This window comes from Balaenoptera ricei, chromosome X (genome assembly GCF_028023285.1).
Source record: "Balaenoptera ricei isolate mBalRic1 chromosome X, mBalRic1.hap2, whole genome shotgun sequence".
NCBI lineage: Eukaryota > Metazoa > Chordata > Mammalia > Artiodactyla > Balaenopteridae > Balaenoptera > Balaenoptera ricei.
This window is the reverse complement of record NC_082660.1, coordinates 127683102-127755190: the sequence shown is the minus strand read 5'-3', so window position 1 is coordinate 127755190 and position 72089 is coordinate 127683102. Positions and strand designations below refer to the sequence as shown.

Genomic DNA, 72089 nt, shown 5'->3' with positions numbered 1-72089 from the left:
CATGAGGAGCTGGGAACAAACCCAAAATGCTCTGTTCCCAAACTATGCTGTCCTGAGCCAAGTCCTTATGTCTCTGTCCCTCAGCTTTTCATCTATGAAACACCATATCTAATTCATAATACACCTGTGAGCATAAATGAGTCAATGCCTAAAAAACACTTGGTTATAATGCATTTTAGTCATTTTTATTTCTTTGTCTCTATCTTTATTGGGTATGAGCATTTCTACTATCCCTATGGTATAGACTGATTTTTAATCACAATCACTGACCCTTGGAGGTATGCTGATAGAAGATGAGCAGGTCACAAAACCATATGTAGGATGAGAGCTTATCTTTTGTACATAAATATGTAAATCCAGGCATGCATGTGTAAATGTATAAGTACCAGCATAAGAAAATTTCTGAAACAATGTAATACAGATGAAAACCTTAGCAGGGCTTTTCTTTTGGTGGTATGTTTGAGGATATTTTATTTCCTTTTTATGTTAATTAATTTTTAGTATAAAAATGCTTTGTGTTATTTATTTTTTACTGTAATAAACACCCCACAATACACATTCTTTCACTTATATAAAATAATAAAATGCAGAGAAATTTAAGCATTCTCAGCCCTACAGGAAACCTACAAGAAAGCCACTCAACTTTAGAAAAGGAACATCCAGGGGCACAGGAAGGGAGACAAGATGTTGGGGGAGCCCCTACTGGTAGGACAGGTCACAGGTCCCCATATTCCAAACCACACTAATTATTATCAGTATTTAAATCTCTGCTTAGTTAACTAGGAAAAAAGCATGGTATCTTACTGTGTTTCATTTTGCTTTACCCTGATTGAAAGTAGGGTTGAAGGTCTTATCATCTGAAAGGCAGTAATGTACACTGCTTAGATGAAGGGCTCAAGAGCCACAAGCCTGTGTTCAAATCTAAGCCTCAGCACTTGCTAGTCCTGCCCTTGCTGTGCCTCAGTGTCCCCTTCTGTTTAAAGTCTCCTCATAGGTTATAGTGAGGATGAAACAAGTAGGTATAAGTTTAGCCTTTACAACAGTGTTGGGCACTGAGGAAGTCGGCAATAAATATTAATCATTCTTATCATACCTAAATTGAACATTAGTGTTTCTACTGCCATTTTTATTGTGTGGGCTTATAATGACCTTCATAATATAATGTTTGTCAAAAACAGCAGCTTACAAAGCTGTAACTAGGATATCATCTCATAACTATTCTTTAAATATGCAGTTATATTTGCATAATAAAATTTCTGAAAATAAATATTCAAATGATAACAGTGCTTATCCATGAGTAATAAACTTTTAAGGGTTTCTAATGATTTTTCCCTCTCCTGCTTTATCCATTTTTTATCTGTATCAAAAGTGTCTTGATTTTGGAAGGGAAAAAATATATAAGAATAAATAAATATCCCTAGCCCTTTCCACAGGAAAGTGGCTCAGCATCAGAGTGAGGAACATCCTTAAGCCAAGGGAATTAGGTAATAGCATAGTGCCAGAAGTAGTTCATGAATCTACCACATGACAGTCCCAATTGGGCAGCTTCAGGGACATTACAGATGCCTAGGAGAGGGGCAAGTATGTCTCTCAAATAAACCTTACATTTAGCAGTCAGACAATGTCTCCACTTCCCAGGATTCTAGTTAAGGTCATGAGATGAAAGTAGTTTCACAACATGCTTCCTTCTGTTCTCTCCCAAATAAAGCCCCTTGAACTGAAACCAGGTTCATTGGTTTAACCACACAGTTAGCCAAGCCCAATTTGCAGCTTATCTGTCAGGAGGAAAAGTAGAGTGATTCATACATCAAATATTCTGGCTCTTCAGGGGCTTCCCAAGGGACTAGTTGCTGTCTCACCTGACCGGAGGCACTGACAGGGAACCAGTATACCTTGGATGCCTGGGGGCTACTGAGAACGAATGAGAGCGCTGCAGCCTATTGTCCAACCAGAGAACCTGCAGTACCACAGACAGACACCAGAGGGAGAAAGACATTACAAACTCAAAAAAAAAAAAAGCCCAGCAAATCTCTCAAATTAGGAAATTACATGAACAAGTCCAGAGAAGATGCATCATCAAAACAGGGTTGGGCTTCCCTGGTGGCGCAGTGGTTGAGAATCTGCCTGCTAATGCAGGGGACACGGGTTCGAGCCCTGGTCTGGGAAGATCCCACATGCCACGGAGCGGCTGGGCCCGTGAGCCACAACTACTGAGCCTGCGCGTCTGGAGCCTGTGCCCCGCAACGGGAGGGGCCGCGATAGTGAAAGGCCCGCGCACCGCGATGAAGAGCGGTCCCCGCACCGCGATGAAGAGTGGCCTCCACTTGCTGCAACTAGAGAAAGCCCTCGCACGAACCGAAGACCCAGCACAGCCAAAAATAAATAAATAAATAAAAATTTAAAAAGTAGCTATAAAAAATAAATAAATAAATAGAACTGCCCTCCTTGGGTTTCAGCACTGCTGATGTTCTCAGAAACAGATACATTAGATTGTGTTTTGGAAAAAAAAAAAAAAAAAAAAAAAAACAGGGTTGCAAGGCCCCGAGAATCTCTAGCCACGCTGAGTGGAGACGATCTTACCCTGTATAAAACCAGTCCATAAAGACTGAGAGAGAAGACTGCTTTTTCAAATGCACAAATCCCAGAAAATAGTAATAAGGCATACAGAGAAACAGGGAAACTTGGCCCAATCAAAGGAACAAAATAAATCTCAAGAAACCAATCATAAAGAAATGAAGATCTACAAATTATCTGACGAATTCAAAATAATCATCTAAGACAACTAAACAAAATCAGGAAAATGAGCATGCACAAAATGAGAATATCAACAGAGACAGAAATTATAAAAAAGAACCAAACAAATTCTGCAGCTGAAGAATATAATAATTGAATTGAAAATTTCGTTAGAGGGGTTCAACAGAATATTTGATCAAGCAGAAGAAAGAATCAGCAAATGTGAAGATAGGTCATTTGAAATTATGGAGTCAGAGGAACAAAAAGAAAAAAGAATGAAGAAAAGTGAAGAAAGCTTAAGGGACTTACAGTACACCAACAAGAAGATCAATATATACATTACAGGATTCCAAGAAGGAGGAGACAGAGAAAAGGGGGCAGAGAGTTTATTTGAAGAAATAATGGCCACAAATTTCACAAATGGACATCCAGCTTCAAGAAGCTCAAATGACTTTAACTAGGATGAACACAAACAGGCATTATAATCAAACTGTCAAAAGTTGAGACAATGAGAGAATCTTGATAGAAGCAAGAGAAAGTGGACGACCACGTACCAAAAACTATAAGTGGATTTCTCAGAAGACCAGAAGGGAGTAGGATGATATATTCAAAGTGCTGAAAGAAAAAAAAAATCCCAAACAAGAATACTTTATCTGAAAAAACTTTCCTTCAAAAATGAAGGAGAAATAAAGACCTTCCCAGATATACAAAAGCTGAGGGAGTTCATCATAATTAGACCTACCTTATAAGAAATGCTAAAGGGAGTCCTTCAAGTTGAAACCAAAGGATGTGACACAGCATCATGTGTATTCAGTAGAAACCATATTTCAAATTTTGAATTTTGATCTTTCCCCAGGCTAGTGATATGCGATATGATACTCTCTTGTAATGCTGGGCGGCAGCATCGAGCCACAGCTCCTGGTCAGTCACAAGATCACTAGGGTAAACAACCGATACCCTTCCAACCATCCTGTACCCATACAACCATTTTGCTTTTCACCTCCAGTTCAGTATTCAATAAATTACTTGAGATACTCAACACTTTATTATAAAATAGGCTTTGTGTTTGATGATTTTGCCCAACTGTAGGCTAATATAAGTGCTCTGAGCATGTTTAAGGTAAGTTAGATTTGGTAGATTTGGTAGGTTTGGTGTATTAAATGCATTTTCAACTTACAATGGGTTTCTCAGGACGTAACATCTCTGACCAATCAAGTAGCAATGAATGACTCTAGTCCCCAGACGGAATCCTCTAAACACATATCCCACTGAAAGAGACCAGACTCCTTTGGAGAAATGGCTGATTCCAGCTCCAAAGAAGGAATTGTACCACATGTGTCTAGACCGCACTCTCATACCAGAAAGCACGTCAAAAGGACTCATAAACCAGCTTGAAGGGTCTCCCACTGGCCAAAGATAGAACAATTTGACATCAAGTTAAATAATGACTACAATGGACAAATATACAAATGTCTATGAGTCATGATAACATTCTAAAAGAAAAGCAAAACACAAATAAAACCAACTCACTGCTCACCTTTGGAGGATCCCAGGGAAATGACTCTCATTCTTTTAAAAAGTGGAAATACTGCAAAAGAATTAAAAACATTCGTCCTTCCCTTCCTGTGCAAACTATACCTCCGCATAACCTAACTGTTGATGGGGGGAGGTTCCTTTTACAGTAGAATTCTGGCTAATAAATGCAAAAGAAATTACAGAATTAGAACATCACCTTTTCACAAACTTTAATGACAAGCAGATCTAGGCAACTATTTTGGGAGGCTGCAAAAAAAATGAGGTAAAAAGCAGATGGGGAAATTTAATAATGGATAGATCAGGTTGACAACACCTGAACCCAGTGATCAATTTAGTGTCAGAAGAGACAGCCAGACAGAATGAGCCTCCTGGTGTAAGGCTAAAAGTAGTACAACACCTCATCTGGAGCATTCTTGCCAAAAAATGTGAACTGGATCAAGCCTCTAAATCTAATCATCACTTTTACAGAAATAGGGGAGGAAGGCAGAAGAACATAAACAACACAATAAGGATACAATCAGCAGAATCAAGAATGCAAACTCCACAGGACAAAAGATGCAATTTCTTAAGCAAATAGTTGGAAGGTTAAAAAAAACAAGGAGGCCTTTTTTACATACATGACACTTCAGACTTCAGAGAAATTACAATGAAAACCACAATGAGATACTACAGCATGCTCACCTGAACAATAAAAATGAGAAAGATGGAAAATATCAAGTGTTGGTGAGGATAGGGAATATAGCCTGAAAAAACCACTTTGAAAACTACTTGGCAATTCCTACTGAGCTCAACATACACAAACCCTATGACGCTCCTGGGTGGTCAGGAGCATTGTGTACTGTTAGCCTGCTGTACAGACGAGGCATGTGAAAGGGTAGTGACTTACCTAAAGTGTCCCAACGATGGGGCCCGATCTCCTCACTCTTGCTCCAGGAACCTGTCTAGCAGACTCGACAACACACTTGGTTCTTCTCTATCAGCTCATGCTCCTGGGGCTCAGAGTCCACACCCTTCTCTGATGTTCCACTGTAAGGAGATAAGACAGCACATGGAATAGAGAGGAAAGTGAGATGACGGGAAGGAACATGAAACACCGGGGAAGAGGTGAGGATGTTCTGCCTGCCCCCTCTCAGTTCACTGGAAGCTGTGCAGTGGTGCTTTTCCTATTCCCCAGCTCCATCACACAGCCCCCTCTGCACACACAGCAGTGACACTGAGGCTCACACTTCATGGACATGTGCACTTATCCCTGCTTGTGTTACATGTCCAAGTATTCTCTCTGGAGGTCATGCTATCATGGTAATGTCAGAGGCATCACACTAAACAGAATGAAGGTTGCAAATTTGGAATGGGAACTAACATTGCTGAGGACCTACTAGAAGCCACATGCTGTAGGTTGTTATTTTTTTTTAAGTTTTTTTAATTTATTGATTGATTGATTGCTTGATTGCTATGTTGGGTCTTCGTTTCTGTGCTAGGGCTTTCTCTAGTTGCGGCAAGCGGGGGCCACTCTTCATCGCGATGCGCGGGCCTCTCACTATCGTGGCCTTTCTTGTTGTGGAGCACAGGCTCCAGAGGCGCAGGCTCAGTAGTTGTGGCTCACGGGTCTAGTTGCTCCGTGGCATGTGGGATCTTCCCAGACCAGGGCTCGAACCCGTGTCCCCTGCATTAGCAGGCAGATTCTCAACCACTGCGCCACCAGGGAAGCCCTGTAAGTTGTTATTTTTTATCTTCAAATTCTCAAAGCAATGCTCTGTGGGCATCATTACTTCCTTTCTACAGATTAGGAGATACTCAGGCTCAGAAAGCAAAGTACATGTTCAAAGAATCCTAAGGAGACATCAAATGGACACAAAATCCAAGTTGAAGGGGATAAGACAGGCCAATTCTGGGACAATTTGAGCATCAAAATACACAATAATAATAAACCCTCTGAGCAAAATAGGAATCTATGACTCATACTGATATAAATACTTGAATAAATGCATAAATAAATAAATCATAGGGAGAAGAAAAAGGTCTGCCACACAGTCGAAAGCCAATGAATAAATCTAGAAGGAATAACAAAATTGGAAAAACAACACTTGACAAATACCATAGTAACAGGTGATTCAGGCAAGATCCCTAAATGGATGCCCAGTCTGCACCAAATCCCACAGCAGTCATGGAGTCACTATGGTAACGATGCTGGCCAAGGAAAGCTGGGGAAAAGCAAACAACCACCACCCTGGTTTGGTTCCTAATATGTGCTAGGAACTGAGCAGGACTGACATAACACACAGTAATTAACCTAAAGTATTACTGACAATAAAGATCCCTGGCAGCTTTAGCAATATACACATACATGCATACATACCCATATACATACATGCTCTCTTCTCCTCTCCCCACTCAAGATCCCAGTAATTCATTGCGGTGAATAGCTGGGGGGTGGGCGAGAAAGGAATATACAACAGTTCAACAGATTCAATTCTAAACACACATATACATATATAGTTGAAAGGTACTAAGCTATTCTAGTGATGGAGATGAACTGTAGAATTGTCTCTGGGACATTTTCCTCCCTAGTTTCAGTACATTGCCAATAACCTCTAAAAGCTGATATGGAAATATAAGCATATGCATGTTATATATCAAGAATCATTTTCAGGGCTTCCCTGGTGGTGCAGTGGTTGAGAATCTGCCTGCTAATGTAGGGGACACGGGTTCGAGCCCTGGTCTGGGAGGATCCCACATGCCGCGGAGCAACTAGGCCCATGAGCCACAACTACTGAGCCTGCGCGTCTGGAGCCTGTGCTCCGCAACAAGAGAGGCCGCGATAGTGAGAGGCCCGCGCACCGCGACGAAGAGTGGCCCCCGCTTGCCGCAACTGGAGAAAGCCCTAGCACAGAAACGAAGACCCAACATAGCAATCAATCAATCAATCAATCAATCTTTAAAAAAAAAAAAAAGAATTATTTTCAACCTAGAGTAAGTAGCCTAAGCTTTCAACCAAAAAATTCCTCAATGGCTACTTTTTGACATTTGGCCACTGAACAGTTTAGTGAAAAGTAAACACATGTAAATTGCAATTTAAAAATACTGTCATTCATGATAGCACTAAAAAGTATGAAATACTTAGGAATAATCTCTCCATATATGTGAAAGGTCTATACATTGAACACTACAAAACATTGCTGACAGAAATTAAAGAAGATCTAAATAAATGGAGAAACATACCATCTTCATATGTCAGAAGACTCAATGTTGTAAAGATGTAGATTCTCTTCTAACTGATCTATAGATTCAGTGCAATCCTAATAAAAATCCTAGCAGATATTGTTTTTTTAAGAAATTGACAGGCTCGGGACTTCCCTGGCAGTCCAGCGGTTAAGACTCCACACTTCCACTACCGAGAGCGCAGGTTCGATCCCTGATGGGGGAACTAAGATCCCGCATGCCACAGGGTGTGGCAAAAACAAACAAACAAAAAAGAAATTGACAGGCTGATTCTAAAATTCATGTTGAAATGCAAAGGCCTTAGACTATGAAAAACAACTCTGAAAAAGAAGAACAAAGCTAGAGGATCAAAACTACCTGACTTCAAGAATCATTATAAACCTTCAGTAATCAGGACAGTGTGGTACTTACTGGCATCAAGGAAGACAAGTAGATCAATGGAATAGAATAAGCAGTCCATTTCTGGACTCAGACAACTGATTTTTGACAAAAGTCGTAATGGCAATTCAGTGGAGAAAAGATAGTCTTTTCAACAGATTGGGCTGGGACAAATGGATAGCCACATGCACAAATATAAACTTTGATCCATGTATTGCACCATATACAAAAGTCAACTCAAAATGGATCACAGACCTAACTATAAAATGTAAAACTTCTAGAATAAAACACAGGAGAAAATCCTTGTGACCCTGGGTCAGGGGAAGATTCCATAGATGCAAAACATGGTTCAAAAGGATATGTGCATCCCAGTGTTCATTGCAGTGCTGTTTACAATAGCCAAGACATGGAAGCAACCTAAATGTCCATCAACAGATGAATGGATAAAGATGATGTGGTATGTGTGTGTGTGTGTATATATATATATATATATATATACCTACATACATATACACACACACACAATGGAATATTATTCAGCCTTAAAAAAGAATGAAATAGTGCCATTTCCAGCAACATGGATGGACCTGGAGATTATCATACTAAGTGAAGCAAGTTAGACAGAGAAAGACAAGTATCATATGATATTGCTTATATGCAGAATCTAAAAAAAATGATACAGATGAACTTATTTACAAAACAGAAACAGACTCACAGACTTAGAGAATGAACTTATGGTTACTGGGGGTGCGGAGGGTGGGGAGAGGGATAGATTGGGAGTTTGGGGTTGACATGTACACACTGCTATATTTAAAATAGATAACCAACAAGGACCAGCTGTATAGTACAGGGAACTCTGCTCAATACCATGTAACAACCTAAATGGGAAAAGAATTTGAAAAAGAATAGATACATGTATATGTATAACTGAATCACTTTGCTGTACACCTAAAACTAACACAACATTATTAATCAATTATACTCCAGTATGAAATTAAAATTTTTTAAAATGAAATAAAAATTAAAATTTAAAAAAGGAAAAGGGGAAAAAAACCCTAAGGTCATTATAGTTTAGTTGAGCCATATTTTGACAAAGTAAGTGGTGAGAGAGGGATTTAGTATCAGTAGTGAGAAGTAGCCCATTGTGTGCAGCAAGAATTTAGAAGGCATGAATGGAATAGCTAGTTACCAGCAAAATAATCCTGAAACTGAGAGGTAGGGCAAGCTGGCTTGCAGCCACTTGTTGGGAACCTCTTCCCCACACTATATACAAAAATGAGCTCAAAATAAGTCATAGACCTAAATGTAAGAGCTAAAACTTTAAAACTATTAAAAGAAAATACAAGAGTAAATCTTTTCTGACTTTGGATTAGGCAATGGTTTCTTAGACATGACACCCAAAGTGCAAGCAGCAAAAGAAAAAGTAGTTAAATGGGACTTCATCAAACATCAAAATTTAAAACTTTTGTGCTTCAAATTATATCATCCAGAAAATGGAAAGACAACATGCAAAATGGGGGAAAATTTTTGCAAATCGTATGTCTCATAAGGAACTTGTATATAAAGGACTCTTACAACTGAACAATAAAAAACAAATGACCTAATTTTAAAAAAAAGTCAAAGGATATAAATAGACGTTTCTGTAAGGAAGATATACAAATAGAAAATAAGCATATAAAAAGACATTCAACCTTATTAGTCATCAGGGAAATGCAAATCAAAACCACAATGAAATACCATCTTACTCTGCACAGGATGGCTAAAAAATAAACAGACAATAACAAGTGCTGACAGGGATGTGGAGAAATTAGAACCCTCAAGCATTGCTGATGGGATTGTAAACGGTTCAGCTACTTTGGAAAACAGTTTGGGTATTCCTCAAAATGTGACCTAGCAATGCCATTCCTAGATATATAGCCAAGAGAAAAGAAAACATATGTCCACACAAAAACTTGTACACAAATATTCATAGCAGTGTTATCAACAATAGCCAAAAGGTGGGACAACCCAAATGCCCATTAATTGGTGAGTGGATAAACAAAATGTAGAATAGCCATACATGGAATAGTATTCAGTTACAAAAAGGAATGAAGTACCAAACATGTTACTATATGGATAAACCTTGAAAAATTACGCTAAATAAAAGAAGACAGACGCAAGATGATTCTATTTATTTGAAATGTCCAGAATAGGTAAATATGTAGAAACAGAAAGTAAGTTAATGGTTGCCAGGGCCTACAAGGAAGGGAGATCAGGAGTGACTGCTAAAGTGTAAAGGGTTTCTTTCTGGGGTGATGAAAATATTTTGAAATTAGATAGTAGTGGTGGTTTAATAACTCAAGGGATATACTGTAAACAACAGAATTATATACTTTCAAAGGTTGAATTTTATAGTATATGAATTATGTCTCAATAAATTGTTATTGTTTAAGAGGGCACATTAGCTATTGATCTCCTGCAGTGCTTTAGGATCAACTTTAAGAAAATCACTTTTTAAATATTTAAGGAATACGGTTTAGTGTGAGCAATTTATGGGTGATGGAATGTGGGTTAAAGCAGCTATGGCTGTGGCCCAGACCACCTTCCCTGTCTTCTGGAGGGCAGTAAGCTAGGCGAGAGGACAACTGGCAGGAAGGAAAAATGGGAAAGTTGGAGAGAAGGAGTCCAAAGTGAGAAGCCTACCCTGGGGTTGAAACTACCTTGCTCTCAATAGATGAAAAAGATGAGGTCATAGAGCTTCCATCTGTCTTTGTGAGACATCAGAGATCATCCTGATAATAGTGTCTTTCCAACAAAAATAGAGCATGAACAAAGTACATTTCTCAGCAAGGCCAAAGATAGGCAGATCTTGTTGTTAGGGATTGCCTGACCAGAATTTTCTCATTTCACCCTAAGTCTACTGAGTTCCACTGAGTTCACACAAGCACACACACACACGCACACATGCACACACACACACACACACACAGAGAGAGAGAGAGAGAGAGAGAGACAGAACCCAACATTTTATGATGACCAAATTAATTATTTTGCTGGAGAAAATGATGGCATGGCTCTCAGCAGGCTCCAGCAAGTCTAAGCCTAAAGCATCAAGATTCTTAGTCACCCAGACTGCAGCCCCTGTCGTTAAGCTGGCCCTCTCCCCTCTCCTGGGCTCTCATCCATATCTACCTAGTCATCACGGTCTACTGACTTACGTTTCTCATCTAATGTCCCTCACATCTGTCCCTCTGTTTTCAATCCTCTTACCACTCTGTCAGACCAGATGCTCATCAACTCATGCCGGAAAAACAACTGAACTAACTAATGGGGAGAAAATAAAAGTGTCTGTTTAAGAGCTAACTAACTACAGATTTCCTCTTAGGGGAAGAGATTTGTGTTTGTTTTAGCAAATGCTCTGATGGATCATTTTGATTGCTCAAAGATTACCCTTGGGGCATGGTTGGAATAAACCTGGAGCTAAACATCTCTGCTTGAGAAAGTAGCAGTAATGCCAGAGTTTGGGTATTTGTGATCTGAGGAAAACTAGGGAAAAGATTGAGAGATGGAGAAGGAGAATTGAGCAGCACTGAGAAAACTCAAGCCCTATTAGAATGGCTAAGGAACTTTCAATGTGAGAGATATTTAATATTTAATTTTAAGTTGTTTGCTGCTGTACTGTAAATACTTGGTCCTTCAGTAAAATCTGTGAGCTCACAGCTATTGGTAGTATATGGGAAAGTGAAGAAATCAAGGAGTGAGCAGGGAGGCAACACAGTACAGAAAAGGAACCATATATCCAAGAGGCATGGGAAGAGAATGAGAACATAGTAGAAGCAGAAACTCACGGACACTGGTGACCAGAATTAACATAAGCATCAAACCTTCCCCAGAATCTCCTAAATCGTAAAGGGCACAATTACCCCAGCAAGCCAGGAGGCTTAGGGCCTTGCAGGGCCTGAGTCTTTATCACACTACCCCGGACTGTTGGTTACTTACTGCTCTTCCAGTTTCACTCTTCATCCCTCCTCACTTTCCCCATGCTTTGTGTCCAAGGAGGAAATCGACCTATATTGACATCATTAATGGGCTTCCTTATAGAATGGCTTTCTGTTGGGTTCCACCATTGAGAAGCCCTGGTAGGAGATCTGAGGAGAGTGAGGTCAGGGTATTTATTCACTCAACTCATTCCCTGTAGGGTCACAGTGGGATGGCTAAGCACAGTACCTGATAGATGACCCTCTCAACATCCCTCTCTCTCATCAACTAACTTCTCACACTTCTCCCTCTCTTTCCTCCTCCACTCCTCCAGTTCTAGGAGGGGTAATAACCCTGCTGTTACTTGTCCCTGGGTACTTTACCATTCCTTGTGATTTCCCTACACCCTACTCACAACTTTGTTAAGACTCCCTCCCTTTTTTTTGCTGGCACCCTGACTAATACACTCATTAGGCCTTTACATCCATTATCTTAGTTAATTCTCACCACTACTCTATGAAGTAGATATTACTATTAACCTTGTTTTACAGGTGTGAAAATATGAGGCAAGGAGAGGTTAAGTAACTTCTCTGAGGACCTTCTGACTCTGGGGCTTCAGCTTCTATACATGTTATTTTTTTTTCCCACTCCAATAATATCCCTGCATCCAGGCGCTAAGCCATCTGATACACTATGGCCAGACTATTCCTCCTAAAACATTCACGTAAGGCCCTCTAAGATCTGGCTCCTATCTACCTTTTATCTCCCCTATACTTTCCCTCTGTACAAGCCTTCCAATCAAGTTAAACTGGACTCTTCAGTTTTCCCCAAACATATGATATTAGTCCTACTTTATCATTCTACTCATAAGGCACCCCAAGCCTACTCTCCTCACCCCATTCTATCTCCTTCTATGGTAGTTTCACTCTTCCCTTTCCTTTAGGCCCAGCTGAAATCCTCCCTTCTCTATAGAGTCTGGCTAATCCCAGTCTTGCCACTTTCTAGATAGGTGACCTTCAGTGAGTCATGCTAACTTCTTTGAGTCAGTGCCCTTAACTGTGAAATTCATATCAGTTGCTGGTCTACTGATCTCAAAATACTTACTAACTGATCTCAAAGTGGCTCAGCAATGAGGCCACCCAACCTAGGAGCCCTTTTCTTCAATAGCTTAATCAAGATTTTCACAAGTGATGTCTTTTTTTTTTTTTTTTAGCAAGGCAATGCTTTTTTTTTTTTAATTTATTTTTTATTTATTTATTTTTGGCTGTGTTGGGTCTTCGTTTCTGTGCGAGGGCTTTCTCTAGTTGCGGTGAGTGGGGACCACTCTTCATCGCGGTGCATGGGCCTCTCACTGTCGCAGCCTCTCTTGTTGTGGAGCACAGGCTCCAGATGCGCAGGCTCAGTAGTTGTGGCACACGGGCCCAGTTGCCCCGCGGCATCTGGGATCCTCCCAGACCAGGGCTCGAACCCGTGTCCCCTGCATTGGCAGGCAGATTCTCAACCACTGCGCCACCAGGGAAGCCCACAAGTGATGTCTTCTGGTGAATATTTGCCAATCTTTTTATGGTTGCATAGCATCTGAACCCCCTTCATGTATGGGGGAGTTGTCTATTGTGTGTATCTTGGTGGAAGAAAGTGCCCTGCCTCTCACTACAGAGCTCAAGAGGGGCCAAACATTCTTACTTCCTGCTCTCAACAGCTAGGATACAGACATATGACCTAGGCTCAGCCACATGACCTAGGTGTTTAGCTCCTTCCCAGGACTTTTTTTTTAACTTTCTATTTTATATTGGAGAATAGTTGATTAACAATGTTGTGTTAGTTTCAGTTGTACAACAAAGTGATTCAGTTATATATATACATGTATTTATTCTTTTTTAAATTCTTTCCCCAATTAGGTTGTTACATAATATTGAACAGAGTTCCCTGTGCTATACAGTAGGTCCTTGTTGGTTATCCATTTTAAATACAGCAGTGACTTTTAATATGGAGGAAGTGGATACAGAGGCACTTGGAAATTTTTCACTAGCCATAGTTTCACCACTCTTCTTAGGCTATAGCACGGTTTAGTGGTTCTCAAACTTTAGTGTACATCAGAAACTCAGTGTGATGTATGTGTGCATGTAGGGGGGCGGTGTTCTTGTTAAAGTGCAGTCTCCTGGGTCCTACATAGCTCTGCTTCATCAGTATCCTTCGGAGAGGGGGTCCAGGATTCTTCACTTTCATAAACTCCTAAGAGTTTGTTGATTCTAATACACACTAAAGTTTGAAAATCACAGCTCTATAAGGTCTGTAGGTAATACGTTTTTCTTGCCTTACACATTCTTCCCTTCTTCATCTGTGGATTTCCGAGATCCCTCGATTTGCTTCTACAGAAGAGAGGATTTATTTTCTCTTTAGACTTTGACTTTACTTTTTCCTTGAAAATAATCTTTTTATCAACCACCCCCACACACATACATTAAATACCACACACACACACACACACACACACACACACACACTGTTTGGACACCTTGAAAGACGAACAGGATTTATATATCATCAATTATTCCTTTTACCATATTTCTAATTCCTCTAAGATAACCTCTATACATCTTTTCCAACTTTCTAATCTTTTCGGGAATTAATTTAGGTTCTTGCCACAGCATGATAAGAAGTGATGACATCTTTCACTTCATTTTGCATGACTTCTATTTTTTCTTTCACTTAAGTCCTATCAATTTTATGGCATCTTTCATTTTTTTTTTTTTTGGTTAAGTATAAACTGGACAGATGGTATGAATTTATCTCAATCAGTTCTTCTAATCCTTTATCTTACTAATGTTAACTATTTGGCTTCATAACTCATTTTGATTACTTCTCTTTCCCAACACATTTGAAAATTCCTCCCTAACTCTTGGCATTTTTTATATATTGGAGGAATATATTACTTTCCCTGCCATAGATCTTTTCAAGGGCATATATATTCATAAATTGGATCTCTTATCTTTTTGAATACATACATAGCTATGTTATATCTTATGTCTTTTTTGACTTTACAGTCTTGGGTAAGTTAAGAATTAACTTACTCAAGATTTGCCTTTCTGTACACTTAAAGTTTTTCTAAGAGGGTAGATCTTACATTGTGTTTTTACCACACACACATGCCCACACAGATAATAATAAAGGAGTGAGAGGAATCTTTGGGTGGTGATCGATATGTCTATGGCTTTGATAGTGTTGATGGTTTCATGGGTGAATAGTTATCTCCAAACTCACAGAGTTGTATACACTAAGTATGTGCAGTGTTAACATGTCAATTATACACCAGTAAAGGGTTAAAAAAGAGAATATCCTTAGAAGATTGTTTTTAAAATGCTGATTCTCAGCACTCCTCTGCCTCCGGAGATCTTTGTTCAGTAGGTTTGAGATCAGGACTAGAAATTTATGTTTTAAACAAGGACCCCAAGTGACTCTCATGATCAGGCAAGTTTAGGAGACTCTGCTAAAAGAATGGTAGATGCTGAAGGGTTTGGTTTAGAGTAAGCTTTTTTTTTAATTGAAGTATAACACACAGAAAAGTGCACAAATTGATCCATGCATTTTTCACAAAGTGAACACACTGGTACAAGTAGCACCAAAATCAAGAAACAGAACATTAGCAGGACCATAGAAGCTCTCCAATGTGCCTTCTCCCAATTACTACTTCATCTAATGGGAACCATAAACCTCATTTCTAACAGCATTGATTATTTTTGTCTGTTTTCGAACTTTATGTAAATGAAATGAAACACCGTGTACTCCTTTTTACCTGGATTCTTTCACTCAACATTATTTTTGTGAGATTCATTTGTGTTGCTGTCTGAATGAAAATTGGTCTTTTTTAGTTGCCACTCTGTTATGTGAACATACCACAATTTTTTATCCATCTTACTGTTGAATTGTTTTCAATTTGGGGCTATCGTGAGCAGTGTGGCTATAAACTTTCTTGTGCATGTCTTTTTGTGCACATATACACTCATTCCTTAGTTAGGTATACACTCAGGAGTAGAATTTCTGGATCACTGGACACATATATTCTTAGCTTTAGTAGATACTGCTAAACAGTTTTCCAAAGTGATTGTTCCAATTTATACTCCCACCTGCAGTGTTTGAGAGTGCCAGTTTTTCCACATCCTTGCCAACACAGGGTGTTGTCGGTCTTTTTGATTTTAGGCATTTTGTTGGGTGTGTAATGATATTTAATTGGATTTAATTGGATTTAATTTGTATTTCCCTCATGACTAACGAAGTAGCTGCTGTAGGACTTTGAGGCCTGAAGAAACTAACTAGGATGATGGCTTGATAAGCATGCCACTAATTAAACTTTGTTTACTTGACAGTTGCTGGCAGAGCATATGCCATATATGAGGTGTTAAATGAATATTTGTTATTGAATGAACCTCTGTTTGTAACTCTTCAGTTGTCTTCAGCAAGCCTTCAGAAGTTTATTGTAGGAAACAGTTGTGGAAAACCATTCTTTTTTCTTAAAAATAAATTATTTATTTATTTATTTATTTATTTATGTCTGTGTTGGGTCTTCACTGCTGCACGCGGGCTTTCTCTAGTTGCAGCGAGGGGGGCTACTCTTCGTTGTGGTGCACAGGCTTCTCATTGCGGTGGCTTCTCTTGTTGCAGAGCATGGGCTCTAGGCGCGCAGTCTTCAGTAGCTGTGGCGCACAGGCTCCAGAGAGGAGGCTCAGTAGTTGTGGCACACGGGCTTAGTTGCTCTGTGGTGTGTGGGATCTTCCCAGACCAGGGCTCGAACCCGAGTCCCCTTCATTGGCAGGCAGATTCTTAACCACTGTGCCACAAGGGAAGCCTGGAAAACCATTCTTTAATGATGTAAGGGATCACAGTTCTTCAGCAACTGAGAATTATTGACATGGAGGAGCCCGGTAGATGTCAAGGTGAATTACCAAATAATTGAAAGACCAGATTAGGTAGTGACGGACCAGCTGAGGATTGCAGTTGAGGATTAATAAGTAGGTACAAAAAATTTTAATATTTTTGTTTACACTTCTTTAAATTGTTCTATGTAGTGTGCATATGTAATATGTGTAATTAGAGGATAGTGGGTGCTAGTGCTTTAGTCATTCATTCAACAAATATTTCTTGAACCTCTACTAGATGGCAGGCATTGTGCTAAATCATGGTATAATAGAAAGAGTATGGGCTTTGTACATTAATATACCTGTCTTTGAATCCCTGATCTTCTGCAAGTTATTTAGCCTCTCTAAGTCTCAATTTCCTCATTTGTAAAATGTAATTATAATGCTTATCTTTCAGGTTGTATGAGGATTAAATAAAGGAATGCCTTTAAAGTTCCTGGTACATAGAAGGCAGGCAATAGCTTAATTCACCACAGAACTTATCACGGTGTGATTCATATTATAATTGTATACATTCTACCTCCCCCTTTAGATTGTGAGTTCCATAAGTAACTCACAGGGAGAATCCCATTCATCCTTGTACCTTTCAAACCCTAACAGAGTGTCTGGCATGCATTGGGCATTAAATCAGTGTTTGCTGAATTAAAGATATACTCTCTTCCCTCCAGAAATTTATAAGCCAAAGGCGAGCTAAGAGAGTCACATAACTAACTGTACTAGAAGGCAGTATACAATGAATAGCATAAGAAGGGTCCAAAGTGCTTTGGGGATTCAGAAGAAAGAAACTATCACTTCTGGTTCTGTAGATCATAGAAGGCTTCATGGAAGTGGAACCATAAGGGCTGGACTTTGAAAGATAGGTAGGATTTTTAATAGACAAATATAACAAGAAAGATATTTCAGACAGTGGGGTCATTGTTAGCAAAGAGTGTGTTAGGATGAAATATAGGTTAACTTAAAAAATAAACTTTCTATTTTAAAACTTTTAGATTTACATAAAAATTACAAAGATAGTACAGAGTTCCTATATACCCAGTTTTCCCTATTATTAATATCTTACATCAGTATGGTACATTTGTCAGAAGTAATGGACAAATACTGATGCATTATTATTAAATAAAGTCCATACTTTATTCAGATTTCTATGGTTTTGCCTAATGTTCATTTTCTGTTTCAGGATACCATCCAGGATATCACAGTACATTTAGCTGTTATGTCTTCTTAGTCTCCTCTTGGCTGTGACGTTTTTCTCAGATTTTAATTGTTATTGATGACCTTGACAGTTTTGAGGAGTACTGGTCAGGTATTTTGTAGAATATCTCTCAACTTAGATTTGTCTAATGTGTTTCTCATGATTAGATTGGGGTTATGTGTTTTGGGGAAGAAGACCACAGAGGTAAAGTGCCATTTTCATCACAACATATTAAAGGTGTATAGTATCACGACTTACTCCTGTTGATGTTAACCTTGATCACCTGGCTGAGTTATTATGTGTCGGGTTTCTTCACTGTAAAGTTATACTTTTTACCCTCTTTCCATACTGTACAATTTGGAAGGAAGTCACTATGCATATCCCATACTTAAGTCAAAGGGAGATATGCTTCACTTCTTTGAGGGAAGAGTATCTAAAATATCTGGATTCCTCCACATGGGAGATTTACCCCTTCTTCCCAATTATTTATTTTCATTATTTATTTATAGTAGTATGGACTCCTGGATATTTATTTTATACTTTGAGTTATAATCCAATACTACTTTCTTTATTTTCTTGCTCAAATTACTCTAGCTCTGGCCATTGGGAACTCTTTCAATTGACTCCTGTATCCCGTTGACATATTCTAAATTTTGTGGGATTTTTTGAGCACCTTATTACTTGCTGGCACTACAAGATACTCTAGGATCATCTTGTATATTTTCTGTTCCAATTCTAGAATCAACTCTTTATCTAAGGAGTCCTGGGTCCTTTCATTGGAAAATGGTTTTAGAAATCAAGATCTGGGCACTAGGTGTGCTCATTGTTATGGAGATGTTAGGTTAAGTTGTACATAATTTCCTAGAAGCCGAATAGCTTTCTACTTTCTCTTCTTGTCAGGTGAGAGTTTCTTGATGTCATATCTTCTTTTTTCCTAATCCATGATCTTTGATGCAACTCTTCCCTTATCTAGGTAATAAGCCTCATGGCCTAGGCCTAGTGACTTCAGGGTAGCAGAAGAAGGATTGATATTAACAACCTCTACTTACCCTTATGCATACATATGTGTCTCATCCTTGTTTGCCATTTTTCCAATCATATAAGAGGGATTTTTCTGAATGCCAGCAACTATGTTATTGAACCTCCCTTCCCAACAGATAGGCACCAAAAAGCTATTTTATTATTTGCAATTTTATAACCTATACCATAATACAGATCTCTTAGAAACCAATTTTGAAAATACCATACTAATTTGTTCAACTTGCCTATTTTCCTTTTAGAAATACATTTTAACTCAGCAGTCCCCAACCTTTTTGGCACCAGGGACCAGTTTTGTGGAAGACAATTTTTTCCATGAACCGGCTGGGGGGATGGTTTCGGGATGATACAAGGGCATTACACTTATTGTGCACTTTATTTCTATTATTATTACATTGTAATATATAATGAAAAAATTATACAACTCACCATAATGCAGAATCAGTGGGAGCCCTGAACTTGTTTTCACTTGCCACTCACTGTTAGGGTTTTGATATAAGTCTGCAAGCAGTTGATTTATTATGGTCTCTGTGCAGTCAGACCTCTCTGCTAATGATAATCTGAATTTGCAGCCACTCCCCAGCACTAGTATCACCGTCTCAGCTCCACATCAGATCATCAAGCATTAGATTCTCATAAGGAGCACGGAACCTAGATCACTCCCATGTGCAGTTCACAGTAGGTTCGCGCTCCTATGAGAATCTAACGCCGCCCCTGAACTGACAGGAGGCGGAGCTCAGGCCTTAATGCAAGTGATAGGGAGTGGATGTAAATACAGATGAAGCTTCGCTCTCTCGCCCAACACTCACCGCCAGTTCTGAGGCCCAGTTCCTAACAGGCCATGGGCCAGTGCTGGTCTGTGGCCTGGGGATTGGGGACCATGTTTTAACTGACCATCAGGCATAGTGGATTTCCTATAGATTCAGAATAACTCCTCTCTGCACTGCTGGTGAGAAAGTAAATTGGTGCAGCCATTATGGAAAATACTATGGAGGTTCCTTAAAAAACTAAAAATAAAACTGCCTTATGAGCCAGCAATTTCACTCCTGGGTATATATCTGGAAAAAATAAAAGCACTAAGCAAAAAGATACATGTACCCCAATGACCATAGCAACATTATTTACAATAGCCAATACATGGAAGCACCCAAATATCCAACAACATATGAATGGATAGAGAAGTTGTGGTATGTATATATATATATATATATATATATATATATATATATATATATATATATATATATATACACAGAAGGTGATAAAGGAGAAAGGGCACCTAGTGTGCAATCATGATCTAATAGTGTGCTTTACTGAAATGATAAATTAAGGGAAAGAACTTTACTGCGTAAATAAAAAATGATAAGCATCAACTCTGAGAAAATAGTGTTGTAAGGACAAACATACCCCATTCAAACGTTTTCAACATGACTAGTGTCAGGGAAATCATTTAAAAGCACAATCGAGGACCCAAAAACAGCAAAGGAATAATTAAAGCAAAATGTCCAAGAAAAAATACATATCCAAGGTGGAAGAAACTAAAGTTACTAATCTGACTGGTTCAGATTAATCTTAGGTGGTTTCTAAACCCAAGAGTGAATTCTCCTGTTTTTGAAAACAGAAACTTTCTTTACATGTACCTTGGCATCTTGGGGGGGATGCTGGAAGCATCCAATCAGAGCAGCCGAAGCACCACTCTGGATCGGCTCAGCCAATGAAAAGCCTGCAACTCCTGAGGCATGGCCATCAACTCAAAGTGTGAAGAGTTGTCCTGGGCTTGAAGCAAAAAGACTCTTCCCGGCACGTGCAGCTTTTGACATTGAGGGGGGAAAGGGATGTGATTAATTGACAATGGGCCAAAATATTAAACTGTGACACAGTGTAAACCAATAAGGGCCTTCTTGGGAGATGCGGCCTTTAGAGATTATGGAGTATATTAGAACGTTTCATTCACTGTGGTTCCTTTGCTGGCTGATGTTTAATCACGGTGATTTAATGATATGCATTCAGAGACTGTACCGGATATGTTTTTGGCCCTTGCATCAAAAATATGGCAAGAAATTCATTACGAGTATTTCAAGTAAGATTTTTTATACCCTCATTTGTAAAATGAACTCTTCAGAAATTTGAAATAGTAAGCTATTTTCACTGGTTGTATCATTCCATTCCATTTTCTAGTAATAAATATTAGCTTTTTCCCCTTCATGATTGACGCCATTTTCTTAGCGGTAGGATTAGCTGTCCCTTAAAAGTCCAAGAGGAAACACTATTGGAAGCCTAGTCATTTGGGGAGGAAACCACACTGATGACCCACATTTCTTCAATTCTTCTAAAGTCCCTTTTTGGTTCAATTTCTGTAACTCATTTCTCCATGAATACATTTAAATACGCTTTTGATTGTATTATCTTAGGCTCTTGAAAGTAATTTGATCTTAATTTTTAAGTATTTCCAATTGATTCCTTTTCTCTCCTCTGGTGGTTTCTTAAAGAATAGGGACATTGTTGAGTGTTTTTTTTTTTCTTCCCCCAACCAACCTCTCTTATATTTATCCTCCATGCGAGGTATTTTAGGAAACCAAATCATGCTAAATAAAAGAAATTTAAATTTGTTAACGATGAATTATTTTTAATCATTTTATGAGTAACCATTTTTCATTTGTGTTCTCGGTGTGAGGACTGTGATATTGCCATTGCTTCCACCTGTATATAGCAGTATCATCCAGAGATTCTTATGTGGGATATAGTAGCCGATAAAATGCAGTAACAGATATAAAAAACACACCTACCCGTTTATTCTCCTTCAACATATCTCAAATCCTAATTCAGTTAAATACATAAAATAGGACCCCAGAGCAGTGTAAACTGAGAGAAAACTAATTTTCTAGAGTCAAGCACCATAACTTGTGAAATTTCTTTGTACCTCATTCATATTTCTCCGAATCTCTTTTTTTTATTTTTACTTTTTGCAGTCTTTCCCTTTTCGGTTTTCATCCAAAAATCTTGACTGAACTGCAGTTGTGCACGGATGAAGGGATCATCCACTGACAGCAGGTGTAAGCAGCATCTCCAGAGCAGCAGCCCATGAGGGACTGGCATCCCACGAGCCAAAGCAGTTGGCCCAGAGTGTGGTAGGGCGTCCAGAGCTGAACTAATAACAGCCTTCCTGTGATACTCAGCCCGGAGATCAAGTTGGAAAGAGGTGTGATAGCTCACTTGTTGTTTTTCCCTTCATGTAGTTTTAGATTCTACATATAGATGATATCCTATTACATTGTCTTTGTCTGACTTATGTCACTTAGTATGATAATCTCTAGGTCTATCCATATTGTTGCAAAAGGCCTTATTTCATTCTTTTTATGGCTGAGTCATATTCCATTGTATATATGTACCACATCTTCTTTATCCATTCATCTGTTGATGGACATTTAGGTTGATTCCATGTCTTGGCCACTGTAAATAGTGCTGCTATGAACATTGGTGTGCATGTATCTTTTTGAATTAGAGTTTTCTCTGGATATATGCTCAGGTGTGGGTTTGCTGGATCATATGATAGATCTATTTTTAGTTTTTTAGGAATCTCCATACTGTTCTCCACAATGTATGTACAAACTTACATTCCCACCAACAGTGCAGGAGGGTTCCGTTTTCTCCTTTTGAAAGTTCTTTTTTTTTTTGGCCACGCCACGTGGCCTGTGGGATCTTAGTTCCCCTACCAGGCATTGAACCCACATCCTCAGCAGTGAAAGCACAGAGTCCTAATCACTGGACTGCCAGGGAATTTCCAGGTTCCCTCTTCTCCACAACCTCTCCAGCATTTATTGTGTGTAGACTTTTTGATGATGGCCATTCTCACCCGTGTGAGGTGGTACCTCATTGTAGTTTTGATTTGCATTTTCTAATAATTAGCAATGTTGAGCATCTTTTCACGTGCCTATTGACCATCTGTATTTCTTCTTTGGAGAAATGTCTATTTAAGTCTTCTGCCCGTTGTTTGATTTGTGTTTTTGGTGGTGGTGTTGATTTGTATGAGCTGTTTGTATATTTTGGAAATTAAGCCCTTGTAGGTCATTTGCAAAAATTTCTCCCATTCCATAAGTTGTCTTTTCATGTTGTTTATGGTTTCCTTTGCTGTGCAAAAGCTTGTAGGTTTCATTAGGTCCCATTTGTTTATTTTTTATTTAATTTCTATTGCCTAGGGAGGCTGACCTAAGAAAACATTTGTATGATTTATGTCAGAGAATGTTTTGCCTATGATCTCTTGTAGAAATTTTATGGTGTCATGTCTTCTGTTTAAGTCTTTAAGCCATTTTGAGTTTATTTTTCTGTATGGTGTGAGCGTGTGTTGTAACTTCATTGATTTACATGCAGCTGTCCAACTTTCCCAACACCACTTGCAGAAGAGCCTGTCTTTTTCCCATTGTATACTTTTGCCTCGTTTGTTGAAGTTTAATTGACTGTAGGTGTGTGGGTTTATTTCTGGGCTCTCTATTCTCTTCCATTGATCCATATGTTTTTTTGTGCCAAAACCATGCCATTTTGATTACTGTAGCTTTGTAGTATTGTCTGAGGTCTGGGAGGGTTGTGCCACCTGCTTTGTTCTTTTTCTTCAGGATTTCTTTGGCAGTTCTGGGTCTTTTATGGTTCCATATAAATTTTAGGTTTATTTGTGCTAGTACTGTGAAATATGTCATGGGTAATTTGATTGGGATCGCATTAAATCTGTAGATTGCTTTGGGTAGTATGGCCATTTTTACAATATTGATTCTTCCACTCCAAGAGCATGGGATATCTTTTCATATTTTTAATTATTTTCAATTTCCTTTATTAATGTTTTATAGTTCTCAGTGTATAAGTCTTTCACCTCCTTGCTCAGGTTTATTCCTGAGTATTTTATTTTTGGGGGTGCAATTTTAAAAGGTATTTTTTTTTTTACATTCCCTTTCTGATATTTCATTGTTAGTGTAAAGAAATGCAGTCAATTTCTGTATGTTAATCTTGCATCCTGCTACCTTGCTGACTTCGTTTATCAGCTCTAGTAGTTTTTGTGTGGAGTCTTGAGGGTTTTCTCTATATAGTATCATGTCGTCTGCATATAATGACAATTTTACTTCTTCACTTCCAGTCTGGATACATTTTATTTCTTTTTCTTCTCTGATTGCTGTGGCTAGCACTTCCAATACTATGCTGAATAGAAGAGGTGAGAGTGGGCATCCTTGCCTTGTTCCAGATTTTAGCTGGAAGGCTTTCAGCTTTTCCCTGTTGAGTGTTATATTGGCTGTGGGTTTATCATAAACGAATGGCTTTTATTATGTTGAGATATGATCCCTTTATACCCACTTTGGTAAGAGTTTTTTTCATGAATGGATGTTGAATTTTTCAAATGCTTTTTCTGCATCTATTTAGATGATCATGTGGTATTTGTCTTTTCTTTTGTTGATGTGGTGTATCACATTGATTGATTTGTGTATGTTGAACCATCCTTGTGAACTTGGGATGAATCCCACTAGGTTGTGGTGTATGATCTTTTGTGTGTGTGTTGTTGGATTCAGTTTGTTAATATTTTGTTGATAATTTTTTCATCTATATTCATCAAAGATATTGACCTGTAATTTTCTTTTTTGGTGATGTCTTTGTCTGGTTTTGGTATCAGGGTGATTTGTTTTTTTTTTTTTTTACAGATTCTATTCCACTTCTAGTGATCAGTCTGTTCAAATTATCTGTTTCTTAGTAATTCAGTTTTGGTGGGCTGTATGTTTCTAGAAACTTGTCCATTTCTTTTAGGTTGTCAAATTTGTTGGCATATAATTGTTCACGGTATTCCCTTATGTTTTTTGTATTTCTGCGGTATCAGTTGTTATGTCTCCTTTTTCATTTCTTATTTTGTTTGTTTGGGTTCTCTCTCTTTTCTTCTTGGTGAGCCTGGCCAGAGGTTTGTCAATTTTGTTTACCTTTTCCAAGAACGAGCTCTTGGTTTTATTGTTTTTTTTCCTATTTTTTTAATACCTGTTTTATTTATTTCCTCTGTGATCTTTATTATTTCCTTCCTTCTGCTGACTTTAGGTTTTATTTATTCTTCTTTTTCTAATTTTTTAAAGTGGTTAGTTAAGTTGTCTATTTGAGATTTTTCTTGTTTTCTGAGGAAGGCCTGTGTTGCTATGAAATTCCCTCTCAGACCTGCTTTTGCTGCATCCCATAGATTTTGTATGGTTGTGTTTTCATTGTCATTTGTCTCAAGGTATTTTTTAATTCCTTTAATTCCTTCTTTGATTTCCTTGTTGACCCACAGTTTTTTAGTAGCATGTTGTTTAGGCTCCATGTAGTCGTCTTTTTCCTCATTTCTTTTCCCGTGTTTGATTTCTAGTTTCCTGTCCTTGTGGTCAGAGAAGATGCTTGAAATAATTTCTATACTCTTAAATTTTTGAGGTTTTGTTTTGTGCCCTAGCATGTGGTCAGTCCTAGAGAATGTTCCATGTGCACTTGACAAGAATGTTCATTCTGGTTTTTTTAATGTAATGTCCTGAAAATATCAATTAAGTTTAACTGTTCTATTGTATCATTTAGGATCTCTCTTGCCTTATGGATTTTCTGTATAGAAGATCTCTCCATTGCTGTGAGAAGGGTGTTAAATTCTCCTTCTCTTATTGTATTCCTGTTGATTTCTCCCTTTATGTCTGTTAGTAGTTGTTTTCTGTATTCAGGTGTTCCTATATTCGGTGCATATATGTTGACGAGTGTAAAATCCTCCTCATGTATTGATCCTTTCACCATTATATAGTGTCCCTCTTTATCTTTCTTTATGGCCTTTGTTTTAAAGTCTATTTTGTCTGACATGACTATGGAACCCCCACTTTCTTGTCATTTCCATTTGCATGAAATATCTTTCTCGATCCCCTCACTTTCAATCTATGTGTGTCCTTTACCCTGAAGTGGGTCTCTTGTAGGCAGTATATTATAGGCTCTTGTTTGTTTTGTTTTTTTTTAATCCAATCTGCCACTCTATGTCTTTTGACTGGAGCATTTAGTCCATTGACATTTAAGGTAAGTATTGATAGATAGATAGATAGATAGATAGATATATGAATTTATTCCTATTCTAAACCTTGTTTTCCAGTTGATTCTGTGCTTCTTCTCTGTTCCTTTCTTTGTCTTTTTGTAGTTTGATAATTTCCTTTTATTTTATGCTTGTGTTTTTTTCTTTTTGGTTTTAGTGAATCTATTGGATGTTTTTGATTTGTGGTTACCCTGTTTTTCGAGTCTAACCCCCTTCCTATATCTACTTGCTTTAGAGTGAGAGTCATATAGGCTCAAACACATTCTAATAAAAGAAAAAACTCTACATTTTCTTACTCTTCTCCCCAAGCTTTTATGATTTTGATGTCCTCTTTTGCATCTTCTTGTTTATCCTTTTGTTGTTCATTGTGGTTATCATCCTTTTCCCAAAAGTGTTTTGATTTTTAAAAATCTGTGTATGGGCTTATTTAAGTGGTTTATTTTCCAATTGTGATTTTCTCTTTCCTATAGATTCTTGCTTCTTTTCTGTGTAGAGAAGACCTTTTAATATTTCTTTTAGAATAGATTTAGGATTGCTATATTCTTTTAGATTTTGCTTGTCTGAGAGATCTTTCCTTCTATTCTATATGATTATCCTGATGGGTAGAGTATCCTAGGTTGCAGATTTTTCCCTTTTAGGATTTTGAATATATCTTGCCACTCCCTTCTGGCCTGCAACTTTTCTGTAGAGAAATCAACTTATAGCCTTATGGGGGTACCCTTGTAATTAAGTCTTTGTTTTTTTCTTGCTGCTTTTAGAATCCTCTCTTTATCTTTAAATTTTGCCATTTAATTATAATATGTCTTGGTGTAGGTCCTTTTGAGTTCATCTTGTTTGGAACCCTCTGTGCTTCCTGTACCTGGATTTCTGTTTCCTTCTTTAGTTTTGGGAAGTTTTCAGCCATAATATCTTGAAATACGTTTTCGATCCCCTTTTCTCTTTCGTTCCCATGTGGAATCCCTATTATGTGTAGATTGGCACGCTTTATGTGAGCCCATAGATCTCTGATATTGCTTTCATTTCTTTTTTCATTTGGCTTTCTGTCTGCTGTTCTGATTTTGTGATTTCCGTTCTTCTGTCTTCCAGATGACTTATTTGTTCCTCTGCATTATTCATTCTGCTATTCATTGCCTTTAGCTCAGCTTTCACCTCAGCAAATGAGTTTTCAAATTTTTCTTGGCTCCCCCTTATAGTTTCTAGCTCCTTTTGATAGTACTCTGCATTTCTGTCAATAGCCTTTCTTAATTCCTTTGGTATTTTCATTATCTCCTATTTGAAATCTGTATCTATTAAACTGAAGAGGTCTGTTGCATTGTTTGTTCTTTCAGGAAAATTCTCTTGGTCTTTTAACTGGGAGTGGTTCTGCTTCTTCATTTTACTTATATTTCTCTTACCCTATGAGTTTAGGGGAAACAGTTTTCTTCTGTGTTCTCGGAGGGCTATTTATATGTGGGAGCATCCCTGTGTAGCTGGTGTGGGTTTGATATTTATGTTGCGAGGGATGTTTTTAGCATGGATGCCTGCTGCCTCTTTCCTCAGCACGTGCTGGCCATTATCCCCTTGATACGGGGTGGGCAGATACGGCAGCTGGTGCCAGATCCTGGGGCTCTTGGCAGTGGTGGCTGCTCACGTGTGCCCCCGGAGCCTGCAGTGGTAGAGGAGGTGGCTCACAACTGCTCCTGGAGCTTCTGTAGGTGGTGTTCTGTCACCTGAGAGCACACGCAGGGGAAAAGGCTGCAAAGGTGGGTCCTTTCCCTCTCCTCGCACACCCCCCAGACAATGGTGCCTGGCCTCTAAGGTGAGCCCGGGTTTCCTCCAGGTACACGCTCAGCAGCGGTTGCAGCAGACTCCAGCCCCTTCAGACTGTTTCTGCACAGCCAACCCCAGTCATCTCCCCGGGTCTGATCTCCAAAGCCCAAGTTTTTGCACCCAGCTCCTGCCCACACTGGTGGATGCACATCTCAGGCAGGCAAGTGCAGGGTTGTGGCATTGACCATCTGTGCAGTTCTCTCTCTGTTCTGGCTGCCACAAACCAGTTGCTGTGCTCTGCTCCGAACCTCCAAGCTTCCCATTAGTCCCAGCCGATCTCCCCGCTGGTGAGGGGACTTCCCATGGTATAGGAACCTTTCCTCTTTCACAGGTCCCTCCCGGGGCACAGGTCCCGTCCTGATTCCTTTCTTTTCTTCTTTTGTCCTACCCATTTATGTGGAGATTTTCTTGAACTTTCAGAAGCTTGAGGTCTTCTGCCAGTGTTCAGTAGATATTCTGTGAGAGTCATTCCACAAGTAGATGTATTTTTGGTGTACTTGTGGGAGGAGTGACTTTCACATCCTACTACTCCACCATCTTGATCACTCTCTCCTGTCTTCACTTTCTTTCATCAGTGTCTTATACTTTTCCGAGTATATGTCTTTTACCTCCTTAGATAGGTTTATTCCTGGGTATTTCAGTGTTTTTTTACTGCAATCGTAAATGGGATTGTTTCCTTATTTCTTAATTCATACAATTTATTCTTTCCCAATCCAGAATTTTTTTGATTTTTAGAACACAGACCTTCAGGACCTGCAATTTTGCATCACTGGATGATGAGAGTATCTAGTGAGAGCAGCTCAGGCCCCACCCTTATGCAGCCACTGAGGTACTGGCAGCCAGTGAGCCACAGCTATTGGTCCAAAGAGTGGTGGAGTGACCAGGCCTGAACCAATCACAGCCGTCCTGTGATATTCAGCCAGAAAATTGAGGCTGAAAGTGTAGGATTCTCTGTCAGCTGGTCTTGTTACTTTACTTGTTTTTCATCTTGGTGATTTAAGGATATAAATCCAGAGCACATAGTGCCCCGTGTCTCTGGACAATTGCATCGAATAAGAAGATGATGGTCAGCAAATAAAGATTTTTCTTTTTCTTCTAGAATTTGAATGGTAATATTCAAGTGAATGTTAATATATTAATATTATCATTGTGTTTTTCTTGGCACAGTGCCTCTTGTATAATTTTTCTAAAAATATATTGCTGATTTTTGACAAAGTTGATGATTTTCTAATTGTTTCTTTTAAAAACATTGATTTCTAGCTTCATACTTTGTGAAGCAGGAACATATTGTGGGATTCAGTCCTTTGAAATGTTTTATAATTTGCTTTAAAGTTCAGTATTTTATCACCAGTGTTAAGAGTTTTATTTGAACATATATGATAGGTAAAAATAACAATTGATTTGGATGTAAAAACCTTGGAAGGATATCACCCTTAGCCAAACAATGAGACTAAAGCTGAATAAACTACAAAAATTTCATGGACTCATCAAAAGAGAGATAAGACTCTCACAGAAGAGACCCCACATGTAGAATTCTGCATTTGACAGAGAACCACTTGCTGTAGAGAAAGATGAGGGCAGGTCAGGAAACTAGAAAGAGCTTCATTGAGAATTGCATGCATGCCAGGGTCAGTTTTACTTCCAGAGCTCTCTTTGATAGCAATAGATCAGGAATTAGGACAAATAATCCTCCTTATCAAGATTTTAGCTTATTATTATTATGGAATATTTTTAAAAGCTTATACAGCATTTAGGAAAACTGAGTTAGCTGCGCAGTAAATCTAGAAAAGTTATCATATGATGAAACCAAATTTATATTTTAAAGCAGGACAAGAAAATTTCAAGACAAAATTCTCTCACTGTGTCCATCTGGGCCTCCACCTTCCCTCCCTAATGTGTAGTGTACATATGCATTTCACATTTACTAGATCTCCTTAAAGATGGGAATGTCTGCTCAACCATAAAAATTGTTTTGTTACCTTTCTTCTGACACTAGCAATGTAACTTCTTAAAAGCATGGCGTTCTTTCCCATCTCTGTAGGTGGTCATCATGACTGGCTGTGTGTTCTCTCTTGACTGATGGAGGAAACTGGAGGTCAATTCAAAGAAAAAGAATTGGAACATTATTAACTATCTTGAAATTCAACAATATACCTATAGAAAAACCAAATCTAAAAAAGTCAATGCACCAAGAAGAGAACACAACAGATGTTAAATTAAATAAATATTATCATGAGCATTAACACTCAAATGACTTGAGGTAGGAGAAGGAGTCATCTTACTTCTCTTAACCGCTGAACATCCTCCTCTTATTTTGATGCAAGGAGATGGAGACATGTCCCACTACCAAATCTGGATGCCTGTACTTAAATCACCATGGTGCAAAGCAAGTACTTGAACAGAGAAACAACAGGGAAGCTATCACACCTCCTTCCTACTCTATCTCGGGGTTGAGTATCACAGGAAGGCTGTTATTGGTTCAGGCCTGGTCACTCCACCACTCTTTGGACCAATAGCTGTGGCTCACGGGCTGCCAGTCCCTCCTCGGCTGCATCAGTGGAGGGTGGGGCCTGAGCTCCTCTCACTGGATACTCTCATCATCCAGTGATGCAAAATTGCAGGTCCTGAAGGTCTGAAGGTTCCTGCAAGGTCCTGAAGGTTCTAAAAATCAAAAAATTCTCGATTGGGAAACAATAAATTGTATGAATCTGAATGAATTCCAGTAGTAATTTCAGAAACCAGTGACTTAAAAAAGTGAATTGTTTCTTGGAAGTTTCAGGTAGCTATTTTGTAATATGTTTGAGTACTCATGTGTGCATTTAAATGACTTAATATTATGGGACATGTCGAAAAAGGTTGAAGAGGGACGTATTGGTGGGCTTATTTGCTTCCTCACTTTATCTCTGGCTATATCACACATAAAGTATCTCTAGTAAATTCCACAACATCCTCCCAGGGAATGAGAATTAAAATGCAAAATAAAATTAATACAAAAATAATTTAGACCTTAAGGAACTCTATAAAGGCTGACCTAGAACTAAAATGACTGTTCAGGTAAGTTATGAAATGCAGTATGGTTAAGGAATAGTCACAATTTTTGTTGGAACAAACTGCACTACAGACATATATTCAAGTAGATCTGATAATGTTTGATGTTTACTTCAACTTCAAAATGTTTTAGTGATGGGCAGTAGTATGGCACAGGTCGAAAAACTAGAGTCAATCTGACTCTTCAGTGCTACAGGTCTTTTCCTGACAAGTGAGTGGCTCTGAAAAGACCCTTTGGTTTGCGAGGCTCAGGTGGTTCTGAAGCAGCTCATTTGAGGATGGTGTACCTGATGACTGCCTTGGTGGCCTAGGACATGGCGTGCTTGCCAATCTCCCTGGGCAGCAGCAGGGGCACGGAGGTCTGGATCTCTCTGAAGGTGATGGTGGAGCGCTTGGTGGAGCTGGCCAGGGGTGCAGCCTCCTCGGCGATGGGCTCGAAGATGTCCAGGCCCTCGTGAAAACCTGCTTCAGCACCCTGGGGAAACAGGTGATGAAACTGTCTGGGCAGCAGCGGCGACAACGCCTTGGCGTCTTCTGCTTTGGGCTCTTTGGTTCGGCCTCTGTGGGCTCTTTGGTGCCCAGGCTTTCCTCAGAAGAAGTCTCACGGCAAGGCTCGGCCATGTCGGAGCCACCTTCCCCACAGCTCAGAGGGAAGGACAATGAGGCTGCTGAGGGCCAGTGGCCGGGTTTATAATCCCTGCGTTCTCTGATGTCACAGGCAACGTCCATATCTGACTGGACAAAATGCAAGGCAGGGAGGCCTGTCACTAAGGCACCCCGTGTCACGTGTCATTGGATGCCACCCTGCTTGGCCTCCCGTCAACCAATCCCAGTGGAAATCTGGTGACCTTTAAACTTTCCGTGACCTCCACTAGAAAAATCTTTGAACTATGCCCCATGGAGGAAAAGGTCATCCGTTCACTTCAGCTGATTTATGCCTACTATTTATGCATGAGAACTTTGAAAAGATGTCACCCAAGTCATCTACATTGAAGAAAAATCAGTTTGAGTTCCCTGAGAGAGTCTCTATAAGTCAAACCTTTGCCACCATCAAAATGACTCTGGCCACTTGGGGGCCATTTTTCTCAACACAGAATTTTCTCTTTCCATGGCTGAGCCACCGTGGCTTGAGCAGGAACTCTCTGACTTGGTCAGCAGAGTGCTCCTCAAAATCAGTCATAGGACATAACTGACCAGCCCTTACCTCCAATTCTTATCAAACTTACAGGGAATCAGAAAGAACAGTAAAACCACATTCTCCAAAGACAGGCCACAAACAGAAATCGGATACTTGTACATAAATACTAAAAATATTTAACATTTAGCAAATTTTAATTTTTTTAACATTACTTAGGTACCCCAAATACCACACATACTGGAATTGATGCAAAAATATGTGTTAGTTGAAAGAAATTATTTTTCTAATTCCCTAGAAACCTTCCGAGTGAGAAGAAACTAATCAGTAAAAGGGAAATATTTAAAAATTAGAAACACATTCCTTTCAAAAACCTACGTAACTCAAGCAAAGTATATCTTTAATGTATTTATGTAAAAATAAATTACAGACATTGAACCGAGAAGGACTTAGGAAGACTTGAAGAAATGGAGGTCTTCAATGAGCTAAGATCCTAATGGTCAGGTTTCCAAGTGTGTTTCCTGTGAGGGCTTCAAGGAGCGGCTAATTCTACTGCTAACAAAATAGTTCCAATCATGAAAGGATAAATGCTATTTTTTATTACTGGTAAATACAACATGATGATTAAACCATGGAAGAAAGTTTACAACAGGGAATTCTTCGGACCGTAATGATAGTGTTAACATGAACCCCAAAGCTACAGGAGGACACCTTCGTGATTACAAATTCTCAAGGAGACTTTTCCTGACCCCAAATCTAGGGCATGGTGTAGAATTCTTTTTTTCTGGCATCTTCCCTTTCCATTAGAAAAAGTCCAGTTTTTCATTAAGGGTGCAGCCATTCAAGCAACCACAATTATTAAAGATCTCAATGAAGTATTAATTTCTGTCACTTTTCACACAGAGGTGAGCATTTTCAATAATGTATATAAATAATTTTGTCAAGTTATTTTTCATGTCTTGAATGGAAAGTTCCCCCATTTTCTATTCCATTTATTGACCAAAACAGAAGTGTAACTGACCCTTTAAACTACTCTGCAACGTAAAAGACAACTAACACTCATACTGGTGCCATGGAGGTACCTCTCCAAGGCGTTGTCCAGCAGGATAGGCAGATTTTTACTTGTCGGCTCAGAACTCTCAAACAGCAAAGCAGAAGCTATGTGTCCTCTTAAAGATTAGCTCTGTAATGGGCATAATATCACTTCTTTCATACTCCATTGGTCAAAGCAATTATAGGCCTGCCAGAGTCAAGAGGAAGGGGAACAGACATGCTTAATCCATCCGAGAAATGTCTGGGAATGAGCAGCTTTCACAAATCTAACAAATAGTGCCACACAACACATGCTTTTTGAGATGCTGCTGGGTGCCACACACATGATATGTCCGTAGCACAAGGTCCTGGGTTCCTTGGGCCACAGTGTTGTTAAACTATGGAATACTTTCCCACTTGACTCACTCTTATCTGGGTGAACTCCTGCATGCAGTGAATCCCTATAATCCAGGGCAAACCTTTCCCTCTGGTGGCATGAAGTTTCTGACCATTGTAGACATACCATCCCCCTACTCCTGGGCCCCTGGACATAGAAATACAGGCACACAGATTGACAGAAAGGAGAATGTTTCGAGTGAGTACATGCTTCAAAGAACTCTACCAGAATCTGGTCTGGATATCAGATTTTAATTTGATTGCCTCATTCATGACCCTAACTCCAAGTAAGATTACATTTGAGGTACTGGGGTTTAGGACTTCAATATAAGAATTTCAGGGGACGCAATTCAAAGTATATGTGATATGAAACCTGAGCTGTAGATTGGCACATGTGCTGACTCTTCCATCATATTGATTATTTAGTTTCCCATTAAGAGAAAAAAGGTGACTTCATTCATCCTCTTTTCACTCCGACTATTCATTGCTTAGTTTAATTTTTTTATTTTTAGCTTCTTACTTCTGTGAAGGGAGAAGATACTCAGTGATTTCAACCCTTAGGAATTGTTTATGACTTTCTTTAAACTCCATTATTAGTTCAATATTTTAAAGGACTGTATTTGTACTTTTAAAATAATTTGTAAGTTCTTCTGTGAAGAATATCACTTTGAGCCAAACAAAGAGGCAAAAGCTGGATAATCTGCAAAAACCAAAACTTTCCTTGATGACTAATAAGAACCTGCAGTATAAACAAACAAACAAACAAAACAACGAATACTAAACTTTCATTGGGTTACTTGTATGGAAATATGTTAATATAAATGTTTCAGACATTACATGAAATTTCTAAAAACCTTATATGTTCTGGTATAATGTTATAGGTCATAATCCTAGTTATTACTTTAAAATGTATATCTCAGAAATAACTAATTTTCTTGTCAACTGCATTATTATGAACTTTCATCAAATCTTTAACCGTGGTCATTTTTAAGTCTTTTGTCATTTACAGACAGTTCTGGGTGTACTCTGATGCTTTTGCAAATATGTTCCTATAAAAGGGTTTCATCTTCAAGAAATTCATGGAAAAGACTCTGACAAGTACAGGTTTCTGGTAACTGGCTGTACTGCTGAACTGAATGAATAAGCATTTTCAGAACTCTAATGAAAAACTGATGAACTCATAAAAGTGCTAACAAAAGATCAAGATGAAAAAAAAATTAATTACATGGGACTGAGTGAACTGATGAGGATGAGTATAATTTTTGTGACTTTCTGTTTGAATTAAAAAAAAAAAATCCCACAAGGACTCAGAGGCAAAGAATATACAAATCAGTTTTCACTGCAAAGTAAAGCAGCTGTTACAGTGGAGGATTACTGGACTGAATGTCAATATTATGACATAGTATGAGTGTGTTTCATGTTTGGTAATTGCAATCATTGTTGCTTTTGTTGTGGTCAGCCATGTACAATGCTTGGTGTCAGTCTATTTATCTCTTGTAAAAATAAAATACAGTGTGTGTGTGTGAAAAAAAAAAACAAAAAAAAACTTTCCTTGAACCCATCAGAAGAGGGACAGGAACCTCCAGGAGAGACAAATCTATGTAGCTTTAGCAGAACTGTATGAACTCAAGAGAAAGGTTGTGGGCAGGGCAAGAAACTAGAAATTGTTTTCCTAAGTAGTGCAGCACGAAGGGAGGAAACGCCTGATCCAGGACTGGGTACAAATTTCTTTGTTTGTTTTTCAGCCCATTGTGGAAGATCTCTGATGAGCCATTATACTTCCAGAGTTCTCCTTGGGAAATTAGAGTAAGGATTTAGGATAATTGGACCCCCTTCATGAGGGTCATTAGTTAAAATTATTCGGGAATATTAGAAAAATCTCATTAAAGAACTTGAAAAAAGAAGAATTTTCTTTCCAAGGTGATCAGGAAAATTGTCAGGAGATCAACTACAAGTAAATCCCTCTGAACAGTGCCTTGAGATCGTCATACACATAGGGGACAAAACTTTGGGAGCCAAAGCCTCTTTTGAAACCACGCTCATTTCAAAGATAGAACTGTAAACCAGTTGGAATGCACAGCGTAAGTCATTTTATTTCCATCATGCTCACTACCGCTGCTTCAAAATCCTAGTGTTTGTCCGTATGACATACAAATGTTTTGCCAATCTTGATCTTGCATACTAGTCTCATACATATTGTATTATGTGAGAAGTTATTTTAAGAAAATGAATCTGTTGGGACATTTTTATAGCTCTTTGGGTGTTTTGCACCTAAAATTTCAGAAATAGAATAGAAGGATTAGTGAAATGCCATTTAAAATATACCATATAGACAGTGAAGACTGGGAGTACAAAGGTGAATGACAGATATGAAATCTAGGATAGAGAGAGGAAAAATGGGTTTTGATGTTGAAGACTGGAAGATAAAATGAGTACATCTGATCATTCACTTCAGAAGGTGACTGAAGAAAAGGGGCAATTATGATCTAACGGTATGGTTAACAGTAAAGATTGAAGTAAGGTCCAAACTTCCAATTTTAATTAAATAATTCGCAGACATGTAATATACAGCATGGTGGCTATAGTTAAATACTGTATTGTATATTTGAACGTTGCTAAGAAAGTAGACCTTAAAAGTTCTTATCACAAGAAAAAAAATGTGTAACTGTGTGTGGTGGTGGCTGTTAACTAGAATTATTGGGGTGATCATTTCATAGTATATACATATATCGAATCATTATGAAACTAATGTTTTATGTCCATTATATCTCAATAAAAAAGACTAATTGAGGGAAACAGGTTTACTACTTCAATAAGAAATTATAAGCAACCCTGGAAAATAGTATTAATATAGCAAACATATCCCAATCAAACTTATTCAACATTATCTTTGTTACAGAAGTCATTGAAAACGTAAGAGAAAAGCCAAAAATGGTACAGAAATATCAAAATCAAAAAGTTCAAGAAAAAAACCTATTCCCCGTTCCCTAATATCTGGAGATGCTACTCTAAGTCATTCAGATGAATCTGATTCTATTCCTTCCAAGTTTGTAATGTATTCTTTGTGAAAATGCAAACATTCATTATATGAACAAAAGATTCAAGAAATTTTACATAACCAATGAGATATAGCTGGATAGAGGATTGGTGAACTAGAAGACAGATAAAATAATAGAAATAATATAGAATACTTCACAGAAAGTAAAAGAAAAAAAAAAGGATAAAGGTGAGGCAAAGAGACTCAAGGAATGGAGTAAGTAGGTGATAAGTATCACATAGGCATTCCAGAAGCATAAAACTGGGTGAATATTGGAAAAATACTATTCAAAGGAAAATGGCTGGTAATTCCCAGAGTTAGGGGAAGCCATAAGTTCCTCCATGCAGGAAGCAGACCTGACAAATCATAGTAAACCTTCAAGGTAACCCTAGAGATCAAAATAGCAGACAAAAAGACGCAGTGCCTAAAAAAGGAATACCAAATAGTGTGACTGCAGACCTCTTTGTCTTAATAAATTGAAGCCAAAAGCAAGTGCTGAGAGAAAGTAACTGTCATCCTAGAGTTGCATATCTAGCCAAGGGATCATTTAATAGTGAAGCTATGCTACACATGAAGATGGACCTCCCCAAACCACACTCAAATGTAGACTTGCTCCACCGGCTGCTGAGAGTACAGTCAGGTGCTAGTCCTCAGCCATTGACCCTTTCGGATATTTCCTCAGCTTCAGAGAGCTAATTTGCCCAAAGTTAGGGACTTCCTGAGACGGTCACATCCAATGTCTGAACAAGGGGAGGGTATAAATATATGTCTCATCCCATCCTCAGATGGTAATCCTGATTAACATTCCCACATAATTAACCCCATCTCAGTGCTGGCTTCCTTCTAGAGCTTAACTGAGAAATAAAGACTTTTGAGAAAAATGAAATCTTATCGTGTTTACATCAACTGACACCATGTTAAAGGAACTTCTAAAGAATGTAATTTAGGAAGATGGAAAAAGATCACAGCAGATGATCTGAGATGCAGGTAGGAATGTTAATAGAATAAATTAGCAAGTAGAGGTAAATGTAAAACAATGACTGTACACAAAAGTTGCAATAATGATTACAGTTCCTTTGAAGAATCAAGTAAACAAGACATAGCTAAATACTGCAGTTATGCAACACTTGGATGATAAGAGTGTCCAATGAGAGCAGCTCACGTCCTGTTCACTGGTTCGGCCAGTGATGGACTGGAAGCTTGTGAGCCACAGCCTTTGGCCCAGTGTGGGAAAGTGGCCAGGGAAAAACAAATAAAAGCATTCTTGGGAGGTTCAGACTTGGAGATTGTGGAGGAAACTGGAGGGGTTCCTTCCCTGTTGTTTGCTTGCTAGCTTGTTTTTAATCACTGTAAGTTAATGATTTGAATTCAGAGATTGTACTGTATGTGTCTCTTGTCCCTTGTATACAAGTAAGGGAAGGATTTGACTACTAACACATCAAGTGGGATTTTTGTATTTTCATTGGTAAATGGGATTCTTTAGAAATAAGGAACGGCAAGCTTCCTTCACTGGTTTTATCACCATATTACATTTTCTGGTAATAAAGATGAGCTTTCCGCTTTCATAATTGGAAACATTTCATGAGCAGTAGAAATAGCAGTTCTTTAAAAGTGCAAATGGACACAGCTTTGGAATCTTGACCATTTCAGGTGAAACCACATTGATGAACCACCCCCCCCCCCTTTTTCAATTCTTCTTAAGTCATTTTTTGATTCCAATTCTGCAATTTATTGGTAAGGAAACACATTAAAGAAATGCCTTTGTCTGTATTGTCATGTATTCTTGCAAGAAATACGCTTTTATTTTAAAGAACTTCCCATTTATTCCTTCCATTCTTCCTATGGTGTTTTCTTAGAGAATTAATCATTGTTTTCAATCAACAACTCTTACGTTTGTTCACAAATTCAAGCATGTGGGGTATTTTGAGGACCTAAGGAATGTTAAAGAAAATTTTATATTTGAGAAATGTTTAAGTATTTTTACTAATTTTAAAAGTATTCCCATTTCTGTTTGTGTTCCAACTTTGGACAATGTGGCTTTGAGATTTCAATGTTTTCTAATTCACTGGGGGTTTTGATCATAATTGGAGGCAGTGGATGGTCAATTATGTCCCATGATTTCGAGGAGCACTCTGCAGACCATGTCAGAGACTTCCGGCTCAAGCCACGGAGGCTCAGCCATGGAAAGACAAGATACTATGTGGGAGTAAAATGGCCCGCCAAGTGGCTAAAGTCATTCTGATGGCGGCGACGACTTGAGTTAGGGAGGTCAGACTCGCTCAGGAAGCTCAAACTGATTTTTCTTCAGTGTAGGTGACTTGGGTGACATCTTTTCAGAGTTCTCATGCATAAATAGTAGGCATAAATCAGCTGAGGTGAACTTTGCCTACGTGGGGCATAGTTCAAAGATTTTCTGGTAGAGGTCACGGAAAGTTTAAAGTCACCAGATTTCCACTGTGATTGGCTGACTGGAGGCCAAGCAGGGGGCCATCCAATCACAGGTGACATGGGGTCCCTTAGTGACAGACCTCCCTGCTTTGCATTTTATCCAATCAGATGTGAGCATTGCCCGTGACGTCATAGAAGGCAGGGAGTAGAAACCGGGCCATGGGACCTCGACGGCCGCACTGTCCTTCCCTCTGAGCTGCGGGGAAGACGATTCCGACATGCTTGAGCCTTCGTCTGAGACGTCTGAAGAAAGCCCGGGCACCAAGGAAGCCGAGCCGAAGAACCCGCAGCGCCGCTGCAGCCGCCGTCGCCGCTGCAGCCGCCGCCGCCGCCGCTGCAGCCGCCGTTGCCACTGCAGCCGCCGCCGCCGCTGCAGCCGCCGCCGCCTCTCTGACGGCTTCGACAGCTTTGCCACCTATTTCGGAAGGGTGCTGCAGCGGGTCCAGGAGGGCCTGAGCCTCTCGCAGGAGGCCGTGAACGTCATGGATTCGTTCGTGAAGGACATCTTTGAGCGAATCGCCGACGAGGCGGCGCGCCTGGTCCGCTCCAGCAAGCGCTCCACCCTCACCTCCAGAGACATGCAGACCTCCGTGCGCCTGCTGCTGCCTGGGAAGAGGGGCAAGCACGCCATAACCAGCGCCACCAAGGCACTACTTCGGTACATCACCGGCAAATGAGCTGCCTCCGGACCACCTGAGCATCGCAGACCAAAGGATCTTTTCAGAGCCACCTCAGTTTTCTTAATAAGAACTGTATTCTAACAAACTTTGATCGACTTTATTTTTTAAAGTGTGTCATCCTGCTAATTTTTCAACATCTTTTTTACAAAGAACTAAATATTATCAACTACATTTTAATATATCTATGGTCTAATTTGCTCAAAATGAAATAGTGAGTTTTGTTCAATAATGTCGCATTATACCACTTTACTAAAGAGTGAGTTCTTTTATTTTTCTAGGTCAACCTTTCACAGGGTCTGTAAGATAAAGTTATTTACCTTTTTCACTCTCATTTTCTCATGAATGTATGGCAAAATTTTCCAGAGATTCATTATGCACCGTAATGACAACAAATTAAGTGCAGGAACATGTATAAGAATTCAACAGACATATTAGAAGAGATATTAAGGAGGTTTTCTTTTTCTTTTTTTTAATTGAAGTATAGTTGATTTACAACGTTGTATTAGTTTCTGGTGTACAGCAAAGTGATTCAGTTATACATATATATAACCTTTTTCATATTCTTTTTCATTACAGGTTATTACAAGATATTGAATATAGTTCCCTGTGCTATATTGTAGGACCTTGTTGTTTATCTGTTCTATATATAGTAGTTTGTGTCTGCTAATCCCGAACTCTTAATTTACTCCTCCCCCCTCCTTTCCCCTTTGGTAACCATAAGTGTGTTTTCTATGTTTGTGAGTCTGTTTGTTTTGTAAATAAGTTCATTTGTATCATATTTTAGATACCACATGTAAGTGATATCATATGGTATTTGTCTTTCTTTGACTTACTTCACTTAGTATGATGATCTCTAGGTCCATCCATGTTGCTGTAAATGGCATTATTTTATTCTTTTTCATGGCTGAGTAGTATTCCATTGTATATATTCCACATCTTTATCCATTCGTGTCAATGGACATTTAGGTTGCTTCCATGTCTTGGCTATTGTAAATAGTGCTGCTATGAACATTGGGGTGCATGTATCTTTTCACATTAGAGTTTTCTCCAGTTATATGCCAAGGAGTGGGATTGCTGGATCACATGGTAACTTTATTTTTATTTTTTTAAGGAACTTCCATACTGTTTTCCATAGTGCACCAATTTACATTCCCACCAACAGTGTAGGAGGGTTCCCTTTTCTCCACACCCTTTCCAGCATTTATTATTTGTAGACTTTTTGATAATAGCCATTCTGACTAGTGTGAGGTGATACCTCATTGTAGTTTTTGAAACCGTGCACCTCAGGTTGGGACTTGAACCTAATCTCACCTCAGATGAGACTCGAACCCACCTGACTTGCACCTCAGATGGGACTTGAACCCACAATCTCTGGCTTAGGAAGGTACTCAAATCCACAATCTCCCAGGTAAAACTGCACACCTGGTCTCAGGACTTAATGAAGTTCAGGTTCTTTATGTCTCACTGCAGAAGGAATTCAGTGAGAGGAAAAGTGATAGGTAAGAAGTAGATTTATTGAGAGAGATACACACTCCACAGACAGAGTGTGGGCCATCTCAAATGGTGAGAACGGGCCCCCACATATGGAGTGGTTAGTTTTTTATGGGCTGGGTAATTTCATAGGCTAATAAGTAGGAGGATCATTCCAACTATTTTGGAGAAGGGGTGGGGATTCCAGGACTTGGGCCACTGCCCACTTTTTGGCCTTTTATGGCCTGGGAACTGTCATGGTGCAGGTGGCTGTGTCATTTGGCGTATGCTAATATATTACAATGAGCATATAATGAGGCTTGGGCCTAGCCTAGTAGGTTCTAACTGGGCCTATCTTGGGCCTAGCCTAGTAGGTTCTAACTGAGACAGGATCTTAGTTCCCGGACCAGAGATTGAACCCACGCCCTTGGCAGTGGAAGCATGGAGTCCTAACCACTGGACTGCCAGGGAATTCCCCACACTGTTTGGATTATTGTAGCTTTGTAGTAAGCTTTGAAATCAGGGAGTAGGGCCTAGCCTAGTAGGTTCTAACTGAGACAGGAAGGAAGGAGGCAGGGCACAACCATTAAAAGAATGACAGCCATTGGGAAGAACAGGATACCAAAAACAAGCGGTTAGAACCTACCTGGAAATTGTTCATGACAAGAGGTCCATATTCCCCTATAACATTTTCCCTATTATAATCATACCCAGTCACAGTTCCTGATCATTTGATGTTCTTAAAAGATACCATTATTATTCACCAAGGGCATAACATCTTCCCTTAATGAACTATAACTCTGAAGGAACATAGTTCACATTTATTTAAATTTTTAGCTGTATCCACTGAACTTGATTTTATTTTTTGCATTTTTAGATCATAAACCATATGGAGTTAATTATCGTTCCTGAATTAATTTTAGTGGAAGGGAGAGTTAGACAAATGTGTTTTAAGTATATAATGAATATTATTTTTATTCTCCTCAGTACCCTCACTGTCTATCAGAATATCTCCCATATATATTGTTTCATAATGGGTTATAAATATAAATAATTTATGTGTGGTTTAAAATGCCTCACAGCCAGACAAAGTGAAAGTCTCTTTTCTAGTCAATATTCCTGCATCCCACTCCCCAAAGGTAACCACTGCTATTGTTTGATTTGTATTTGGCATGCATTTTTCTGTGCATATTGAAATACACATACGTAAATAGATACAATGGTTTACACATTAACTGATTTGTTTGTTAGATATGGAATTGGAATCAGAATAACACTGATCTGCTACTTATGTTCTTCATTTAACAAGATGTGTGCTTTTTAAATTGTTTTCATTAAGGTATGATTTAGAGAAAATAAAATTCACTCCTTTCAGTGTCCAGTTCTATGTCTTGAAAAGTACATACACTTGTATATGTACACTTGTATACAGTTGTATAACCACACCACAATCAGGATATACGAGTTCCATTATGCCAAAAAATTCTCCTGTGCCTTTTTGTAGTCAACCCATTCTCCCCACCTCAACCCTGACAACGACCTGTTTGTTTTCTGACTCCCAAATTTTGATAGCTGTAGGTTTTCACTTTTATTTTCATTTTAATTCTGTTCTATGTATTTTTAATTGAAGTATAGTTGATTTCTGTTCTACGTATTTTTGATTTCCCTTGAGACTTCCTCTTTGACCCATGAATTAACTTGATATGTGTTGCTCAGTTTCCAAGTTCTCAGAGATTTTCCTGTTATCTTTCTATTATTAATTTCTAGAATTTTATTCCATTATTGTCAGATAACACATTCTGTTTGGTTTCAATTTCTTTAAGCTGTTAAGGTTTGTTTTATGACTCAGGATATAGTCTATCTTGCTGAATGTTCCATGTGCATTTGAAAAGAGTGTGTATTCTGCTGTTTTTGGGTGGACTGTTCTATAAATGTCAGTTAGATCTAGTTGGTTGATGGTGGTGTTCAGTTCATCTATAACCTTGCTAATTTTTTGTCTACTAATTCTATTACTGAGAGAGGAGTATTGAAGACCCAAATTATAATTGTGGATTTGTCTATTCCCCTTTCAGTTCTGTCAGTTTTGCCTCTTGTATTTTAAGACTCCGTTGTTAGATATAATACCTATTTAAAATTGTTGTATCTTCCGGGTGAATTGACTGACTCTATTTATCCCTGGTAACTGTGTTTGCTTTCAAGTCGACATTGTCTGATAATGTAAAGAATCTATAGATTCTCCTGCTTTCTTCTGATCAGTGTTTGCGTGGTGTATTTTTATTCGTTGTTTTACTCTTAAGCTACCTATATCATTATATTTGAAGGGAGTTTCTTGTAGACAACATCTAGTTGGGCCATTTTTGGTTTTTGTTGTTTTATAAATCCATTCTGACGATCTAAGTCATTTAGTTATGTATTTAGACCATTGACAATTAATTATTGATATGTTTCTATTTAGATCTACCACTTTATTTTGCATGTTTTGTTTGTCCTCTCTGTTTTTCATTACCCTGTTTCCCCTTTCTTTGGCTTATCTGAATGCCTTTTAGTATTTCATTTTAATTTTCTATTCTGAATTTGAATATATCTCTTTGTATAATATTTTTGTGGTTGCTCTGTGGATTACAAACTCCCTACTTAACTTTCCACAGTCTATTCAGAATCAATACTCAGAATCATTATGTTACCACTTCAGTTGATATGTAGAAACCTCACCTTAATAGATCCCCTTACCCTCCCCCCTTTACATTACATTTGCCTTACGTATTATAACTACACTGAAATCTACATAGATACCTACTATAGCTACTTTATTGAAAACTCCATCTGTTAATGTTATATTTTGCTGTGATTTTCCACTATTTACCATGATTTTGGAAACCCATTCAGCTGCATCTTCATATTCACTTTCTCCCTAGATCTCCATGAATTCTAAATTGCTGGAAATGTAAATTGGTACAGCCACTATGAAAAACAGTACAGAGGTTCCTTAAAAAACTAAAAATAGAGTTGCCATATGATCTAGCAACCCCACTCTCTGAGCATATATCCAGAGAAAACTCTAATTCAAGATACATGCACCCCACTGTTCATAACAACATTCCTTACAATAGCCAAGACATGGAAACAATCTAAATGTCCATCGACAGATGAGTGGATAAAGAAGAGGTGGTATGTATATACAATGGAATACTACTCAGCCACAAAAAAGAATGAAATAATGCCATTTGCAGCAACATGGATGGACCTAGAGATTATCATACTACGTGAAGTCAGAAAGAGAAAGACAAATGCCATATGATATCACTTACATGTGGAATCTGAAATATGATACAAATGAACTCATTTACAAAACAGAAACAGACTCACAGATATAGAAAACAAACTTATGGTAACCAAAGGGGAAGTGGGGGAGGGAGTGATAAATTAGGAGTTTGGGATTAACGTATACACACTACCATATGTAAAATAAACAACAAGAACCTACTGTATAGCACAGGGAACTATATTCAATATCCTGTAATAAACTATAATGGAAAAGAACATGAAAAAGAATATATGTATATATATCTATAACTGAATCACTTTGCTGTACGCCAGAAATTAATACAACATTGGAAATCAACTATACTTCAGTAAAAAAAAAAAAGTAATATAGGTCATTATTAATAAATTAAGCAATACCTTGGACAGCATTGAATGCCAGTGTCCAGAGAAATTAGAGCATTTAGAGCCCTGGTGGCTTCAGGATACAACGGGAAAAGCTTTAGAGTAATTTCAAGCTCACGTACTGAGCAGGTATCCGTAGCAGTTCCCCTGATTTACTTCACCTCTCCTGACTTCTTACCCTTATCTAAATTATAGGATTAAATAGGGACTTCCCTGGTGGTGCAGTGGTTAGGAATCCGCCTGATAGTGCAGTGGACATGGGTTCGAGCCCTGGCCCAGGAAGATCCCACATGCCTTGGAGCAGCTAAGCCCATGAGCCACAACTACTGAGCCTGCACTCTAGAGCCCATGAGCCACAACTACTGAGCCTGCATGCCACAACTACTGAAGCCCACATGCTTAGAGCCAGTGCTCCACAATAAGAGAAGCCACTGCAATGAGAAGCCTACACACCACAACAAAGAGTAGCCCCCACTCTCTGCAACTAGAGAAAGCCCACGCGCAGCAACGAAGACCCAATACAGCCAAAAATTAAATAAATAAATACATAAATAAATAAATTAAAAGAAATGTTTAAATTATAGGATTAAATAGGTAACTGAGTAAGTGTTAAGAGTAAAGGAGATACAATTTAGAGTACCATTTGTTTACATTCATTTCCTACCCTCCATATCATCTTTTTCAGAGGAGACGTCTGTTCTGACTGATCCCTTTCTACCCACCATCCTAGAAAGTAGTCATTCACATAATCCCCATACTTAATTCTCATCATCATCAATCATCATCACCAGCACCAACATATGCATAAGAGGTCACTGTGTAAATGAAGCGTTTGTCAGTCTTCTTTCATTATCACCCTCCAGGAGCCCTTTCAGACATTTTTTGCCTAATTACCCCCAACCCCACTCCCCAGCGGAATGTGAAATTGTTAATACTCCAGATGTAGTTTATCTGTTTATGTACGGTGGTCCTCTGGAAGCTCACAGACCGCTGTAATATCTATGAAAACCCTAACCTCAAGAACCAATCTTTGACCTCTTGGGGGTGATGTCATCTGTTGAGAATGCATGGTATACTGCGATTAGGGCAAAAGCTGGACTCCCATTCCTGCCCCATGCACCCCTCGATCCACACGAGAACACCTGTCATGATTAGATGCCCAGCCTCGATAGACCATCCACGGAGCCACCCTCATCCCTCTCTGGGAGAATTCTCACCTTCCTCTCTGTGTCCTCAGATGCCCTTTCCTCCCTAGCAGGTACAAGCAGCCTAATCATTTCCATAAGTTTTCACAAAGGACAGAAGAAACACTGGCTTCAGACGGCTTCTGCTTCCAGCCTGGTCACAAACTTCCCACGCGGCAGGGGGAAGGAACACCAGGCTTGGCTTCCTGCTGCTGGGAGGGTTAACACAGGGAGAACAGAGGTTAACCACCTCAGCAGTACATGTCCTGATACCTTTGCTAAAGATCTGCCACGAGCGACTAAAGGGGACCAGGCTGCCAGGTCCCACCCCTGGCTCTGGCTGTTGGCGTGGGGAACAACCTCTTTGCCATTTGTCTCTGTGCTCAAGAGCACTTGCTTTGTAGTCACACACATCCATGAAGAGAGGATAGTGATACATCACTAGTGGGGCTGTTGTGAGATGAAATCCAGTCACTAACATGAAGAACCTAGATCTGGGCCCCTCTAAACAACCTGCTTCATAAAGAGTAGCCCTTTCCTCCGTCAATCAGAGAGCTCATGTGGTCCTCACCCGCCCCATCAGTTGGGGCCCCTTAACCAGATTGCAGGTCGGAATCACCTTGGGGATCTTTTTCTAAACCCTCCTATGAATTTCCCTTGTTGGTGGAAAGAGGGCTTCTGTATCAAAAGCCATTCAAGTTATTCAGCCATGATAATATGGGCCTTAAAATACAGATATGCCCATTTGGCGCCCGTAGTGTGTGGCAGTGTCCATTTCCCCTTCATTCCACCAGCATCAGTTATTAACAGCTTTTGTCTTTATTGCTAAATATGATCTCTTCTTTTTTCCAGAGACCAGTCCCAGTGGAAGAGTCACCTCAGAAGGTCTGTCCTTAATGTTATAAATTCACAGGCTCCTCCCCTAGGGTTGCCAGATTTCGCAAATAAACATACTGGATGCCCAGCTGAACTTGAATTTCAGATGAACAAAGTAATATGGCATGTGACAGATTTACACAAAAAAGGATTTTTTGTTTATTTTAAATTCAAATGTAAATGGTTTAACTATAATCTGGTAACCCTACACATGGAGGGATCTGGAGGGGAACCAAGGTGCTCCAGTCAACAGCCGCAGCTGAGCCCCTAGCAGAAGCCAGAACCCATGCTCATCCCTGTGAGTGAGCTCTCTCAGATGTACCAGCCTAACGGAGCCTCCAGCTGATGGCAGCCCCAGGTGAGACACCACATGGAGCAGAAAACTATCCAGCTGAACCCAGTCAACCCACATTATCCCGAGAAATTAAAAAATGGCTATTGTTTTGGTGGTGTTTGTTAAACAGAAATGGACATCTGAACCATGTAGTTTTGGTGAACTCTCTTTTTCTATAGTCTGTAATCTTTGGATAAGATAGGGGCTTGCTGCTCTTTGAAGGTTCGATAGGACGTCGTGATCATTTTGGCTATAGTCTCTGTGTGGGTTTATATGTGGGTATAGATTTTGAAATTTACTCATTTTAAGAAGGGTTTCTCAAAGAAGCTGTCCTGAAACACTTTCTCCTGCTACAAGGATAGCCTTGCAAGGAAGCCACTCTTCTTGAGTACACATAGGATGCCTTCCCCAGACCTCAGAGACATATGCATTGCAGTCCTGGTCCTTTCTGACTGTCCCAGCGCAGCACTGCTGGGTGGATACGTCTGTGCAGTTCTGGGGTTCGTTAATACGAAGACCACTACCCTTGTGGAAATCTGAGCCACATTCTACAATATCACCTTTATAAGGAATAAAGTTGATGTATTTTCACCTTATTTTTCACATTTCTTAGTTGGTTTAGAGTCAAGATATGGAGAAGGGGTGTATTTTCAAGGCCCCTTAAAGACTCAGTCATTTTAGAGCAAGACCATAGGAATAGTTTGGGACCCGGCGAGACACAGAAGAGGGAAAGGAGCTGTGGATCTATTTGTAGACCCACTCCTGAGGGCAGAGTAAACATGTGCTCCATAAGGGCAGGTTGGTTCAAGAACTTTGAAGGGAGAGGGCCTGGGCGGTGCAACCTGTTTGTTCAACCAACCTCACTAATCAGGTAAGTGATTCTCTAGATAGAGGAGTGAGTGTATAGAGAGGTTACATGGGTTTGGCCGTGGCTGTCCCTCCACGTGGAAGAAAATATTGCGAATGGAGGCTAGGAATTCCCCAGGAAAAAACAATGTATCGTTCAATTGACCCAGGTTTCTGCCTATTAAGTGACTATGATGTTTTAGGCCTGCCTCCCTGGAATAACTCTGAGACTTGTAAATGACATTTTTGTATATGTATCAAGATCATTGGGTTACATGATTATAGAGAGTTCTTAGTTCTCTGCCACAGATGGCTAACTGCTTAGCATGGGCTGTGATAGTACACGTTCACCCTCAGAGGGAGGGCTAACTCATCTGCAGGAACCCTACATACTTCCCTGGGTCTCTGTGTTCTGATAATACACCCCTACTGTCTCTTTAAAGCAAACACAATTCCTGACGACAAGCACATGTTTTGTCCCACGAAACTGGACAGATTTTTTTGCCAGTTGCCGGGGTCCCAGTCTAGTGCTTCAAATTAGTATGTTTTCCAAGTGGCAGCCTGAAGAGCTACGGTGTTTTGCTTTAAGCTAAAGACAAGGGGGTGGAGGAGGGTGGGGAGGTATTTAAGGTGGTGGAGGACCTGCCTGAGCCAGGCGGTTACTATACTATAGAAAGGTGACGTCAATAAGGCGACCTTGACGACTTTTTAATGGAGACAGAAGCGGCCTGGCAAGGAGAGCAGGTTTCTCCTTTAGGTGTTTGGAACTGAGTTGGGAGAGTGGGTACCCGCGACGGGGGCTGGACCACCCTGCAGTGTGGGGAGACAAAGGGATCCACACCCAGGTCACTTTTTTCCCGCTTTGGGGGCTCGGTGCCCGGGCTGTCTCGTAGGCAAAGCCATTGGGGTCCTGCCCGGCCCCAGTGGGTGCGGTGTCCTGCTCCAGGGGTGTCCTCGAGCCACTTTCCTTCTAAAGGCAGGGGCGTGGGAGGTGAGACAGGTAACGACTCTCTCTGAGCCTCAGCTTTCCCCTCTGTAAAATGGGAATAAGGGTGCTTTCCCTAAAGGGTCTCTGTGAACATTTAGCGATAACACGTGAATAAGCCGATGGTCCTGTGGTTATCGCAGGATCATGGATGTTTGTATGAATTCAGGCCACTTCTTATTCCTTTTCCACTTTGTTCTCAGGGGACATATGAGGAAAGGAGAAGGAAAAGGCCCTGGTGGGAAGCTCATTGTACCTTCTGGTGGTTAGGATCACTACCCAGTTGTTTCAGTGTCCTTGTCTCTAACGCAGTGCCTAGCACGGTGCGGGGCACACAGTTACACCAGTAAAGCATGGTGATTGCTGGATTTGTCTCTCCCTGTGCAGCTCCTCATGCCGGTGGCCTTGCTCATATCAGGTGTCTGAAGGAGGCAGGTTCTGAGCATCTGTGTCCTGATGGCTGCTGGAGCTTCTGCTCCAGGTTCAAGGGCAGGAGAGCCCAACACTTCACATCTTTCTTTGGATATGCCGCCTGGCTCAAGTGAGTTCATAGATCTGATAAAAGCATGTTGTGGAATAGCTCCTGTGAGGTTCACAAAATGTACAGAAGCTACTTTGATTTAATCATGGGAAAGAGGTTCAGCACTTGGGATTTCCATCAGCAGCTACATGCTTTGTAGTAACCCTTGAGGCCCGTCTGATAGAAGTCTTTTTTTCCCCTTCTTTCCTTCCTTCCTTCCTTCCTTCCTTCCTTCCTTCCTCCCTTCCTTCCTTCCTCCCTCCCTCCCTCCTTCCCTCTCTCTCTCTCTCTCTCTCTCTCTTTCTTTCTTTTTGGTGCTGAAAAGCAATGGATTGTCCATTTGGGAAGGAAGTTGGCCTTTAACATTCATTAGTAATAAATATACCTAAATTGTTCTCACCTTTTACATAATAATCAGTGATTCCCTTGTATCTCTCAGATGAGTATGGAAATATGCAGTAGTTAGATCTTCCTAACAATTTGACATTGTAATGTAGATTCTTCCCTGGTGACTATGGTTGTTTTTCCTTTTATAATGACATTTTTAAAAGAACCAGACAATTTCCAAGTGTTAGTTTAAAATGTCAGTGATAGAATTTATTCTTAAAAAAGCATTTGTTACTTTAGAGTTTGCCCTAACAGAATGATACACAGCTACATTCCCTGAAATAACCAGTTCCTCTTTAATATCATTATGATTTTCCTGAGATATAATGTTTTTATTTCTGTACTTCAGAAGGAAATGAACATCAACTTTCCCTAAATATTTGGGCATACTTTATTGCATATGATTATTTTGGTTATTTGATGACATAGTGTGAATCTGTTCATGTACAAGAGCATAATTGTAAGAATTTTTCACCTGATTAATTTGGGTTTTGCACATGTAAAATTATTTTATGTTTAGGCATTCAGATAAAATGAATTTAGTCCATAGTCCAAATTTGAGAAATATTAGTTTTCTTATGGCTTTGTTCTAGAAATATGTGATATTTTTACATTTTTCTATGTATGTTTGGTTTTCCACAAATATGCCAATATATAAATTTATAAGTATCTCTGTGTGTGTAAGTCATAATAGTATACATAGCATACATCCTATGTACAGGATACATCCATGGAAAATATTCTACTTGTTTTGCTCTTTCAGGAGGACCCTATCTCAGAGAAATAATTTTAACAAAGGAAATGCAGGGGAGTGGACTACTGACTTACAGAATAGAGAGGGTTTCTTGGTAAGACAACCAATCAAAACTCTGGCAAGTATTGGTACTGTTATGCAACTGAATCTACACATTTTACATACCCAAGGCTAAATTTTTATTAATGTTTAATTATGGAGCATCTATAAATAAGAAAGATTATTATTATTTATTTAAATGCCTACATTTAGAGCTTTGGAAAAAAGTTCAATCGGAAAAGCATAGAATGTACTGATGATATTGCCATCATTGCAGGTTGGAGCAGACATTCATCAATCAATACGATATGGAACTGCTGTGTTCAAAAGTTTGGGGATGAGATTATGGAAAGAATCAATATCATTCTTAGTATTGATCTACACTGAAGAATAAAGTATGCATCTTTAGGTGTATCAGTATAATTAAAACTAGACCCAAGTCTGCAGAAAAAAATATTGATGTCTACATTATATATCACAAACTAGAAATCTATCTTCCATTTTAGTCATGCTAGACCTTCAGAACAGAATAGCCTTTCAATGACAAATGGAATTAGGGACTGGTAAGAAGGAAAAATATTTCATCATTCCACTTGCTCCATCGTGACTGAGGACAAATCCTGAAAGTCCTATACAGTACTGTAGAGAATATGAACTTGAAATTCATATAGCTCTGGATCAGAATTCAAATCCTGGCTTCAGGTTATAACTCCAGGCAACTTAAAAGTTTTTAAGTTTTAGTTTCCTCGCCTGTACACTGGGTAACATATCTAATTTGTAAGAGTATCGTAAGGGTTAGATAATATAATGTTTGTAAATGTTTCTATCCCTGATGTTGCTCTTGTTAGTTCATTTTAACTGTTGTATAGTAGTCTGCATTTTGAATAAATTCAACACCTTTCTCTATTCTTGTACTCTTTTGTGTCTAGCTTCGTTTGTTCTACATCACACGATTTTGATATTTACCCATGTTGCTGCATGTAGCAGTTCTTTTCTCTTAGTTATGTTATATTCCATTATATGACTATCTTACAATTTATGTATTCATTCTACTAGTGTTGCATATATATGAGTTGTTTCCAATCTTTGACTGTTATAAATAATGCTTCTGCATTCTTGAACATGTCTTTAAGTGCATATGTACACATTTCTTTAGGATATATACATAACACTAGAATTATTGAGTCATAAGGAATGCATATGTTCAGCATTCATAGATATTTCAAAATAAATTTACATATTTATTGTAATGATACATAGTCATATAACTCATGAATTGTCTTGTTGCTGTGTATCTTCATCAACATTCAATACTGTTATTTTGTTTAACCTGTCTGGTATCTGTATAGTGGTACTATATCAAGTGCTTAATTTGCATTTCTTTTTTGACAAATGTGGTTGAGCACTTTTTCATATATTTATTGTCCATTTGTATATTCTTTTGACTCAAGTACCTGTTCAAGTATTTGGCTCATGGTGTTGTATCTGTCTTAATGCTGTGCACAAATGTTTTATATATTCTGGATATGAGGCCCTTGTCCAATATATGTATTGCAAACATCTTCTCTCACTCTGTCACTTACTTCTTGCTCTTGATGTCGTTTGATAAACAATTCATAATTTTACCACAGTTCAATTTAAATTTTATTGTATAGTTACTTCTTTTTGTGACCACTTTAAAAAATCTTTGCCTACTCAAAGATCAAAAGTATGCTTTCCTATATTTTCCTTAAAGAAAGATCATTTTTTCACCTTTTACATTTAGGCTTATGAATCATACAGATTTGATTTTGTGTATCCTATGAGGAAGGGCTCAAGCTTCACTGCTTTCCATATGTGTGTTCAATTGATCTGGTACCACTTACTGAAAAGATCATCTAATCTTCACTGCATTGCAGTGGCACTTTTGTCATAAATCAGGTGATTTTTGTGTATGGATCTCCTTTTGGTACATCTATTATTTTCCATTGGTCTATAAGTTTATCTTTACACCAAAATCAAAAATTTTATTACTTTAGTTGTGTAAGTCTTATATCTGGTAGTAGAAGTTCTCTAAATTTGATCTTCATGATTGTCTTGCCTGTTCTTAGCATCTGCATTGCCATGTATGTTTTAGAATTATTTTGTCAATATCCACAAAGAAACATGTTCAGATTATACTTTGAATTGCATTAGCTCTATATATCAATATAGAAAGAATATCTTTACAATATTGAGAATTTAAAACCATGAACAAAGTTTCTTCCTCCATTTATTTAGGTCTTTAATTTACTGCAGTCATGTTTTACAGCATCCTATCTAGAGGTCTTATGCATCTTTCATTAGAGTTATTTCTAAGTGTTTGATATTTTTGATGCTATCATAAATTGTATTTCTTTTAAATTCATTTTTAAATCATTCGTTGTAATTATATAGAACCAAGACAAACTTTCACATACTGACTTTATATACAGTAAATATGATAAATTCACTTATTAATTCTAATAGTTCTTATGCAAGTTTTTTGCATTTTCTAAATACACAATCATATCATCTTCCATTTCCACTTTCATATGTTTTATTTTAATTTCTTACCTAATTGCACCAGTAATTCCTTTGACAGAAGTGTTGGTAGCACAGATCTTTGTCTTATTATTTATCTTAAATGGAAAGATTCCAAGATTTTACCATTATGAATGATGACTACAACAGTTTTATACACATACATGCACACAAAAATATTGTTAAGTTGCCACATATCAAGGTATTCAATTAGGACAATGAGCCAAACTGAAAGAAACAACCAAATCTCTGTTCACTTACCATGACAGTACAAGCAAGAAGTAGAAAGAGGCACCAGCTCCTCAGTTGTCCATTTTCCCCCCACAGAATGGCACCAGGTGAGGGTCAGATGACATGAGGGGTACACAGGGGGATTGTCTCACTGCTCAGGCGCTGCAAATTAAGGGTTCCTGCCTCTTTACGAACCCAGGGCCTTGGAGAAAAGGGAAGGACTGAAAATGGAAAACTACTGAGTCAAGATGGAGAAAAGTGCCTCAGCCAAGGCCCCAGAATCATTAGGTCTTTTCTAAGGCACCTGGAAAGTGCCTCGGTTAAGGCCCCTAATAAAGTCTCTGAATAGTGGCACCTGGGCTAGGAATGCAGCTATGCATATAATCAAGGCTGACCCAGGAGGGTCTGAGTCCTCGGCTACAACTCCCTTGATGAATTAACCACTGCTGAGGTATATGAGGAAATAAGCTCATAAATTTCATATAAATTGCCCTTCGTCACACATAAAATTGCAATGATGCTAGTACATGACATATCACATTTTTATTAGGGTTGGTGTAAGTTGGAATTCCACAATTTTATGTTAGTATCAAGGACTGAAATAAATAAAATCAGAAATCAGATAGGAGATGCAACACATGATACCACAGAAATACAAAGGATCATGAGATTACTATAAACAGTTACATGCCAACAAACTGGATAGCCGAGAAAAAAGAGATACATTCCAGAAACATACAACCTACCAAGACCGAATCATGAAGAAATAGAATATCTGAGCAGACCAATTACTAGTAAGGAGATTAAATAATTTATCAAAAACCTCCCAACAAGGAAAATCCAGGACCAGAAGACTTCACTGGTGAGTTCTTCCAAAGACTTACAGAAGAATGAATACCAATCCTCAAACTCTTCCAAAAAAATAGAAGAGTAATGAACACTTCCAAACTCATTTTATAAGGCAAGCATTACCTTGACACCAAAGCCAGATAAGACACTGCAAGAAAAAAATTATAGGCCAATATCACTGATGAACATAGATGCAAAAATCCTCAACAAAATATTAACAAACTGAATTCAACAATCCATTAAAGGGTCACACACCAAGATGAAATGGGATTTATTACAGGGATGCAAGGATAGTTCAACATCTGCAAATCAATCAAAGGTGACATACCACATTAACAAAAGGAAGGAAAAAAATCATATGATTATCTCAATGATACAGAAAAGCATTTGACAAAATTCAAAACCCTTTCATGATAAAAGCTCTCAAGAAACTTAGTATAGAGGATACATACCTCAACATAATAAAGGCTCTATATTATAAGCCCATAGCTCACATCATACTGAATGGTAAAAAGATGAAACTTTGCCTTCTAAGATCAGAAATAAGACAAGGATGCCCAGTATCACCACTTTATTCAACATAGTACTTGAAGCCCTAGCCAGGGTAATTAGGCAAGAAAAAGAAATAAAAGGCATCCAAATTGGAAAGTAAAATTTTAATTGTCTCTATTTGCAGAAGACATGATATTTTATACAGAAAACCATAAGACTCCACCAAAACACTGTTGGACCTAATAAAAAAATTCAGTAAAACCTCAGGATACAAAATTAAAATACAAAAATCACTTACATTTCTATACACTAACAAAAAACTATCAGAAAAAGAAATTAAGAAAACAATTCTATTTATAGTAGCATCAAAAAGAATAAAATATATAGGAATAAATTTAACCAAGAAGGTGAAAGATCAGGACACCAAAACTATAAAAATTTGTTGAAAGAATTTGAAGACACAAATAACTGAAAATATATTCTGTGCTCAAGGATAGGAAGAATTAACTTTGTTAAAATGTCCACACTATACAAAATGACCCACAGATTCAATGCAATCCCTACCAAAATTCCAATGGCATTTTTTACAGAAATAGAAAAAACAACCCTAAAATTTGTATGAAACCACAAAAGACCCCAAATAGCCAAAGCAATCTTGAGAAAGAATAGAGCTGGAGGCATCACATTTCCTGATTTCAAACACCATTACAAATCTATAGTAATAAAAATAGTAAGGTATTGGCATTAAAAACTGACACATAGATCAATGGAACAGAATAGAGACCCCAGAAATAAACCCATGTATATATGTCAATTAATTTATGACAAAGGAACCAATAATGTACAATGAGGAAAGGAAAGTCTCTTCTGTAACTGGTGTTGGGAAAACTGGATAACCTCAGGCAATATAATGAAACTGGACCTCTGTCTTACACCATACACAAAAATCAACTCAAAATGGATTAAATACTTGAATGTGAGACCTGAAACTGTAAGACTCCTGGAAGAAAACATAGGGAATAATATCCTTAACAATGTTGTTACCAAAGATTTTTGGCTTTGACAACAAAAGCAAAAATAAACACGTAGGAATACATCAAATTAAAAAGCTTCTGCACAGCAAAGAAACCATCAACAAAATTAAAAGTCAACATACAGAATGGGAGAAAATATTTGCAGATTATATATCTGATAAGGGACTAATATTAAAATATATAAAGAACTCAGGGGGGACCTTCAAGATTGTGGAGAACACATAGAGATCACATTCCTCCTGACAAATGCATAAAAAAATACATCTACATGTGGAACAACTCGGACAGAACACCTACTGAACGCAGGCAGAAGACCTCAGACTTCCCAAAAGGCAAGAAAATCCCCACGTACCTGGGTAGGGCAATAGAAAAAAGGAAAAACAGAGACAAAGGAATAGGGACAGGACTTGCACCTCTGGGAGGGAGCTGTGAAGGAGGAAAAGTTTCCACATACTAGGAAGCCCCTTCAATGGTGGAGATGGGGGGTGGGCGGGGGGGGAAGCTTCGGAGCCATGGAGAAGAGCACAGCAACAGGGGTGCAGAGGGCAAAGTGGAGAGATTCCCGTACAGAGGATCAGTGCCAACCAGCACTCCCAGACTGAGAGGCTTGCCTGCTCACCCGCCAGGGCGGGCGGGGGCTGGGAGCTGAGGCTCGGGATATGAAGGTCGGATCCCAGGGAGAGGACTGGGGTTGGCAGCGTGAACACAGCCTGAAGGGGGCTAGTGCACCACAGCTAGCTGGGAGGGAGTTCAGGAAAAAGTCTGGACCTGCCTAAGAGGCAAGAGACCATTGTTTCCGGGTGTGCGAGGAGAGGGGATTCAGAGCACCGCCTAAACAAGCTCAAGAGATGGGCACGAGTCACGGCTATCAGCACGGACAGCAGAGACAGTCATGAAATGCTAATGCTGCTGCTGCAGCCACTAAGAAGGCTGTGTGCGAGCACAGGTCATCATCCACACCTCTCCTTCCGGGAGCCTGTGCAGCCCGCTACTGCCAGGGTCCCATGATCCAGGGACAACTTCCACTGGAGAACACACTGCATGCCTCAGGCTGGTGCAAAGTCACCCGAGCCTCTGCTGTCAGAGGGTCACCCCACATACTGTACCACTCCTTCCCCCTGGCTTGAGTGAGCCAGAGTCTCCTAATCAGCTGCTACTTTAACCCTGTCCTGTCTGGGCAGGGAACAGATGCCCTCAGGCAACCTACACGCAGAGGCGGGGCCAAATCCAAAGCTGAACCCCAGGAGCTGTGCAAACAAAGAAGAGAAAGGGAAATCTCTCCCAGCAGCCTCAGAAGCAGTGGATTAAATCTCCACAATCAACTTGATGTGCCCTGCATCTGTGGAATACCTGAATAGACAACGAATCATCCCAAAATTGAGGTGGTGGACTTTGGGAGCAACTGTAGACTTGAGGTTTCCTTTCTGCATCTAACTTGTTTCTGGTTTTATGTTTATCTTAGTTTAGTATTTAGAGCTTATTATCATTGGTAGATTTGTTTATTGATTTGGTTGCTCTCTTCCTTTTTTATATATATATATTTTTTCCCTTTTTCACTTTTTGTGAGTGTGTAAGTGTATGCTTCTTTGTGTGATTTTCTCTGTATAGCTTTGCTTTTACAATTTGTCCTAGGGTTATGTCTGTCCATTTTTTTTTTCTATAGTTTTTAGCACTTGTTATCATTGGTGAATTTGGTTTGCTCACTCTCTTCTTTCTTTCTTTCTTTTCTTTATTTTACTACTTTTTTATTTTTAATACTATTTTTATTATTTTTTATTTTAATAACTTTATTTTATTATATTTTATATTTCTCTTTTCTTTCCTTCTTTTTTTTTCTACCTTTTCTTCTGAGCTGTGTGGCTGACAGGGTCTTGGTGCTCCGGCCAGGTGTCAGGCCTGTGCCTCTGAGGTGGGAGAGTCAAGTTCAGGACATTAGTCCAGCAGAGACCTCCCAGCTCTACATAATATCAAACAGTGAAAGCTTTCCCAGAGATCTCCATCTCAATGCTAAGACCCAGCTCCACTCAACAACCAGCAAGCTACAGTGCTGAACACCCTATGCCAAACAACTAGCAAGACAGGAACACAACCCCACCCAATAGCAGAGAGGCTGCTAAAATCATAATAAGGTCACAGACAACCCAAAACACACCACCAGACATGGTCCTGCCCACAAGAAAGACAAGATCCAGCCTCATCCACCATAACACAGGCACCAGTCCCCTCCACCAGGAAGCCTACACAACCCACTGAGCCAACCGTAGCCACTGGGGGAAGACACCAAAAACAACGTGAACTATGAACTTGCAGTCTGAGAAAAGGAGACCCCAAACACAGTAATGCCACTGGCATTACTACCACTACCACTGGCATTTTTCACAGAACTAGAACAAAAAATTTCACAATTGGTACTGAAACACAAAAGACCTCGAATAGTCAAAGCAACCCCTTTCCCTGGGATCTGACCTCGGAAGCCCGAGCCTCCGCTCCCAGCCCCCACCCGCCCTGGCGGGGGAGCAGAAACAGAGGACTTTTATACTATGTAGAGGACTACAGTGACACGTGCTGTCTTCAGATCTGCGCCCACCAGACCAATATCTATGTTCAAACCTCAGCACGGCCCCTAGAATTAACAAGTGCACATAACAAGGTTGCAGGATACAAGGTCAACAAACAAAAGTCAATCAATTTCCATAGAGGGTACACCATTTTACATTCTCACCAGCAATCCAAGAGTTTTTAATTTTTCCACATCCATGCTAACACTTGTTATTTTTCATTTTTAAAAATTATATCCACATAGTGGGTGTGAAGTGCTATCTTATTGTGGTTTTGATTTGCATTGGCCTAATGACTAGTGATGTTGAGCATCTTTCATGTGCTTATTGGCCATTTGTATATCTTCACGGGATAAGTATCTATTCAAATCTTTTGCCCATTTTTATTTGGGTTACAGGCATGCCTCATTTGATTGTGCTTTGCAGATATAGCGTTTTTTTTTTTTTTTTTTTCAAATTGAAGGTTTCTGGCAACCCAGCATTGTCAGATGATAGTTAGCATTTTTTAGCAATAACGTATTTTTTTATTCAAGGTATGTACATTGTTTTTTAGACATAATGCTATTGCATACTTAATAGACTACAATATAGTATAAACATAACTCATATGCACTGAGAGGCCAAAAAAATTTGTGTGACTCGCTTTATAAAGTGAGTATGCTATACGTATTTGATCTTGTATCTTGCAACCTTCCTGAACTCATTAGCTCTAATAGTTATTTTGTGTGGGGATTCCATAGGATTTTCTTATATACAATCTCATGTCATCTGTGAATAAAAATAGTTTTATTTCTTTCTTTCCAATCTGGATGGCTTTTGTTTCATACTCTTGCCTAATTGCCCTGGCTAGAACCTTCAGTACAATGTTAACTATAAGGGGTAAAGGCAGACACCCTATTTTCTTTCTGACCTTAGGGGAAAAGCTTTAAGTCTTTCAACAATTAAGTATGGTGTTAGCTGTGGGTTTTTTTTGTAGATGCCCTTTATTAGGTTTAAGAAGTTCCTTTCTATTCCTAGTTTATTGAGGATGAATTTATTTTGATGATCATATGAATTTTATCCTTTATTCTATTGATATGTATTTCAATGTGGTATGCCTGTCCTGGACCTATTTGCCCTCAGATCTATCCCTCCCTCTTCCCCTGCTCTGCTCTCTATTATGTAGGAGCTGACATCTGCAGCCTGTAATTCCTAGGCTCACTTACATTTTGTTGCCATCTTGGTTTAGCCAACTGGTGGCACCAGCAGGAGATTACAACCCAGGAGAATGAAGCAGTCGGAGTCCTTTTTGCTCTATATCAGGTGGCTTCTCCCTCCATGGCTACATTTTCTCCACGGCTCCAGCTCCCCTAAGACTGGCCCACCATGGCTTCAGATCCTATTGAATGCAACACTTAGACTCCAGTAACACTATTATCTTTCTTTGTCCTTTCAGGCTAGAGGTGGGAGTGAATTCCTCATGTTGCTAATTGTTGGGTTTCCCAACTCTCCCTTGTTTAGCTTTTCTCTCAGTTGTGAAACCAATCCCCTACATTAAATTCCCTGTGTTATATATTTACTTTGGTTTCTATTTGCCTGGACAATCCCTGACTTACATGTGGCCAATCATAGTGACAGATTTTCTAGCATTAAACTTCTTCACATTCATGGGATAAACCCAACTCAGTCACTGGCAGTTAAATATGTTTGTGTCTGTTATAATTAATAACAAAAAAAACAAAAACAAATACCCCTGGATCATGAAACATCCTCGAAATATTCTATCTCTTTTGTCCTCTTTAAAGCCTACTCAAAAGTTTTTACACACTTTAGTGTGTGTATACATACACATACATATATAAGTTCTAATAGCATAAGTAATACAGTGATACCCTCAACTTGTAAAATATTCAAGCAATACACATGAAGCTATAAAATACTATCTGTATGATACAGCTCAAGTGATACTCAGTGAGAAATGTATAGTTTTCAATAGATGTATTGGAAAATAAGAAATATTTAGAACAGCCAAGTACCTCAAGAATGTATGGAGTGAATAGTATATTCAACCTAAAGAAGTAGAAGCCAGGAAATAATGAAGATTAATGCAAAAGTAATGGAATAGAAACAGCAGAGCCAATGAACACAACACATTCCTCTAGAAATACTTATAAGATGGTCATATTTGCAAATATCAATGATTACCAAAGAAAAATCAGGAACAACACATGAAATAAACTTGTACAAAATTTAGATGAAGGGATTTTAATATAAGGGAACACAGCAAGTTCCCTCAGGATAACCAAACCGTGGACAGGGAAAGGTTTCCACATATAGAGGTATTTCAGCTAATAGCACAAGAAGGAATGAGAGAATGAACATTCTGTGACTCTTAATGGATTGATAAAGGTGATAACCATGGACTGCTGACATCAACACAAAGAATGACCAGGCATTATATACCTCCTAATGGAAGTACACCACCTAGGGAGTGGTCTTCTGGAAGACAGAAAACAAATTTTTCTAAGGCATACTCCCAAAAAGGGAGAGGGGAAATTATGCAACTCATTTTCCCCAGCCAGCTCTCCTGGATTCAAAAACCAAATGTGGACATCCCCACCCCCACGAAAAGAACACTTGAGCCAAGCTCATTCACACAGTAGTAAATATTTTACAATAGCATAGTCAACTGAGCAGTGAATTAAATGAGCAAATGGGCTGTGCCCAAGAAATGAAAATATGATTTAACATTAGAAAATACTTTCAATTGTAATTCCCTACATTAACAAATTAGAAGAGAAAAAAAAATTTGATTGTGCCAATGGGTATAGAAAAAGCCTTTGAAAGAAATTCAGCATGAGTTCATGGTACAAACTTCTGGCAAACTAAGAATAGGAGGGAACTTGCTTTTCCTAAATTCTACAGCAAACATAGTTAGATGTGAAATGTTAGAAGCATTCTCATTCAAGTCAGGAACGAGACAGATACTCTCACCTCTACTGTTCAAACCTGCACTGGAACACAAAGCCAGAGATATGGATATCAAAATAAATAAATGAATATTGAAACGAAAGAGATACTATTTGGTAACAATATCATCAACTGCCTAGGAAATTAAAAGGAATCAGTGTGTGGAATATTCAAATAAATAAGGGACTTCAGAAAGAAAGTGTATGGGAGGACAATATAGCAAAATCAAGAGCCTTGCCACACAAAAGCAATAACTAATTAGAACATGTAACAGACAATATCCCATTCACAACAGCAACAAAATCCAGAAGTCACCTAAAAGGAATTACAAATCACAAGACCTATGATATCTTTATGGAGGCAAACATAAACGTTTACTGATAGATTCGGATTTTTTAAAAGTCCCAAACAGGGTTTCTCTGGTGGTGCAGTGGTTAAGAATCTGCCTGCCAATGCAGGGGACACGGGTTCAATCCCTGGTCCAGGATGATCCCACATGCCACGGAGCAACTAAGCCCGTGCGCCACAACTACTGAAGGCCGCACGCCTAGAGTCTGTGCTCTGCAACAAGAGAAACCACCGCAATGAGAAGCCCGCACATCGCAACAAAGAGTAGCCCCCGCTCGCCACAAGTAGAGAAAACCCGCACGCAGCAACGAAGACCCAATGCAGCCAAAAATAAATAAAAATAAATTTTTTTAAAAGTTAAAAAAAAAGTCCCAAATAAATAGGCGTATACCATATTCATTGATGTGAAACGAAATATTTTAAAGACGTCAATTCTCCTCGAGTTATTTACAGATTTAGTGCCTTACCTGTAGTTGCCAAAGTGACAATCAAGTTTGGGCTGTTGTCTTCCACTCCCAGAATCAAACCTGGAAAACCATAGAAGGGAGAATGAAAGCAAATAAGCAATGAGGTATTAGTCTCCTAGGGCTGCTGTATTAAACTACCTTGAACTGGGTGACTTAAGCAACAGAAGTTTATTCTCTTACAGTTCTGGAAGCCAGATGCTCTAAATCAGTTTCACTGGGCTGAAATCAAGGTGCTGGCAGGGCCGCACTCCCTCTGAAGACTCTAGGGGAAAACCCATTCCTTACCTCTTCCAGCTTCTAGTAACTGCTGGCATTCCTTCGCTTGTGGGAACATGACTGCAATCTTCAAGGTCAACATCTCCAAATATCTCTCTGCTCCATCTTCACATTGCCTTCTCAGTTTGTCGATTCTTCTTCTGCCTCCTTCTTGTAAGGATACATGTGATTGTACTTAGGGCCCACCTGGATAATCCAGGCTAATCCTCCCACCAAAAGATTCCTAATCATATCTGCAAAGACCCTTTGCCCAAAGAAGGCAGCATTTGCAGGTTCTAGGGACTGAGATACGATAACTTTGGGAGGGCCATTTTTCAGCCTACCAAAAATATCAACAACAAAGCCTTAACAACAAAACATGAGAAACCCTTGGGGGAGAATGAAGAACTGGTACTTGGTGAGAGTGAGGGGGGCAGCAGGCAAGTTTGGGAGGGTCCATAGCCTGAAATTGATGGCAGATGAAGGTAGGTGGGAGAAAGATTAGGTTGATTGACACAGTATGACTCCAGAGCCTGTGTTAATCACCACCTGAAACCACTTTAGTGAGTGCAGCCTGGCCTTAAAAAATATATTTTAATAAAAAGGATGTACTAAAAATGGAATAACAACTATAATGGTGAACCACACTTACACACACGCTTGGTAGAGACATAAAACATTTCTTAATATCAATGAGGCTTAAGAAAAATGGAAATTACTATACTGGACAATGCAATGTTAGATAACCTCAAAAGAGTAGGAAGTCTCCAAATCACACTGCTCAGCCACTTCAGTACAGAAAATAAACTTTTAGAACAAAAGTATGTTTCCAAAGTATATGTCTGGCGGGTGAAGAGACCCATAGGAAGGTGAGCTGCTTTTCTGAATCTCCACGACCCGTCATGGGCGCCACTGCTCTCCCATCTAGCACCTAGCCTGGGAACCAAAACCTTTCTCTGAAAGGTTTGCAGATGGGCAAATGCTCACAGCTGGCAGAAAAGAAGGAATCCCCAAGAGAGCAATTAATCAAGGAGCCAGCAGCCAAGAGGAGCACTCTCATGAGTGAGGACAGAGAGATCCAACCCCCGCCCCCAGAACCGTGTGTACCCCGCAGACTCCCCCTCCATCCCTGATGTTATCCCCGGGAGACTCCTGGCAGGTATGTCGGGATAAGCACCGCCCCCCTCATTTCCGACTCTGGGAACTCCGTGGTGCCAGCCTTGATTGAGGGAAGCTCTCAGGAGGAGGGGGCTCCGGCAATTCCAGGAGTCAAAGTGCTGATCCCGTGGGACGACTGAACTGACCTGCCAGACAGAACAGAATGGGCCTCAGCCCCGTCTGAGCCCGCTTTCAGCCCCTGGATGTAGTGTTTCCCGACTTCAACCTTTGGAATCTGAAGATGAGGCTTCAACTGCTATGACTGCACTCAGGCCAGCAAAGGGACGAGTCCCAGACTCTGCCAGTCGCCAGAGTGAGGACCCTGAAGAAACCTCCCTCTGCAAACAGAGGGTGATCCCACAGACACCTGCCTTTTCCATCTGCCTTTGAGGCCCCAGGTATGGTTGACAGACAAGCCCCACCCCCCTTCACACTTAAGGGTCAGGGCCTCAGGGAGATGGTGCCCTTGACCTGAGGGACACATCCTCAGACCAGCAGAAGGAAGGGGTCCCGGGCCCCGGCAGGAGTAAACAGGAATGCCTTGAGGAGGACTGAGATGCCCCCCATCTTAGAACCAGAGGGGTCCCTAGAAATTCACCCCGACCAGTGTTGTCAGGCGCAGAGACGCCGGCAAGTGCTGGAAGGATAACCCGCTCTCCCCATTCCGGGTGGCAGATCTCAGGAGGTGAGACGCTCGGTCTGAAGGCGCGAGGATCAGGTCGGCAGGGTGAGAAGGCCCAGATCCCGCCAGGCACGAAAGCGAGGCCTATAAGGACGGGCCGAGGGGACCGCCCCCCGGGACCGCCCCGCCCCGCCCCGCCCCGCCCCGCCCCGCCCCGCCAGTGCCGTCAACCGCAGGAAGTGTTCCCGGATGTGATGTTTCCTACTTTCGCTTTCTGAAGGAGGAGAGGCTTCATCATGGGGGTGCGGCCTGGGGTCAGCGTTGGGAGGAGTTCCAGGTGTCTCCAGGCCTCGAGGTGAGGGCCTTGAGGGGCGACTAAGGACAGTTTTCTGTGCAGAGCGGGCCCCGCGGAAATCCTGCTGCTGTGCTCAGCCCTGGGCACCTCCCCGACGCTCCGCCCTGCCGCGGCTGAGGGAGGAGAATGCAGGAGGCCTAAACGCTGTCAGGAGTAGCTGTGACTGCACTGAGGAGGGCTGAGGGGACCTCACCGCAGAGAGAGGGCGGCCCACGGAAACCCGCCCTGCGCCTGCTCCAGCCCTGGGAGACTCCGGCAGAAGCAGCTGGGAGTGGCGTCTTGGCACTTTGGTCTCGGGGAGGTCTGAGTGGATGTCAGGTGAGGGCGGGGCAGGGCGAGCTAAGAACCTGCCAGACGTAAAGCCAAATACCCTGATAGAGATCGGAGGGTACCCCCACCCCGAAACAGAAGGGCCCAGTCCCTGCCGTCGTACCCGAGAGGCACAGGGCAGAGGAGGCCGGTTGTGGTAGGCTATGGCTCCCACCGTGGGGCTGGGAGACGTGGTCCCTTGCAGAGACGCAAGCAAGGCTTCAACCTGAGGATGCAAAGCCTGGCCAGCTGAGGCGCAGTGTGGAGCAGCCCTGTCAGGAATAAAGATGGATCACGTGATGGGTCCTCCTGCCCTAGATAAAGGCGGGCCCCACGGAAGCCCACGCAGCCCCTGCTAGTAGCCCTGGGAGGCCCTGGGCAAGTGGGGTCGGATGTGGTGCCCCCTCTCTTCCTCCTCAGGGTGATATCAGGGGGACGTCAGCAGAGTGATGGGGCCCAGACCCTGGCAGGGGAAAGACCAGACTCTGAACAGCACTGAGGAACCATCCTCCCGAGAACAGTGGGGACATCGCAGAGGCTGGCCCCACTGCCCCTGTCAACACTGGGGGGCCCACGACTGTGCCTGTAGTCTGCATCCTGAGAAGCCCTCTCAGTTCTCCTCCTAGGAGTTCTAGGAACCGGGAGGCGAGTGCCTTGGTCTGAGGCATGTGTCCTCAGGTCAGCATACAGGAGACAGCCCAGGCAGTACCAGAAGTCAAAGCAGAGGTGCACACCCTGAATGTCTACCAAGGCCCTGCCCACCCCAGAACAGAGAGAATCCACAGTGCCTGACTCTACCCAGCCTGCTCTCAGCCCTGGAATCCTCGGGCTGCACCCTGAGGAACTATCTCACTTCCTCTTTCAGTTCTTAGGCCAGCCAGGACAACAGGAGCCCTGTGGCGCCTGGGAGCACCCCTAAAGAGGAGCCCTGTAAGTCACCGTTATCAGAGCCGCCCTGGGAGAGTTTCTCAGCTGAGGCCACTGACACCCTCCCTCTCTCCCCCAGTGCCCCACCCTCCTGTTGGCTACCTCCATCACAAGTCATCATGTCTCTGGGTCAGAAGAGTGAGCACTGCAAGCTTGAGGGAGACCTTCAGACCCCCAGAGAGGCACAGGGCCTAGAAGGTGTGCAGGCGCCCATGGCTGAGAAGGAAGAGTCCTCCTCCTTCCCCGCCTCTCCCTCCTCCTCCCTCCCTCCTTTGATCCTGGGCACTCCAGAGGAGCTGCCTGCCACCGGGGCACTGAGTCCGCCCCAGAGTTCTCAGAGGGCCTGCTTCTCACCCACTGCCACCACAGCCCCTCCATCGAGTCAACCTGATGAGAATTCCAGAAGCCAAGAAGAGGAGGGGCCCATCACCTCCCAGGCTCCACCAGATCCTGAGTCCTTGCTCAGTGATGAGCTAAACAAGCAGGTGGCTGAACTGGTGCAGTTCCTGTGTGTCAAATATGTAACAAAGGAACCCACCACAAAGGCAGAAATGCTAACAAATGTCATCAAAGAACACAAGGACCACTTCCCTGTGATCTTCAGCAAAGTCTGTGGGTGCATGGAGGTTGTCTTTGGCATTGAAGTGAAGGGAGTGGACCCCACCAGCCACTCCTATGTGCTCGTCAAAACACTTGACCTCACCTACGATGGGATGCTGAATGATGACCAGGGCATGCCCAAGACCGGCCTCCTGATACTTATCCTGGGTATGATCTTCATGGAGGGCAACCGTGCCCCTGAGGAGAAAATCTGGGAAGTGCTGAATATGATGGGGGTATATGCTGGGCAGGAGGATTTCATCTACGGGGAGCCCAGGAAACTCATCACCAAAGATTTGGTGAAGGAACAATATCTAGAGTACCGGCAGGTGTCTGACAGTGATCCTCCACACTATGAATTCCTGTGGGGTCCAAGGGCCTATGCTGAAACCAACAAGATGAAAGTCCTGGAGTTTTTTGCCGAGATCAGTGGGTCTGACCCCACTTCCTTCCCATCATGGTATGAGGAAGCTTTGAGAGACGAGAGAGCCCAGGCCAGAGCTGCCACCGGGGATGATACTAGTGCCACAGCCAGTGAAAGTTCCAGTGTCATGCCCAGCAGCCTCTCCTGCCCTGAGTAAAGTCCGAAGCAGATTCTTCAGTCTTCGTTTGAAGACAACAGCCAATGTTCTACGTAGTGGAGGGCCAGAGTGGATCTGGAAGGAACAGTGTACAGCATCTTTGTGTTCCTGTTGTATATGGTTGATTTCGAGATTTATCTTTTTTTTTTACTTTGGCTTTTTTTCAAATATTGTTTAATTAGCTCCCGAATCTAAGTTTATGAATGACAGTGGTCACACATTTATAGCTGTTTATCATATTTAAGAATAAGACTTTTACAATTTTGCAAAACACATTGAGAAACCCCCCATCTTTTCTTGTGATTTGAAACAAAATAACATGGCGTTAGAATAGGAATTTCCTTGGAAACCTGAAAGAGCCCAACAGTAAAATTGAGGAGTTCTAGGAATAGATGAAAAAATGTGAAGGATGGCTAATTCTTGGGTTCACTTATCTCTTTTAGTCTGTTGTTATGTAAAATTAAATGATATGTACCTGGATATGCTTGGCTTATTCAAGAATGTGAGAGAAAGTAAATCTTAAATCTTTCTCGCTGGTTCATTTCTTCGCCAAACATTAATTGAGTATCTGCTCTTTGAAAAGCCGTATGTTAGAGGTGGGGATCCTAGGCTAAGCAAGACACACCCCTCCCAGAGATTGGCAGGGTCTAGGTGCAGCAATCAGATCAGGAAGATGGCAAAATGTCCTCTAGGAGCCAACAAGGTAAAAGAAGGGGTGAGGAGGTGGGGCTCCAGGGGAGAGCAGTCAAGTGTAAGTGCCCTGAGCCAAAGCTGCTTGAGTCTTTGCTGGGTGGTGGCAGGGGCCTAACTCTCAAAAGCTGTGTCTCACAGTTGAGAGAAATGTCTGCCATGGAACTGCTCTTAGCAGTTCCTTTTGGATCCTGGATAAAGCAGAGAGAAATCCCTACCTGAGGCAGGTATGGAAAGTGTCCTGAACTCTTGTAAAAACCCAGTGCAGTCGACACAGTGCACGAACTAGGCGTTCTACACAAATCATCTGCAAGGATTTCCTGACAAATAGGACGATACTCCCTTGAAGTGATACCAAGAAGTTGCTAGGCTGGCATTCTTTTCCCTGGCCTGAGAGAGCCAAAGCCTTCTACATTAAAATGACATTATAATTAGGTTATCTTGAGTGCACTTTGGCCAAATCTAAACAAGGACTAGATTTTTGATGGGGGTAAAATGAAAATAGCACTTTTGGATGGGAGAACAGCTGGGAGGGAAGGAAAGAGTCTTTGACTTGAATTCTAGGAGCTTTGAGTTGAATCCATCTGGGGAAGACTAACCCACACCTAAATGAAATTACATATTATGTAAGGGAAATTTTACAGAGTTTTGCTTATGAAGCAGCATATTTGGCTGATTTGGCGTCCGTATTAGAGCACTGCATATTCTCTGAGAGGTCTGGATAACAAATTCCCAGAGGAGAGGATTGAAGATTCTGGGGTCAAAATAATATTAGAAACAACTGCCATCTGTCAGGAGCTCAGCCAAGCTGGAGTGAAAGCTAAGGTGTCAAAGTAGATGCTTTAAAGCAACAAGCCGAACACAATAGAGTTAAGACTTTGATCACTTACTGTGATGATACAGGCAAGCGTGTAAAACAGGAGAAAGCCCCAGTTTCTCCTGTTTTATTGTCCTCTGTGGAACAGTGCACCAGTCAAGGGTCAGATGGATGAGCACAGACGTCGGGGCTCACCTCCCTGTTGAGGGAGCCAGAACAAAAAGCTCTGGCAGTTTTATGGATCCTGGAATGAGAGGAAGCCAAGGGGGAAAGGCTAGGAGTGGGAAAAATAGGTCAGAAACGTGTGTTCAAGGTTTCGTCCTCCCTCCTCCCCCCATAGGGAGGCCTCAGCAGAGGCCCCAGAGTAGATCTCTGTCCAAGGCCTCAGATAAAGACATGAGAATGAAAGCACAGGGGTAAGAATGCAAATAGGAGACCAGAATGCCCTGCCAGTGGTGCCTGCTGCCTTGACCGCAACCCTCTTCAGAGACTGCAATCCAGCGGTTGTGCACCAGGCCTGGTGTGGGGAGGGCAGCTTTTCTCCGTGAGGCCTGCCAGGTAAAGCCTTTGTAGTTGCCTATGGTCAGGCCTGAAAAATCACTCATTAGGGTTTTAACCAGAAGCCCGACTCCTCACCATTAGAGACCAGATATACGCCAGGGACTGTGCCAGGAGCTTGACATACCTTACATTCCAACAGTCCTGCAAGACAGGGCTCAGCAAATTCACTTCGCAGGTGAAGAACCGGAGGCTCATAGCACTGGACAATTTCCCCAGGCTCACATGGCTAGTAAGTGACCAGGCTGAGACTAGACCTCTATTCTAAATTCATCTCGAGTCCACGTTGTTCCCACACCTCCCAGCCTGAGGCCAACTGACCTTCCATCTCTTAATTCCTTTCTCTTCTCAGTTCTCCATAGTGTCTCTCAGGCCTCAAAAATAAGGTCTCTGCACCAAGATACCAAAAGCAGGCCTAAAGAAGGAAAATGACAATGCAAATCAAACACAACTTGGGTGCTATCTGTGGGCTTCATTAACCTAGGGTTTTCCTCTCCAAACCCCAGTCTTCCTTGAGAGCAGATTGGATTTCTGTCCAGTCCCAGCACTCTTTGCATTTACAGCACACTCCCTCTGGTCTTCCTCAGCAAGCCCTCCTGTCCTACTCTGTGAGCTGACTGGCTTTACCAGCTCTTCCCTCTCTTCCTCTGAAGGCAATGCCCTACTCCCAGTGGAACAGCCTAGAATCACCTGCCCTTCCCATGACACAAAGTATTCCTCCTCCTTGCAGAAGTTCCCTTGCTGTCCCATCCCTCACCCTGGAACCTCTCTGATAGCAACAGCCCCTTCGATTTCAAAGTACATTTTGGACAGTGACATTTAGATGCCTAGTCCTTCCCCACTGGCCTCTTGAAAACACACTCAAAGCGTTTTCAAATATGCTGGTGAGTAGAGTCTGACTTGGCATATCATCTAGTGGTTTGGAGCTATAACTCTGAACTTAGAGAGTATTTTAAAAACCACTCTGATATTTGCAGTAGGATTTTAAAGGGATATCTTTTTTGAAACTGGCCAGTGAACACATCCACAGATGAATGAGCTTACCTAGGCATTTCAAAACCAAAGGCTCTCTCATAAATGGTAGATGAGGGAAAACCATGGAAATCACTGTGGAATAAACATCTGCTGAAGCTGAATTCCTAAAACTCTAGAATCCTCCTACAAGGTAAAAATTGGTTCCTTGGTGGACATGATAACTCTGATTAAAAAAGAAAAAATATACCCTCCCACTGCCTTTCATCTGTATACCTTCCACACAGGAAAATCTCAGTTTTCGGTGTGCCTAATGCCACCTGTAAAGGTGCTCAGGCAAGTTCAGTCACATGGAGGGTAGCAGAGACTCACAGGCTGAGACTGTTCTTGCATCAGAAGGAAGGAGAACATTCTCAGCCTGCTGAGATCACAGAGGTTATTCAAAGGGCAGTAAAGAAAAAGTGCTGTGGCATGAAGAAGGGCAAATGCTCCCTGCTGACATTTACCTGTTCCTTCGAACACCAGATGCGACGCTGTGTTTGAAAGCACCTGTCACATAGTAGGCACTTGAAAAAGTTGGAGAATTTAAAACAAATTTTCCCTTTTTAGAAACCCCTTCAAGAAATGAAGAGAGTTGTACTTGTAACAAATTATAATGTTACTGAAACTCAGGTCTGGCTGCTTGCCACTCAAAAGCCAATACTCGAGAGACAAGTTTGGTGAAAAGGAAAGTTTGCTTTGTTCTGGAGGCTGGCAACCAGGGGAGAAGGCAGACTCATGTCCAAAGGCCAGCTCCTCACTGCTGATCACTGGGCAAGAGCTTTTAAAGGGGAATTTCAGGGATGTATAGGCAGAGGGAGGGGGCTACATGTATTGATGGAATAGAACAGTCAGCTCTGACAGTCATCTTGAAATTGGTCATGCAGTGGTCTGATTAGCATTATCTTGATTGTTTTGAGTACAGTTAATCTTTAGTTCCAAGGTCGGTTTGTTCCCATTTCTTTGAGGCCAGTTCTTGGAATTGTAGAAGCTTATGTCTTGGTTACAGCCTGGTCATCATGTAGTTAACTTCTTCCACCTGGTGGGGGTTTCAGCATCTACAAAACAGCTCAAAGGATGTGGCTCAGAATATTATCTATAGCACTTGAAGAGGAACTAAAGGTCCTTGACGTTGCTTAATGACTATTATTATTTTGTCCTGTTTGCTTTTCCGTTGTTTCTGTATTTTCTCATTTCTCTGATTAAATTTATTCTTTTACTACAGTTTTTCTACAGACAAAAGGCAGGCAGAGGACAGGGTGGGGGCAGGGGAGTTGTCCTGGGAATGCCCCATACAGTCTCATTCCGTTTCAATAACAGTTGCTTTTTATTGAGTACCTACTATGTGTCCGCTCATGGGAGGGACAAGTACTCATTCACATCTTCTCTCTCTCCCCTTCCTGGGCACAAGAAAAGACTACACTGCCAGTGCATGTGTCATTAGGCAGGAGTCGGTGGGCCATTCCCATGCTTTCTCTTCCACTCAGCAGCAAACATGGCTACCCCATGTTTCCATGGTGAAGCATAAAGATGGAAGCAGCCTGGATCCCTAGGGCACCCAAGAGTGGAGCCACCCTGACAACTGCCATTAGAATTAATGTGAACAAAAGTAGCTTTCATTGGGTTAAGCCAGTCAATTTTAGGCTTCGTCTGCTGCATCAGCTAGCAGTTACGTTAACTAGTAACATAATATGTAGCTAGTATTTCCGGTTATGAAATATTTTAAAAATATCTTTTTGTTTCTTCTTCAGCTTTATGGAGGTATAATTGACATATAAATGTGTAAAACATTAAAGTGTATATTGTGGTGAAATGATTCCCTCTATCTAGTTAATTAACACATCCACCACGTCACATATTTATCTTTTTTTTTTTTTTTTTTTGGTGATTTGTGTGAACATTTAAGTTCTACTCTCTTAATAAAATTTCAATTACACCGGGGCTTCCCTGGTGGCGCAGTGGTTAAGAATCTGTCTGCCAATGCAGGGGACACGGGTTCGAGCCCTGGTCGGGGAAGATCCCACATGCCGCAGAGCAACTAAGCCCGTGCACCACAACTACTGAGCCTGCGCTC

The 72089-nt window shown here is 40.4% G+C and overlaps 3 protein-coding genes across 3 annotated transcripts; 2 read left to right on the top strand and 1 right to left on the bottom strand.

The window, feature by feature from the left end:
* Positions 1-31181: 31181 nt before the first annotated feature.
* LOC132357208 (uncharacterized) lies at positions 31182-39142 on the bottom strand. The gene is made up of 2 exons (XM_059910483.1): positions 39089-39142; positions 31182-31457 (listed from the first exon to the last, which is right to left on the bottom strand). Exons 1-2 carry the CDS (start codon positions 39140-39142, stop codon positions 31182-31184), a joined length of 330 nt encoding a protein of 109 aa, XP_059766466.1.
* On the top strand, positions 39141-39599 carry LOC132357207 (late histone H2B.L4-like). Its single transcript, XM_059910482.1, has one exon. The coding sequence runs from the start codon at positions 39141-39143 to the stop codon at positions 39597-39599; it is 459 nt and encodes a 152-aa protein (XP_059766465.1).
* Positions 39600-64455: 24856 nt separating this feature from the next.
* LOC132357308 (putative MAGE domain-containing protein MAGEA13P) lies at positions 64456-67114 on the top strand. Its single transcript, XM_059910676.1, has one exon. It carries the CDS (start codon positions 65878-65880, stop codon positions 66937-66939), a length of 1062 nt encoding a protein of 353 aa, XP_059766659.1. The 5' UTR covers positions 64456-65877; the 3' UTR covers positions 66940-67114.
* The last annotated feature ends 4975 nt before the right edge of the window (positions 67115-72089 follow it).

Coding starts and splice junctions, on each gene's coding strand:
- LOC132357207 (XM_059910482.1), top strand. CDS start 39,141: ATGCTTGAGCCTTCGTCTGAGACGTCTGAAGAAAGCCCGGGCACCAAG.
- LOC132357208 (XM_059910483.1), bottom strand. CDS start 39,142: ATGTCGGAATCGTCTTCCCCGCAGCTCAGAGGGAAGGACAGTGCGGCC. Junction 31,458..39,088: donor AGGACAGTGCGGCCGTCGAG/GTCCCATGGCCC, acceptor TTCTGAGGAAAG/CCTGGGCACCAAAGAGCCCA.
- LOC132357308 (XM_059910676.1), top strand. CDS start 65,878: ATGTCTCTGGGTCAGAAGAGTGAGCACTGCAAGCTTGAGGGAGACCTT.